At 54.9% G+C, this 60,059-nt stretch overlaps 17 protein-coding genes and 1 non-coding gene across 18 annotated transcripts; 10 read left to right on the top strand and 8 right to left on the bottom strand.

The window, feature by feature from the left end:
- Window positions 1–12,219: 12,219 nt before the first annotated feature.
- On the top strand, window positions 12,220–15,832 carry LY79DRAFT_518164 (RasGEF domain-containing protein; the record flags this gene model as incomplete). Its single annotated transcript, XM_060555007.1, has 2 exons — window positions 12,220–12,621; window positions 12,707–15,832. The coding sequence occupies 2 exons, from the start codon at window positions 12,220–12,222 to the stop codon at window positions 15,830–15,832; spliced, it is 3,528 nt and encodes a 1,175-aa protein (XP_060412748.1).
- Window positions 15,833–16,786: 954 nt separating this feature from the next.
- Window positions 16,787–17,581, top strand: LY79DRAFT_259718 (uncharacterized protein). The gene has a single exon (XM_060551926.1). It carries the CDS (start codon window positions 16,883–16,885, stop codon window positions 17,462–17,464), a length of 582 nt encoding a protein of 193 aa, XP_060412747.1. The 5' UTR covers window positions 16,787–16,882; the 3' UTR covers window positions 17,465–17,581.
- A 506-nt stretch (window positions 17,582–18,087) lies between these two features.
- Window positions 18,088–18,845, bottom strand: LY79DRAFT_259720 (uncharacterized protein). The gene has a single exon (XM_060551927.1). The coding sequence runs from the start codon at window positions 18,622–18,624 to the stop codon at window positions 18,211–18,213; it is 414 nt and encodes a 137-aa protein (XP_060412746.1). The 5' UTR covers window positions 18,625–18,845; the 3' UTR covers window positions 18,088–18,210.
- A 2,407-nt stretch (window positions 18,846–21,252) lies between these two features.
- On the top strand, window positions 21,253–22,868 carry LY79DRAFT_591237 (major facilitator superfamily transporter; the record flags this gene model as incomplete). The annotated part of the gene is made up of 2 exons (XM_060561252.1): window positions 21,253–22,546; window positions 22,624–22,868. The coding sequence occupies 2 exons, from the start codon at window positions 21,253–21,255 to the stop codon at window positions 22,866–22,868; spliced, it is 1,539 nt and encodes a 512-aa protein (XP_060412745.1).
- A 148-nt stretch (window positions 22,869–23,016) lies between these two features.
- On the bottom strand, window positions 23,017–27,641 carry LY79DRAFT_689625 (Hydantoinase B/oxoprolinase-domain-containing protein). The gene is made up of 3 exons (XM_060564719.1): window positions 27,139–27,641; window positions 23,661–27,037; window positions 23,017–23,571 (listed from the first exon to the last, which is right to left on the bottom strand). The coding sequence occupies exons 1-3, from the start codon at window positions 27,350–27,352 to the stop codon at window positions 23,170–23,172; spliced, it is 3,993 nt and encodes a 1,330-aa protein (XP_060412744.1). The 5' UTR covers window positions 27,353–27,641; the 3' UTR covers window positions 23,017–23,169.
- Window positions 27,642–28,782: 1,141 nt separating this feature from the next.
- Window positions 28,783–29,642, top strand: LY79DRAFT_518196 (short chain dehydrogenase; the record flags this gene model as incomplete). The annotated part of the gene is made up of 2 exons (XM_060555010.1): window positions 28,783–28,893; window positions 28,962–29,642. The coding sequence occupies 2 exons, from the start codon at window positions 28,783–28,785 to the stop codon at window positions 29,640–29,642; spliced, it is 792 nt and encodes a 263-aa protein (XP_060412743.1).
- Window positions 29,643–29,826: 184 nt separating this feature from the next.
- Window positions 29,827–30,740, bottom strand: LY79DRAFT_518129 (short chain dehydrogenase; the record flags this gene model as incomplete). The annotated part of the gene is made up of 2 exons (XM_060555005.1): window positions 29,827–30,194; window positions 30,248–30,740. The coding sequence occupies 2 exons, from the start codon at window positions 30,738–30,740 to the stop codon at window positions 29,827–29,829; spliced, it is 861 nt and encodes a 286-aa protein (XP_060412742.1).
- Window positions 30,741–31,043: 303 nt separating this feature from the next.
- On the bottom strand, window positions 31,044–33,060 carry LY79DRAFT_557701 (cytochrome P450). The gene is made up of 4 exons (XM_060558116.1): window positions 32,879–33,060; window positions 32,304–32,825; window positions 31,620–32,239; window positions 31,044–31,566 (listed from the first exon to the last, which is right to left on the bottom strand). Exons 1-4 carry the CDS (start codon window positions 32,945–32,947, stop codon window positions 31,305–31,307), a joined length of 1,473 nt encoding a protein of 490 aa, XP_060412741.1. The 5' UTR covers window positions 32,948–33,060; the 3' UTR covers window positions 31,044–31,304.
- Window positions 33,061–34,806: 1,746 nt separating this feature from the next.
- Window positions 34,807–35,836, top strand: LY79DRAFT_557699 (cutinase). The gene has a single exon (XM_060558115.1). The coding sequence runs from the start codon at window positions 35,056–35,058 to the stop codon at window positions 35,674–35,676; it is 621 nt and encodes a 206-aa protein (XP_060412740.1). The 5' UTR covers window positions 34,807–35,055; the 3' UTR covers window positions 35,677–35,836.
- A 139-nt stretch (window positions 35,837–35,975) lies between these two features.
- LY79DRAFT_591231 (major facilitator superfamily transporter) lies at window positions 35,976–37,612 on the bottom strand (the record flags this gene model as incomplete). The annotated part of the gene is made up of 3 exons (XM_060561251.1): window positions 35,976–36,743; window positions 36,793–37,296; window positions 37,352–37,612. The coding sequence occupies 3 exons, from the start codon at window positions 37,610–37,612 to the stop codon at window positions 35,976–35,978; spliced, it is 1,533 nt and encodes a 510-aa protein (XP_060412739.1).
- A 343-nt stretch (window positions 37,613–37,955) lies between these two features.
- Window positions 37,956–39,516, top strand: LY79DRAFT_557697 (Alpha/Beta hydrolase protein). The gene is made up of 5 exons (XM_060558114.1): window positions 37,956–38,340; window positions 38,397–38,678; window positions 38,735–38,950; window positions 39,014–39,124; window positions 39,182–39,516. The coding sequence occupies exons 1-5, from the start codon at window positions 38,238–38,240 to the stop codon at window positions 39,310–39,312; spliced, it is 843 nt and encodes a 280-aa protein (XP_060412738.1). The 5' UTR covers window positions 37,956–38,237; the 3' UTR covers window positions 39,313–39,516.
- A 2,187-nt stretch (window positions 39,517–41,703) lies between these two features.
- On the top strand, window positions 41,704–42,611 carry LY79DRAFT_591229 (uncharacterized protein; the record flags this gene model as incomplete). Its single annotated transcript, XM_060561250.1, is given in 4 exon segments — window positions 41,704–41,895; window positions 41,907–42,272; window positions 42,417–42,553; window positions 42,566–42,611. The coding sequence occupies 4 exon segments, from the start codon at window positions 41,704–41,706 to the stop codon at window positions 42,609–42,611; spliced, it is 741 nt and encodes a 246-aa protein (XP_060412737.1).
- A 353-nt stretch (window positions 42,612–42,964) lies between these two features.
- On the bottom strand, window positions 42,965–45,787 carry LY79DRAFT_557695 (fungal-specific transcription factor domain-containing protein). Its single transcript, XM_060558113.1, has one exon. It carries the CDS (start codon window positions 45,466–45,468, stop codon window positions 43,057–43,059), a length of 2,412 nt encoding a protein of 803 aa, XP_060412736.1. The 5' UTR covers window positions 45,469–45,787; the 3' UTR covers window positions 42,965–43,056.
- A 548-nt stretch (window positions 45,788–46,335) lies between these two features.
- LY79DRAFT_609535 (thiol-specific monooxygenase) lies at window positions 46,336–48,219 on the top strand. Its single transcript, XM_060561927.1, has 3 exons — window positions 46,336–46,658; window positions 46,713–47,304; window positions 47,367–48,219. Exons 1-3 carry the CDS (start codon window positions 46,573–46,575, stop codon window positions 48,159–48,161), a joined length of 1,473 nt encoding a protein of 490 aa, XP_060412735.1. The 5' UTR covers window positions 46,336–46,572; the 3' UTR covers window positions 48,162–48,219.
- An 845-nt stretch (window positions 48,220–49,064) lies between these two features.
- Window positions 49,065–50,323, top strand: LY79DRAFT_557692 (Alpha/Beta hydrolase protein). The gene has a single exon (XM_060558112.1). The coding sequence runs from the start codon at window positions 49,228–49,230 to the stop codon at window positions 50,131–50,133; it is 906 nt and encodes a 301-aa protein (XP_060412734.1). The 5' UTR covers window positions 49,065–49,227; the 3' UTR covers window positions 50,134–50,323.
- Window positions 50,324–50,450: 127 nt separating this feature from the next.
- Window positions 50,451–50,532, top strand: LY79DRAFT_t170. Its single transcript has one exon. It is a non-coding gene; the product is annotated as a tRNA-Ser (tRNA).
- Window positions 50,533–50,670: 138 nt separating this feature from the next.
- Window positions 50,671–52,620, bottom strand: LY79DRAFT_591225 (proline racemase; the record flags this gene model as incomplete). Its single annotated transcript, XM_060561249.1, is given in 4 exon segments — window positions 50,671–51,147; window positions 51,162–51,743; window positions 51,865–51,946; window positions 52,586–52,620. The coding sequence occupies 4 exon segments, from the start codon at window positions 52,618–52,620 to the stop codon at window positions 50,671–50,673; spliced, it is 1,176 nt and encodes a 391-aa protein (XP_060412733.1).
- A 2,442-nt stretch (window positions 52,621–55,062) lies between these two features.
- Window positions 55,063–57,983, bottom strand: LY79DRAFT_518175 (uncharacterized protein; the record flags this gene model as incomplete). Its single annotated transcript, XM_060555009.1, has 3 exons — window positions 55,063–55,434; window positions 55,494–57,762; window positions 57,883–57,983. 3 exons carry the CDS (start codon window positions 57,981–57,983, stop codon window positions 55,063–55,065), a joined length of 2,742 nt encoding a protein of 913 aa, XP_060412732.1.
- Between the last annotated feature and the right edge of the window lie 2,076 nt (window positions 57,984–60,059).

The following is a 60,059-nucleotide window of genomic DNA, read 5'->3' as shown; positions in this document are numbered from 1 at the left end:
CACTTGGCGCGGGGCTTGGTAAGCCAGCAGAGCACGAAAGGCGTGGATGGGTTGGGTTGCCTGCGCGCTCTGGCCCTGCCCTGGGCCGGCGACGCCCACACACGTTCGCCGCCCCAGTCCCGGCGCCGAGGAAGACCTTGTCTCATTTCCAGGCGACGGCCGCAACTTCGGCTTTGAGGCTGTAACAGAGGCTCAGCCTAAGTCTCGATGGAGTGTGGGCTCTCGAAAGAAGACAGTTTTGTCGTTTGAGCCCAAAAGAGTGCCGGATGGACCCCGAACTCGTGGATTGCCGGCGTTGATAGGGCAATGGGGCAGTGGCCGCACGGTATCGATTTCGACCTACCGACCGCCACTGGCACCGGTCGTTCGTGACTGGGCTCAAGCGGTCGCTTTAGTGGCGGAACTATAGCCAAGGGGGAGGCGTGCGAATGGTTATGGCAGTAAGCCTCCAAGCCACCCAGTCCTGTTGCTACAGAATGGGATTTGAGGTTCGACATTGAAGGCAGCTAGCCAGGAGCTGCCGAGGTTTCTCAAGTGGCTGCTTACACGTCCGTGAGTTCATACAGGTTCCCACAGTGCTGGTCATTCCGATCGTTCCTACTACTAATCTGGCGCCAAAAACGAGCCAAGGCGCTATCATGGCTGCCGGGGGAAGACTTGGTAAAGGATACCAAGCTCTGCCTTGATGCCATAGCTCCCTGCAAAGCTCTCCTGTTTTGGGGAGAGGCCCAAGCCGCCGCCAGCTGCAGCACGGCTGAGAAGCAGTCGCCGGGAGGTTGATAACCTGGCGCCACCAGTTTGATGAGCTTGCTCTTGTGGCCTACAGGCACTGGATCTTGTCGGTAAGACGGGCGATAAGGATTGATACTTAATCTCTGACAGCCTCAGACTTGGTGAGATGAGCTGCGTATCTGTGCGTTGCGGTTCCGTATAGTAGCTGTTGTCGATGCTGGCATCATTCCTCACATCCAGGTAGGAGTTGTGATCGGGATGTCATAGCGTACGGTTGCCCGGGTGTGAGCATTTGGGGCTCTCACGATACTGCCAGCGCCGACAAGTGCTCCAGTTTCCCCGCTGCCGGAATGCGCGGCTAGCATGGTCTTAGTACTGGAAGATGTCCCGCGGTGGTTGGATCCTGGCTTAATCCGCAAAAGAAAAGGCAAAATAGAGATTGGGCAACGGAATGTACTCCGAGCGACGAGACGCAGCTCGCGAACAAAGAGCCCCCCCTGCTGTGCCCATATCTCGTACGCTGGTCTGATCCTCGGATATTCTGCCAAAACGGGCACCGGATTGCGCTCCGGGCGGCGACAAGACGCAGTCCGCGAACCAAGGACCCTCTAGCTGTGCCTGTAACACACGTTAGTCTCGAAGTCCGCCCAATCTTCAAGCATGGGTGTCGAAGAAGAAAGTTCAGCCAACTCTGTGGAACACGACGCGGTGCGGCTGCTAACATGAGACGGCGTCCAAGATGGTTGTTAGAGATTGGATGGGGGAGTGGAGAAATGATGGGACAAGCTCGCCCGCTACCCAGGGTCCAGCGGTGCCGGGGAAGCAGGTCGATCTCCGTCGAGTACACCGGCTTCGCTGTCCGCCCTGTTCTAGTGCTTGATTGGGAAGGATTTCGTCGAGCGCCAGCAAGAGTCTAGACTTCGCAGCTATGCAAATGCGGCATTGTATTGGCCAGAGTTGCCAAACAGACGAAGACGACGGAGCCGCCGCCGACCACTGTCGTGAGGCTTCAATTCGGGCTCTTCATGCCCAAAGCTCCTTGATCGGCTCTATGGGCTTTTCAGCTTGTGTCCATCGGGCTGTCTGTTTCTGTTCATCGCGTATAGTATACGAATACGTGGACCAAGGTCGTCAAATCCGTCCAAACAGCTTCAGCATAATGCTCCTCATGCAGGCACTTGCATGGGCGACACGGGCCGGAAGCAAGGATGAAGGCCGCGGCGCCATGATCCTCACGCCAAGAGGGCACACAGCATACATAGTACGACCAACCGTCCCTCTAGTGTAGGTATTCTGCAGCCCCAACTCCATCATGAGGCAGTAGCAGAAACGAGAGGGGAAGGCCGGGAGCAACGGCCAGACAGGCGAACAGGGTTGCTGCTGGTCGCGAACCCCCCACCCCGAACGCCACAATCGGCCTGTTGGTAACTGACTGCTGTGGTGAAGCACATTCCTCTCCGGGCGACGTGTTTGCCTCATGTTTGGGACTGTCACTGCATCTGCGAGGTGACAACTGACTGTTCCCTGTCCAATACAGGCACTTGCTCCGGGTTCCCGGGATGTTCGATGCAGGGCCACAACCGAAGGCAAAAGTGCAAAGGCTTCTGACATGTCATTTTCCAGGTCTGGTGTATCCGTATGCGATGAAGCGTTATGGTCGCAGGTAGGCTGAAGTCAATTACTCCCAGATTGAAGAGGGAGACGTCGTCTGCAGGGAAAGGCCAATCGGTGACCCCCCCCGGGCTTAATTTGGCCGTGGAGTAGGCAATCAGCCGCGGGTCCTGTTTAAGACGATTACCCACGTAATCACAGAAAGCATCTGGGCGGCGGTAGACAACAAAGATGAGTGTCGGAAAGAGACGGAGAAGATATGTGAACTTTGCTATTGTTGTGATGCCCGGCTCATTTATCCGTCGAGCCAGCAGGGTTGAATGGATGGCGCCCACTACCACCGCACCACTTATATTCACTTAGGCAGTATGAGTAAGTTGTGGGCATTGATTGACACTGGAGGGTCAGTCTTCCGTCTCCGATTGCCGCTCGCATGATGCATGGGACTCAACACTGTCGGACTGCTCTCACATGAAGACCATCTGTCGGTCGGTCAGTCAGTCGGTCAGTAGGTAAGGACAATGATTACCGTAAGACGAGGCTGCCCCTGCACATCGCAACGCGGGCGCGTGGGGGGGCGAGCATTGGAAGCCAAGGAAGGGCTAGCAGTTGAGCCAATTGGTAGCGCCGACCTTCATTGACCTTCATTCCCCAGGCCCCATTGGTGGAATGTGTAATCAGACAAGAGCAGTGATGTTCTTCGCACGGAGAAGGATGGGGGTATACCGATGAGGAACAGGGTGCCGACAAGGTTGATTTGATCGTCCTAGAGGCCAACAAAACCCCTGTGTAACGTTTCTGTGCAGCCAGCGAGTCGGGAAACTTTCGTTCCATCACGCCCTCTCTGGGGTCTTGGTCGGGTCAAGGTGGAAAAGTCGAACGACATCTGGATGTGCGGTGGACCTCCTATCCCACGCGGCGGGATTATCAACTAGATGGAACATGTTTCTTGACGAATAAATGTATTTGCAGGCCGGGGGTCTGGGGCTGGCGAAAGACAAGACGAAGAGATCCTCTTTTGCAGAAACAAAAAGACTGCAGGACTTTCTAATATTTCTCATCAGTGGTGTGTGATGGACTGCGTAAAAGTACATGATAGGGCATGCCTGCAGCTATGTAGTTGCATTGGACATGCAGTGGATGCTCATCAACGAAGATCCCATGGCTGAAGATGCAGAAGGAGGGTGCAATATATGCCTATTGGTTTATTTAGCGACACGGAAAGATGAAGAAATAGTCAGCATTGAGACTTCCTTTCACAAGTCACCGAGAGCCCGGAAGTATCCGTACACGGCCTTCGTCGCCGCGAGGCCTTTGGCACACGAGGAAAATTGTCATGGATTCCTCAATGGCCAATTTTGTGGGCTACGGTGCGGATCGTTCAGGCTAGCCAAGGTCGAGCAAAGGCAAATGAGGGCTATCTTGTATCCCGGTTGCAGATGTGTGAGCCAACGTGCCGGTGAGGCCAGGAGGGGTGGATGGCGGCGAACCCCCCTCCCTCATCGACCCGCAATCGGCCGCTGAACGCTATTTCGTTAGTTCAACGAGGGGAGTCTTGGCAATGGTTAATTTCCCTAGCGTATTGGTGCGTGCATGCTTATAAGGCAAGATTTGCTGCCCATTGCTCGAAGCTATATCGGCGATTCATTCAGAGGGAGGGGGGCAGAGACACACCCCCGCGGACAAGATCCCATGTCGGTTGAAGTGAGCAGATGCGCGTACAAGTAAGCACATGGATTCCGTATCTGTGTCATGTCATAACTGCCTTGTGAAAGGTCAGCAACGAGGAGATGGAGACGCACGTGCCCGGTGATGAGGCTTGCGGGCAGGGGATTATCGATTTCGGGTTTGGCGTATTCTCAAAAAGGTCTGCACCCCACCAGGCCCGGATAATGAAGAAAGATGTATATGCATACCTACTCGGTAGCACCCCACGCTACTTGCAGAGCTGCTGAGCTGTAGAGCTGCAGGCGGGAAGGTCGAAGATAGATTGGCGCCACAGGTGCTAGACGACAAGATTCGCTTGCAGTAGCGGTGCGGTGCTCGGGGACTCGAAGCCGGGCACTAGCCCGCCAGGCCAAGCGATACAGCATCATACTATTTATTTATTGTACAGAGTAAGTACTCCGTAAGCAGGTGGTAGTATTGAGCTCGAGAGCTTCAAGGTTTCGTGCGTCCCAGCCCGGTCAGGACCCACCGCCTCGAGAGGGCCTGCCCATTGAAGGCCTGGTCCGGCAAACAGGGGGAGGGGGGGGGGGCCTTGCAGGGATAGAAGCAGGCCAAGCACGGGGAGCCGGATGGCGGGGCGGAAGAGCTGACGGTTATTGACTGATTGATGGAGAAGATTAGCCATAAGTATACTACGTATACTTACATTCTGAACTAAGCAGATAGGCAAGCAGGCATTGACTGGCGAGAGAGGGCTCTTTGTGTTCTACCTGGTCCAATGAGTGAGATTGACGAGAGGCGCGCGATTCCACGGCCCGCCTTTGCACTAGACTAGACCTCTCACCCTCGCCTAAGCGATGCGGACGATCCGGTTCTTGGGGAGCTGGAACAGGGCTGGCCGCCGAGCCGCAAACTTCCTACGTAGTATGTATGGCACGGTAGTAACGGCGAGGAGTTGGAGGCCGAAAACTTGGCCGGAACGGTTTGTTTGATTGTTTGTTGGTCGGCGCTGGGAGCGGAGCAGAGCAGAGCAGGGAAGGGCAGCGTCCCCAGCTTGGATTACAAAATGAGCGAGAATGGTAGGTCGGTAATCTGCCGTACGTAGTAGTTCCTACATTCCGGAGGAATCCGGGTACCCACCCATCTACCTACTAAAGGTAACCACCTCGACGTAGGCATATTCCTAATGCTCACCTAATCTGATGACCTGAACTCTACCTCTGATCCTAACCTAAAGCCTTCACTACCTTCTACCCTAATGAACCCTACGTGACTGTTTACCTTTACAACTTTAGGTAGGGTTTCTATACCGATCGTATCGATTGACGGGATATTGGCTGAATCCTACATCGCACGGGATTGCACGGATTTTGGTGATATCACAGCCCCTTACATACCTGTGTAAGGCAATACCTTATGCCTGGGCCAAGTACCTAGATACCTGCGCGTAGGTACTCCGTACAAGATGAAGAAAGCGCAGTCCTCATGAAAATCGCGGAAGGAACACTCTCTTTCGTACCTACTTAGGTAGATAGATAGGCAGTGAGGATATGTACTTATCCAGCGTACCGGGCTTTCCGTACCTGACGTTGGCTGGTCCTGGGTCTTTCCTGCCCGCCATCAAACCTTAGTATCCCCTGGCAAACCTTCAGGAGTGTGCATTCTACGAATATACATCCACCATCATCATCAACATCGTCACCATCCCACCTCACCTCGACGCGACAGAAAGCCACCATAAACACGAATGCATTCTTTTTTTTTTTTTCTTTCCCCCCTCTCCTCTGACCGACCCTTCCCTGACCATCGGCCGCCTTCAACGAACGTTAAACCCGTCGCTCGCCTATTCGCCCTGCCCTGCTGCAATCCCCGAGATGAGGCGTTCAACGGCCGCAGAGGGAAGAAGCAAGCAGCTACCTAGGTAGGTAAAGCAACGCTGCAACAAGCAACACTGCGTCGAGCTCTCTGCACTGTGGTACGAGACACGTCCCACCCCCGGAACAAGCAAGTCGTTGACCTGCACCGACACGCAGACTGTCATGCTCAATATCGTTGCCCAAAAGAGACAGAACATTAGGCCGCGGTGCGTCACTTCGAACCAGATTTCTACCCCGGCCATGTCGCATCACAGGCGGGGGGCTTCCAACAGCCTCACAACCCTACCGCCTATTCCCTGCTTGCCGGCCGGCCTGTGCAGAGCACAAGCACACAGTCGCCGCCAATGATGCGGAACGGCAGCAATGCACGGCATGCCACACCGCGGCACGGCCTTCGTTGCACCTGCATCCGCCACACATCACTCCCCTCGGGTGCCACACGCATATTCACATCGGCGCGCGCACACATGCACACGCCATAGTGTACTCAACTGCCCCAGATGGCGATGCATGGACCGCCGGCCAGCCGGTCTCGCCAACTTACAGAGACACCTTCACCGAGTTCCCGCTGCGCAGGGGCACGATGCAGCAACAAAGTGCTTACCGAATAAGCTTCTTCAGCGCATCCTTCTCAGCGTTGTTCCGTTACTTACAAGCCCATCGTTCATCCGCAATGACGAAACCATGCGCCAAACTGATTGACTTTCCCTCCCAAAACGCCGCCCGCAAGCTCCACACTTCAAAGACCCGCTGTCTGTCTTACTCCACACTCGTCGCTGTTCCTGCTGGTTGATCACTCGGTGCCGAGCAGCTTGGATTGATCCAGATGGTCTGGTACACCAAGACATAACACCAAGCCAGTCTCTCTCTTGCTAGCCCTTGCCATTGCAAGCACAGAACCGCATCGTGCCCTGGGCCGAGAGACACAGTTTGGGACCATGCAGCAGCATCTTTGGCCGCGACTCGTCGGCACTGTACGAATGACAAGAAACCAGCTTCGTCTGCTCGTCTACGCGCTCACAGTAGCCGTGGCACGGACCTGGAGTAGCATGGCATGTCATCTTCCTTGTCAGCCTAAGGAGTGGAATGCGCAATCATTGTCTGGACGGGGTTTACGGCGTCATCGTGTCTGACTGACAACGCCAGGGAGAATGCGGCAATCCGCCTCCACAAATCCCATGATAGTGGCGCTGCGAGACAGCCACACCAACCATGGTTGCGCCTCTCCCGGCTGCGCCGCTCCCATGCTGCCATGGCTACTGCAGGTCGTGCTCTCTCAGGTCCACACATCGACGCTCCCCCCTGTAATACCATACGTGTATAACGCAGCAACCGAGTGTATTCGGGACAGCGTATACAAAGACGTCAGCCGCAACAAAAAAGCAACAGGCCCATGAGAAGGAACTGTGCGCGCTTGTTCTCATCGCTTTTGGGACTCGGCAAAGTAACGAACGGTCGACCCGCACCACGACTGCTTGGCTTGCACAAGCGCCGGCAAAACAGACAGCAATTGCCGGCTTTTCCAGGCTCGGACGGTCGAGAATGAATATACCGTTGCGACCCATTGGATATGATTGGGCACCGGAATGCGACTCCGCCGACTAGGGATTGCGCAGTGGCAACCGAGCTTCAAGGAGTGACTGACAATAATGAGCTTTTGTGGACTACCTGATGGCGCGGCAGTTGCGTAAGTTGCAAGTGCATCGGCGCTTTGCTCTCGAATGTCAAGGCAGTATGCACCCCATGATTAATATGTGAGAAGCCAGCGGTAAACCCGCTCGACCCTGCTGTTTCGGACACCGAGACAAGCACCGTGACGCAGCCCCCCCAAAGGTCCGATGGAAAAGCAACACCTCGACGCCGAGTTCTGCCGCCCCGCGACACGCAGTGTAAAAGAAGAACAAAAAAAAAAAAAAAAAACCACAACGAGGACCGGTGTGCGGCATGGCACGGGCATTGTGACATTTTCGAATTATAGCTGCATATTTACTCTCTCTCTTCCTCCTTGTCCTGGGCTTGAATCGATCTGACTAGACTGTCGATGGCCTCGGATGCAGGACGCCGGCGCAGTTGCTCTGGGATACGAGACTGCACTGCGGAATTTACTCCCGACAGACTGGATCCTCCACCGCCAGGCACTCACTGTACCGGCGTTGGACCCAGTACTACTACCAGGATAGGTAGGCAGGGCGCGACGAGATGGCCAGTGCTTCCAGGCCCCGGGATCCGAATCAAGATGAAAAGGGCTCACCACGTCTTCGGAAACGGCCATGGTAATTGACTCGTTTGTATCCATCTCATTCAGTTCAATCATCCGAAACTGGCCGCGTTGCACGTCGTGACATACTCGCCAGCCTTGAGGCGGGTCTAGTTGTGCAGCTGTTCTTCACGATGTCTGTCTGTCCCTGGCAGGCGGAACCAGGCCCGCAGGCAGAAAGCAGGATAAGCAGGCAAGAGGAAGGAGGACGACGAGGCGAAGCCACGAAACAAAGGCCGTTTGTGGAATCGGAGATTGGTGTCAGGAAGGTCATTCTCTGGGCGGTGGGCGGATCTGAATCAGGACGATGGATGGTCGAAGGCGTCGTCTTTCATCAATCATTTGGCGAGGTGCAATTTGTGAAGGCGCCGCCGAGTTGCCCCTTGTTCGCCATTGACCAACAGGCAAGCTCGGCGAAGATGAGGGGGCTGTCAGCCTGTCACCGAAGAGGGAAGAGACGACTTTTTTGAGTGAGCAATAATGGACGCACACCAACCGATATGATTGCTTTCCCACTGGCCCTGGACTGGACTGGAACCCCGGGAACGACCTCGTTGCCGGCTAAAGACCCCCTGCTAATCACCCTGCTTTTCAGGGCACCCGCTAAAGGGCCACTGGTGCACAATACTCTCTCTGGGTGCACAGTACACCGTTGCCGGCTGAGCTTGTTGGTGTCCTCCACACCCCCCCTCCCCCTTGACACGGCGGTACCAGATATACATGGCAAGGCCCCGTGTAGGGTAGGGTGTGTGCCGTAGAGAGGGGGCCAGAGAAGCGAAGGAAAAATGAAAGAAGCGAGAGGGATTCTGGGGAACGAACGAGCCGCCGAGGGGGGCTTGACCTCGTTGCCCTTCGTCTCGTATATGGCAGACACGATGATGGCAGTTGCCATGGCAAAAGAAGCAACGACGAACGGAGCATATTTCGTGGTCCGATTCCGCTACCGATTAGCAGACAAATACGGATGGCCGAGGGACTTTGTTTTGTCTGTCCACCACGACTGAAAACCCACCTAGACTATCCGTACCTGGGTTAGGTAGTCAGTGTTTTCCTTACGGCCCTCAGCAATCGGTTGCTCCAAGCGAACCCCCCCCCCCCCCAGACAACCACCGGTCCAAGTACCCGTCCGATTTCGACTTCGCAACGGAGGAAAGTCCGTCGCCAAACCTTGCCGGTATGCGCCCTCCGAGGGATGCCTCGAACCCTCCTGGGCTGTACACGAAGGGGTTCGGTCGGTTCTTTCGATCCGTACGCGATCTCGCGTCGCCTAATCCTCCTGCAAAGTGTGGGATGTAGCAACGGGAATTCGGGCGGGAAACCCCAGGCAGAGAGACAGAGACAGACGGCTTCGCTAGCTCTTACTGCTCCATCACATCCCACCATCACCATGCTGTTGCATCAGTGCGCCCTCGGTATTTGCGTCTCCAAACCTCGCGAGTCACAGCGCCGTCCGAGGACGGTCCAAGATTGCTGATAGTTCCGTCGATGATGCGGCCCCCCCTCACCTTCCCCGCCTCCCTCCCTTCCAGCACCGATACGCCGTCATCAAACGCCCCCTCCCCGCCCCATGTACTCTCGCTGATACACTCTCGTTGGAAGGGTGCCAACGCCTGTGTTTCTGACGGTAGACAAGACCCCGGAATCGCCGCTTCTTGGGCCTCGGAATCTGGGTCGACCAGTTTCTCTTGACAGCAACGCACCTCGCCTCGTATGCGTTTGCTGGCCAGCCTTGTCTTGGATTTGCCGACTTTCGCCCGTCCGCCCGACGGTCCCCGATACCAGCCGGGACGGATGAGGTCGAACGAGGTTGGGCTTGCCTTGGGTTGCCCTGGGTTGCCCGGGTTCGATTCGGTACCCCTGTACCTCGCACTCCGGCTAGGTACCTACCTCTACCTACCTTTGTAGGTAGAAGATGGAAAGCAATGATGGGACGGAACCTGCGTCTTGCGTCTGCACCTGCATCCGCACCTGCATCTGCATCTGCATGCATCTGAAATGGCGTCTGCACAACAGCGACCACGCCGCTGCCGTCTCGGCCGGCGCCCACCTGTACGGTATCTCAACGCTACCTAGGCATCCTTTGATTGTTGCCCCCCTCTCTGTGGTGTGTAGTAATAGTAAAGAGGCGTACCTAAGACAGGCGGAGAAAGGCAGGGAGGAGAGAGAGAGAGAGAGAGAGAGAGAGAGAGAGTGTGTGTGTGTGTGTGTTGTCGCACCCCTTCTATACTCAATACTCGGCCAAGACGGCCCAGCGTTGCACGGTGTCGAGCTTCACTGTTCTGTGTATACACAAGGATCTATCTGGATTAAGGCACAGGCGAAACGCCGCAGTTGCTGTATTCCTCGCGCCTTCTCTGATTCTTCTTCACGTTATGCATTCTCTCTCTCTCTCTCTCTCTCTCCTCATTCTCTTGCCCCCTTCCGCAGCTTCGCCGCTTAAATTACTACGTATGTAGGCACAAAATACGGCAACGCCCCCCCCCCCCCCCCCCCCCCCCCCGCGCGCCTTCTCTTCCTTGCTCTCTCTCTCTGTCACCCACTCTCCCACTCTCTTTCTCTTTCTCTCCATGCACGTACAGCCAAGGTACATAGGTAAATAGGTACCTAAACACACATATCCACACACACACACACACACACACACACACACGCACACACACAATACAATTCGGCAGCATACCTATCCCTCCCTCCCTACCCTCCTTACCTACCACTTTCCTCTCGATACTCTTCCATTTCTCACCCAGGGCTGTAGCGTGCTCCCTTGCCCTCTTGACCATCGATCGAATCGGCAGATGGAAGGGCACTGACTCCCCTCTCCTTCGCTCGTCTTACTCCTCCTTTGTTCCTCAGGGTTCCGCGTGCCCCATCCCTCGGGAGACAAGAGACGCCAAACTGACGCACGATACAATAGGCTTGCCTTCGTCGTAGGCCTAGGCCAATACTCGAGCGTCACGCTAACTTAGCCGTGCAAGCGGCCCCAACTGATCTTCAACGTCGACAAACCGCCCAAAAGAAAATCGCAACCCCCCCAAAACCAGAGAGAGGGCCGACAATACAACCAAAGGTACGCACCTTTGCAGGGGGGGACGTGGAGGGTGGGCACGGTACCTGTGTACTAGCCCACTCACTCATCCACCCATCCATCCATCCATCAGTCCACCCTCCAAAGTTCCCGGACCCTTGGCCTGGCTACACCCCCCCCCTCGCTTCCCTACGACGTGATCATCCCCTCGCTTTGGGCACTCACATGGGGGAGGACGACTCTTTTTGGGCTCCCGAAACCTTGAGTCTAGCCCTGGACCTGGTATGCAGCTATCCAGCATTAGCACTGGCAAGGATCCCTCCAACAAGTCCGTCCCAGGGCTATGACATTCCTGCTATTCCTATTCCCCTCCCACATCAATGCCCGTCATCTCCCCCCTACATTCCATAACATTTGCTTCTTCCCATCAAAACCGCCTGGCACACACGCCTAGTGATCTGTTCTTCTACTTCGCTTTTCTCTCTCTCTCTCTCTCTCTCCCTCTCTCTCTGCTTCCCGCCGTAAACTGACTGTCGTCGTCCGCTCGACAGCTCGATACCGAAACGTCCAATCGACGTACCGACGTGAGGTTTCCTCTTCAGTAAAGAACACTTTCACGCCAGAGGCGCAGCGCATTCTTGATCTCGAGCTGTACCCGGCATCTGCTGCCATCGGCGCACATTGACCCAGCGGCCCATCCGATTTCCGCACGAGGACACTGCAGAGGCGCAGCAAACGAGATTTCCGTATCCAAGGCGCAGGCTGGACCGGACTTTTTCGTGTGTCTCTACCGCATTTAATACGGACCTGTCCAACATCGCGGTAGCCTCGAACCTTAGGATCCCAAACATCGCTTGCATCTCACTTACACCGCATCCGCCCATGCTTTTCCACGAGAGAGATTTGCATCAGCCATGGTAATGCTGACCGACCATTCCATGCGTGCCAGTCTCCAAGTGGCTCCCCTCAAGCTTCAGAGAGCCCGATCCGGCGATGTCCCGTCTTCGAAACAAAACCACGATAGCTCCAGGTCATATCCAACAACACACATGACACCACCCGCGACGCCCAATGGCTCGCAGGAAGACCTGGGCGCGGACCAGATGCCGCCGCCCGTCTTCCACAACTTCCTGCGAGCCTTCTACCCCTTCCACCCGAGCTATGCCATGACCGATTCGAGCGTTACCCTGCCATTGAACGAGGGCGACGTCATCTTGGTGCATTCCATCCACACCAACGGCTGGGCTGATGGAACGCTACTGGTATCTGGTGCGAGGGGGTGGCTTCCGACCAACTACTGCGAGTCGTACGACCCGGAAGAAATGAGAAATCTGTTGAAAGCCTTGCTCAACTTTTGGGATTTGCTCCGCAGCACATCAGTCAACGACAAGGAAATCTTTGGTAACCAAGAGTTCATGAAGGGCATCATCGCAGGAGTGCGCTATCTTTTGGTAAGCTATTTATTCCCGGAAACCCTTTTGGTGCTCTGCTCCGCAAGCTTTCACCGTGCTTTCGTGTTGCTGACACAAAAACAAGGAACGCACCCACTGCCTGACCAGAGAATCTGCCATCATCACTCGCAATGACGGCTTGAGGCGGGCGAGGAAGCTGCTACTTTCTGAGCTGTCGGGCTTAGTAAAGACGGCAAAGCGGTTACAGGAAGCGCAGAAAGGCTTCGGCCAACCTCGGGAAGACATCAATGACATTATCGACGAGATGATACTCAAGGCCTTCAAGATCGTCACCAAGGGCGTGCGTTTCGTGGATATCCTCGAGGATGATCGGCGCCAACGTGCCCCTGCAGTCACCGTCATGGCAACAGTCATTGAGGAATCGTATATCCCGCCGACGCCACCTGCGGAGAACACCCGGTTCGACGAGACTCGCAATGCAGGAATCCAAGGACCAACAAACGGGACACACACCCGGAGTACACCATCGACCCCGGCCGACGGTACACAAGCATCCAGGGCATTGAGCAGCAAGCGGCTTTCGACGGCGTACTCGCCCAGTAGCCCTAATACGAACCGATTGTCTCAGAACGTCAAACGGCTGTCAGCCAACATTTCCCATCGCGTCTCACTGGCTGGTCCTTCTCCTCTGTCGAGGCCGCAGCATCTTGTCTCGGAACGCCTCAACAAGAGCCACGACACCTTCCTGTCCCACTTGGGCTCCTTCATTGGCCGTCTGCACCTGCAGTCCCAGTCGCGGCCGGAGTTGGCCTTTGCCATCAAGCTGTCGGCGACGTCCGGTGGGGAACTGCTGGCTGTCGTAGATGTCGTGAGCGGGCAGACCACTAGTTCGGAGATGCTGGAGCGGGCCAGGGACATGATGTTTGAGCGCATCCGCGAGTTGGTCACTGCGGCCGGCCAGATCATCCGCCACGCCGCATTCCAGGACGCCGACGTTCTCATGCCGCATGACAACAGCATGCTGCTGACGGCCGCTACAGGCTGCGTCAAAGCCGCTGGCGAGTGCGTGGCCAAGACCAAATGGGCGATTGAGCGTGTTGGTGATTTCGAGTGCGAGTTCGAGGTCGGTGAATTGGGCATTGACCTGAGCGTGCTCGACCTTGCCCCCGAGTCCCAATACCGCCGTTCGTCGATTGCTCCATCTGTCGCCGACACGGCGACGACCGATGCGACCAGCGTCGCCGAGTCGGCGAGGAATTCTGACTCGGGCCACTCCGTCGCGTCGTCAAACCCCCACCACCAACAAAGGCCGAGCATCGCCAACGACAAGCCGCTGCCTCAGCTCCCGCCGGTCGACGGCTCCGAGTCGCACCAAGTTCATCCGCGTCGACCCCCGTCTCAGACCTCGTCTGCTCCCAGCTCTCGGCCTTCATCGTTCGTCAGCGACAATGTTTCGAACATGCCGCCTTCTGGCTCTTCGACCCGGCTGGCGCTCCCACCTCTGCCCAAACTCGCCACCTCCCTGCCCCCGGGAGATGAATATGGCTCTGTTGAAAACACAAACCAGGATACCGACGACAATGTTTCTTCGCGTGTTGACAGCATGGCCGCGTCGAGCGCCGGCAGCAGCAGCACCTATCTCAGCCGGGACTCCGAGGCCAGCCTCGTATCCCAGACCTCTACCCGTGCAACCACTCCGGATCACACGCTGGCTCCAAAACTCAAGCCGTCCATTTCAGAGCTCAGCAACGCCGGAAGCACGGGCGCCAACGAAGAAGTAGACGACGTCGAGTTTAAGATGCTCGAAAAGACGTACGCTCACGAGCTCATGTTCAACAAGGAGGGCCAGGTCACCGGCGGCTCTCTCGCTGCCCTCGTTGAGCGCCTGACGACTCACGAGTCCACTCCCGACGCGACCTTTGTCTCGACGTTCTATCTTACCTTCCGCCTGTTCTGCAGCCCTCACAAGCTGGCCGAAACCCTCATTGATCGCTTCCACTACGTGGCCGAGGCCCCTCACATGGCAGGCCCCGTCAGGCTGCGTGTGTACAATGCCTTCAAGGGCTGGCTCGAGTCCCACTGGCGTGACGAGACCGACCGTGAGGCACTCTCCCTTATCGAGCCCTTTGCCCAGTTCGAGCTTACTGCCGTCCTGCCTTCTGCCGGCAAGCGGCTTCTCGAGCTGGCCCAACGGGTGTCCAAGGACACTGCGCTTGTGCCCCGCCTCGTGTCTTCCATGGGCAAGACAAATACCTCGATCGCACAGTACATCCCGGCCGACACTCCACACCCGCCACTGGCCATTACCAAGAGCCAGATCCAACAGCTCTTCACGTGGAAGAGCGGTGGCAGCAGCCCGACCATCCTCGACTTTGAGCCCCTCGAGATCGCACGCCAGCTCACCATCAAGCAGATGAACATCTTCTGCTCCATCATGCCGGAGGAGCTTCTCTCCTCGCAGTGGATGAAGAAGGGCGGAGTGGATGCCCCCAATGTCAAGGCCATGTCGGCCCTCTCTACCGATCTGTCCAACCTAGTCGCAGAAACTATCCTTCACTACTCCGAGGTCAAGAAGCGAGCGGCTGTCATCAAGCAATGGATCAAGATTGCTCACCAGTGCCTGGAGCTTCACAACTACGACGGCCTCATGGCCATTATCTGCAGCCTGAACAGCAGCACCATCAGCCGACTACGCAAGACGTGGGAAATCGTTTCTGTGAAGCGCCGCGAGATGCTTCGGACGCTCCAGGCCATTGTCGAGCCCGCCCAGAACAACAAGGTCCTGCGGACTCGCCTGCACGACCACGTCCCTCCTTGCTTGCCGTTCCTCGGCATGTTCCTCACGGATCTTACCTTTGTCGACATTGGCAACCCTGCGACGAAGCAGATCCCCACCCTTGGCGGCGACGGCTCTGAGGAGAACGGCGGTGGCATGACCGTCGTCAACTTTGATAAACATACCCGCACTGCAAAGATCATTGGTGAACTCCAACGGTTCCAGATCCCGTACAGACTTACCGAGCTCCCCGAGATGCAAGACTGGATGACGGCGCAGATTGTGCGCGTCCGCGAGGGCGACCCGGGCAACGTGCAAGTCACGTACTACCGCAAGAGCCTGCTTCTGGAACCGCGCGAGATGGTGGCGCGAACGCCTGCCGAACCCCAGAGCAGTGCGACGGGCGCCCCGCGCGGCGATATCTTTGGTTGGATGACCCGAGACCGCAATGCCGCGACGCCCGCGGCACTGTAACGTCTCGGAGTCATGCGCCCGTGTCGAAGACATTTTATTCGATCAACAAACATCATTTCCGCATTTTCGGCAACGAACTTTTACCTTTTGCTTTTTTTTCTTATTCTGCTTCACTTTTGATACCCCATTTTCTCACCTCGCTTCGAGGCTTTATGTCATAATGACATTCCTACCCGGCGTTCATCTGCTTCTGTGCCCTCATTCTTGCCTGGGCTTGAGGCCTCAACCGCCGGGACTGGAAACACCGGTGCTGGACCTGATCCGCCACATTGTTTGGATGCTGAGGAGTCCTCCTTGTGTTTGTCGGCGGCGAATAGGAAATGCGGCGCGCGATTCGCTTTACCCGCACTTATTGGAATATCTCAACGTTCGCTTCAAGGCCCTGTTAGAACGGCCTTGTGTTCACTTTTTTCGTTACCTACTTTTGACGGTTTTGGATCGCCTGAAATAAATGGGCGTAGGAGTTGTAAGTATAGCCAGTATGGGTCTTTCTTGGATGCCCCCAGGGACTGGCATCGCGGTATGCGGCGCGGCAGGCTCGTTCAAAAGCAAATTGGGAGGGCGGCGGCGGCGGTGACCGAAAGACCAAAGTCATACACTGTATATGTAGGCTAATTCTGTATAACGGCTTTCATGACGATGGAAACAGATACCATGAGTAAGAAAATCGAATGCTGATGATAATCACTACTCCGTCGTGCCACTGTTCAAGTAACTCTCTTTTACGTGCTTGTGATTTATGATGTTGAGGAAAATGTCTCGAAAGAGACCAAGTAGACGCGCCTTTTGGATCTTGTTCACTCGTTTGTACAATTGGCATTTTGAGTCCGGCCGGCACTGTACCCGGGGGATATCCATTTTGACTAGGGACCAATTGCCACCTCATCTCCCCGAGACACCTATGTATCTGTGGCACAGTCTTTTACGCCCGCTGCCTCTTTTCTTTTTTTGTCTTTTTCTTCTTCTCCCTTTCTTTTCCGACGAGGCCTTCTCCGCCACGGGCGGCGATGACGGCCTGGTACTCTCAAAGGACCTTTGAAGGCGAGGCCGATGTTGACGGCGGCGACGAAGACGACGGTGGGAACCGGAGGCCTCGCCGGCGCTCGCGGCCGCGTTGGAGGCGCAGGGGCAGAGGATACCTTTTTCGGCGCGCTCGATGGTGGTTTTGCAGTTGACGGAGGCCCTGGTACCCACGCCGGCCGACGAGGGAGTGGCGTAGTGGTGTCGGCTGGGAGTTTGGAGATGGGCCGCTCGGAGAAGAGCGGATGCCAAGGATGTCCGATGGCGTTATATGGTGGCACGACGTATGGCGGGAGGGAGTCTTCGGGGGAGGACGAGAGGGGGAAAGCCTGCCAGCATCCCCCATTCCCTGGGCCTCTCGTCTCTCTCAAACACTCCGACGCCGCGCCAGGGGAACGGGCTAGATTCAAAAAAAAAAAAAAAAGTACGAAATCTCGGAAAGGTATCACAGCTACGGCATGTTCGCACACGAGGTCGTCCCGGGTCTCGAAGAGCTCCAGCACGTGTCTAAAGGGGACAGTCGGAGGAGGGGATCGGCACCCGACGACGCGGAGGCGGAACCAAGACGGGCGTCATCGACGACGGGAAGAAGCTCCAACTCTCCAACGATGAGGGGGGTTTCCTAAGACGCCATAGCTGACGGTGGCACAAAACAGGCACTCGAGCAATGATCTATGGCAATTCCGAGCTGACTGGCGCATGGAAGTCCAATCCGTCCTTTGTCTTCAAAGCTAGGAGCAATTACAAGCATAAAGTAGGAAAGCTGGCTCAATGTCACGGGAAAAGGCAGCTTAGTTTGGACGGTCGAATGTAGATTGACGCTCCATGTGTTCGCCCAGTTAGTTTCATGTCCCATTCCCGCTCTTCTTGTCTGTGGTGAAGGTCGGTCGTCTCTGGCGTCGGGATCGACTTCGCCCAGCTATCTCACTGCCAGCGCGCTCTCTCTTGGTGTCTGGCTGAGATGCTGGTAAGTCGGCTCTATATCTTAGTGGCTTGGGCGCGGCGGCGTCTCTAGTCCCCGCATCCCGGTCCGAAACTTTACGGTCCCGGAGATGCTGGATGCCGTGCCGGCGCGAGACCGTCGGCTCGGCGGGGCGGCCACGGACGGACATGGGCGGACACAAACAAATAGACAAACGGTCCAAAGAAGAATGCAGGTGCGAGAGTAAGGCGCGGAGCTTCGAGTTGCGCGGTGCGACACCGGTCTGGTGTCGCAAGGGAGGACAAGGACTGTGATCAGCCGTTGGTGAGGAGCAGATGGTGGGAATTGGACGAGATCGGAACGTCACAGACCCAGGACCTTGGGTTGGGAAGAGGGCAAACCGGACGGTTGGGTAGGGTAGCAAGGTAGCAAAAGACTATCTCGACGTCGGACATGGGTGTCGCTGAGCGGAGGTGAGAGCAGAAGATGTCGGGCGGATCCCCCATGTCGCGTCGTGTCGAGTAGGTGGCCTGGGTATCGGCGATAGAGGGGGATGTAACCTTTGGGACGCCGGGCCAGAAGAGTGTGTGCGGCGGGAGTGTGGGGTAGGCGAAGGGAAAAGTGAGTGGTGATATCTTGGCTTGGGACGATTGGCGACCGATGGGCCGTGGTTATATAGATGGTATGGATGGAGTCGTCTCACGGGTCGTATATTTATCCATCTGCAGACTGGAAGCCGGACAGACCTACGGAGGCCTTTGAGTCTCGTTCTCGAGGCCGGGCGTGGACGGCGATGAAAACAGACAGACAGACAGAAAGGAATAAACAAAGACACAAGGTAGAGAGGCATGTCGGAGGAGGATATGGATGAGAAGGGATGCAGCCGGCCGTTATCTGTGTAACGAACCAACGAGGTGTGTGCACCGAGGATTCATTGTCTTGTCTGATGGTGTGTGTATACCGATTAAAGTAAATTACCTAGGTAGGTATAGTATGCTTCGATTGATGGAATGGAGGCTGGCTTTGCTAACCGATGAGATACGAACGGAGCACTGCCGGTGTCCGTCCACCTCATGGTTGGATGGATGGGGGAACGTTACATGTATACCCTGGGGCACGGACCATGGGGAGGGAGAGATATACACGGGAGGACGGAGGGGGGGAAGGTGCAGATGAGTGGCAGATGGCAGACGGCAGGTGCGTGTTTTGGTACTGGTACTTGAAGAATACGGCCGTTCCTTCTCTGTTTGTCAGACTGTGTATGTTTGCTTGGTTTGTTGCGGAGAGGAGGAAGGAGGTAGGAGGCAGGAAAAGACACGCGAGGGAAGGCACGCGATCGAGAGAAGGCACGACAAGACGCGGGAGACGACGAGTCCTGGACACAGTCAGTAGTAGCAGTACATGTACGTACCAAGTAGCATTCGTCGTACAGCACAGTACGTACATGATACTCCCTGCATGGTGTGTGTACCTACCCACCCATACCTGTTACTCGTCAACATACGCAGTAGTCCAAGACTTTCAAACAAAGAAACGAGACACACGGCATGTGTCCAACTCGTTCGTATCCAGCAAACCAGCCCAGCCTTGGATGCGACAGCGATGCGACGGCACAAGTGCGATGCGATGCTGTGCGGTGCGGTGTGGTGTGTGGATGGTGGTGGACTAGGGACCCTTTTCCTTTCCTAGGTAGGAACATACTACTACAGGTAGGTACTGGGCTGGGGTAATGTGGGGCTGGGCTTACGTTACTCCTTTACTAGTAGTATACTCCCTCGCTAGGTAACCTTACGTAAGGTACGTAGCATACCTAATTACGGTAGTGTACACTCTTTCTTCTCTTCGCCTTGCCCGAACATACATACGTACACATACATACAAACAAACACCTGCTGTTTGTCGAATCGAGTACTCGATGAAACACGGTGGGTGGCAGTCTTATTCCAGCAGTAGTCCCAGCGACTGTCTCCTATCTCGCATTCCTCGGTCGGACCACCTTATCGTGTGTCCACACTTGGTTCCCCATCCATATCTGTGGACTCGGTTCCTATCAATCCCACAATCCCACACCTCACCCCAGTTAGTCACCCAGTCACGACCCCGGCTCCCCACCACGACTCGCAGAAAGAATCCTTCCGGCAAACCGTCCATCTGCCATTGTTGTCACCAGTGTACGGCACGTAGGTAGGGGTGGTAGCGTGCGCGCGCGCGCTCTCAAAGCTGCGGGAGGCTTGCCGCTAAACATCCTTCTTCGCAGTAGTGCAGAGGTACGCTTCCACGTAGCTTACCTTGCCTACCTTAGTTCTTACTTACCTACCTACTGATACGGTGCCTAGATACGGATGGATACTACATCTCCCCTCTCTCTATCTCTCTCTCTTCCATCATGTGAAGGACACACACTGCTGAGAGACGGCATCCCCGTATCCAATCCTCGCCGGCGGATTGCCACACACATCTCTTCCCGTCCGACACCTCCAAAGTGCCTCCTACCATTCCTTCACCACCACCGCCACCAACAGACGCATCTCGTTCCAGCTATCAAACGTGTGTATCCGTCGCGTCGAGCCAGGCAACCCTTTCTGCTGCTACCCTGCAGGCCACTGCGCATGTTGCGTCCTTTGCCCGACCGGGGTAGCTCCCGACTCCCAGGCTGCCTTATCCAATCCTGGTCCGTCCCGTCTTAATCGGTCCTTGGCGCCGGCTTACTTCCCTTCCTTCGCACACTATCAAAGTCATCCCTCCCCCCCCTGGCATCTAGCAAATTCTTTATTTTGTTCTCCCCCCGTTCTGTGCTGTCCTCGGATAGGCACCTGAGTATTTGCAGAAACTCAATACGGATATACGCCGTTTGCTTGTCTACTGCAATCTACAACCTAGTAGTGTCTTCCAATCCCACCCCGTCCCTCGTCCCATCTCCTTGTCTCAAACCTCCAAGCAACAAAAAAGTACATTCGTTTGCTGCCATCTCCCTCTCTCTCTCTCTCTCTCTCTCACCCTCTCCCTGCACTCATCTTCCCCAATCACACTTCTCTCTACCGGTAATCCTCACCCCGGTCACTTCTTCCCACACGCCACGCTCCACCAACGATCATCGCTCAGTGCAACTGCAACCTGCAGCCCGATAAACCATTCCATAAAGAAGCTGCACGCCTCCCTCGGCCCTTTTTTCCCCTCGCGCGCCTTTACTAGCTGCTTTCTTCATCTCTAGTCCCCTTCACCTCGTGCCGTTGATACTTAATCGGCTGTCTTTGCCCCTCTCCCTCCCCTACGTCGTTGGGCACGATTAAGTTTCCAACCTCCGACACTTGAACAGAAAAGGGGAAAAGGGAAAGAAAAAAAATAATAGAGAGAGAACCAAGCGGCGGCCACACAATCCCCCCAGTCACCGAAAGCCAAGCCGCCCTGACGGTTCGACACAATCGTTGATTCTTCACGTCGCCGCGCCGTCGTCTGCTTTTTACCACCACCCGCCAACATGGCTTCCGGCGACGACAAACAAGCCCCCGAGCCTGCGGCTCAGAGCTACCCCGACCCCTCCCCGGAGCCCCCCGCCTCCTCCGCCGACGGCTCCGTCCCTCGCCCCGCCGGATGGATGTATCGTGGCTTCCGCGTCAGGGGTAAGGAGCTCTGGTATGCCTCGCCCCGTATCCAGCTCTATATGGTCTCCTTCGTCTGCTTCCTGTGCCCCGGCATGTTCAACGCCCTCGGCGGCCTCGGCGGTGGTGGCCAGGTCTCGACACAGGCCTCCAACGACGCCAACACCGCCCTCTACTCCACCTTCGCCATCGCCGCCTTCTTCGCCGGCACCTTTGCCAACCGTCTCGGTCTCCGTCTGACTCTCAGCCTCGGCGGCCTCGGCTACTGCATCTACGCCGCCTCCTTCCTGTCCTACACTCACACCGAGAACGAGGGCTTCGTCGTCTTCGCCGGCGCCTTCCTCGGCCTCTGCGCCGGTCTGCTGTGGACCGGCCAGGGCGCCATCATGATGTCCTACCCTACCGAGAACGAAAAGGGCCGCTACATCTCGTGGTTCTGGATGATCTTTAACCTCGGCGCCGTCATCGGCGCCCTCATCCCCCTCGGCCAGAACATCAACAAGACCGCGAGGGACACCGTCACCGACGGCACCTACGCCGCCTTCATCGTCCTCATGTTCCTCGGCGCCATCCTCGCCCTCTTCATGTGCGACGTCCCCAGGATCATCCGCGAGGACGGCTCCAAGGTCATCGTTATGAAGAACCCCTCGTGGCAGTCCGAGTTCAAGGGCCTGTGGGAAACCCTCGCCCAAGACCCCTGGATCGTCCTCCTCTTCCCCATGTTCTTCACCTCCAACGTCTTCACCACCTACCAGTTCAACGACTTCAACGCCCCTCACTTCAACACCCGCACTCGCTCCCTCAACAACCTCCTGTACTGGTCCTCCCAGATCATCGGCGCCCTCGTCATGGGCTACGCCCTCGACTTCGCCAAGGTCCGCCGCAGCGTGCGCGCAAAGGCCTCCTTCGTCGCCCTCTTCGTCCTGACCATGGTCGTCTGGGGCGGCGGCTACGCCTGGCAGAAGAAGCAGGCCTCGCGCAGCGAGATCGAGGGCGACGAGAACTGGCCCACCGTCGACTGGACCGACGGCGGCGAGCTGTACATCGGCCCCATGTTCCTCTACATGTTTTACGGCTTCTTCGACGCCGTCTGGCAGACGTGCGTCTACTGGTACATGGGCGCCCTCTCCAACTCTGCCCGCAAGGCCGCCAACCTGGCAGGTTTCTACAAGGGTAATTGCTGCGCCCGTCTCCTCCTCGGTTGCCGGGGGGCCCTTTTGAAAGATAAAAAGGTCGCTAACGATTCGCAGGTATCCAATCCGCCGGCGCTGCCGTCTTTTGGCGTCTCGACGGTCTCGGTACAGACTACAACACCATGTTCGCCGCTTCGTGGGGCTCCCTGGCCGGCGCGCTCGTCGTCGGCGCCCCCATCATCTTCCTCAGGATCAAGGACACCATTGCCGTCGAGGAAGATCTCAAGTTCTCGGACGAGACCATCGCCGACGTCGCTGTGCCGGGAACTGTCGACACCAAGCTTGACAAGGAGGTCGTGTGAGCATAGTACATCATAGTACGTACAGTATAGTACATACATGCAAGTCGGTGCGAAGTTAGTTGCAAATGATATCCCGAAGAGTTGATAATGGAAGGGGGTTCACGTTAATGATGGGACGATGTTATATACCACATTGTGCTATACGGGCACGGTCAAGTCGTATACGATAGTTGGATTAGGTACTTTTTTTTTTTTTTTTTGCCAAGTAATACCTGGCTTTATCAAGTCAGGTCGTTCTTCACACCGAAAACGCTCTGATGGCTCGTGTCTCGCCTGTCCGATCGGGTTCCGTCACAGCTTTTCAGACATACCCCCTATGTCTGTCCTCCACCTCGTCACCGCCGTACCCGCCGCCGCCGGGCGTGTTGATCTGCACGTACTCCCCCTCCTTTAGGTTGATGATGGCCTTGCCCCCTAAGTTGATCTTCTCCATCCCGCCCTCCTCGTTGGAGAGGAAGGCGTAGTTCTCGCCCTTCTGCCCGGGGCCGCCGCCCGCCATGCCCCACGGCCGGTACACCCTGCGGTCCGAGAGGATGCTGAACTTCAGCGGGATGCGCGCCTGGACCTCGCGCGTGATGCCGTCGCCGCCGCGCCACGTGCCAGCCCCGCCGCTGCCCCGGCGGATCTCGTACCGGCGGACGAGCACCGCCGTGCGCTTCTCGATGACCTCGGCGTCGGTTTGGCGGGTATTTGTCGAGTGGACCTGTTGTTTTACGTTGGTCAGGTTTCGGCACTTCCCTCATTTATTCATTGACGGACAGTTATAAGGGGGGAGGCAGACAAAGAACTTACATGGACGGAATGCGCCCCGTGGTACCCCTCGCCTGCGCCGGCGCCGCCGCCGATGCTCTCGCCGTAGTTCCAGCCCTTGACGACGGCGCCCGTGTGCGGGTCCCTGCCGCCCATGCCCCAGCCGAAGCTGTTGGCGCACCCCTGGCTGGCGCCGTAGCGGCCGAAGGCGCGGAGGATGACGTCGATGACGCGCTGGCTCGCCAGGGTGCTGCCGCAGATGGCGGCGCGCGGCCCCGGGTTCAGGACGGAACCGGGAGGAACGCGGATCTCGACGGGGCTCAGGCAGCCCTCGTTGAGGGGCATGTCGACGCCGACGAGGCAGCGGACGGTGTAGATGATGGCCGAGTGGCAGATGGCGACGGGGCAGTTGTAGTTGCCCCACGTCTGGGGGCCGGAACCGGAGAAGTCGTAGACGGCGGAGCCTGTGGCCGGGTCGGCGGTGACGCGGACGCGCATGGGGGTGCCGTCGTCGAGGTGGTCCGTGGCCTCGAGGCCGCGCGGGTGGTCGGCGGCGAGGCGGCGGAAGAAGGCGCGCACGGCGGCCTCGGCGTTGGCCTGGACGGCGGCCATGTTGCGGTGGACGACGGCGAGGCCGCCGGGGGTGTCGGCGCAGAGCTTGCGGAGCAGCACGATGCCGCGCTGGTTGGCCGACGTCTGGGCCTTGAGGTCCGAGATGTTGTCGGCGAGGCGGCGGGAGGTGCTGCACCCGGGGAAGGCGCCGGCGCGCTCGAAGGCGGCCACGACGGCGTCCTCGAGGAAGACGCCGGCCGAGACGATCTTGAGGGAGGGCACGTTGAGGCCCTCCTCCCAGAGCTCGCGGGACTCGGGCATCATCGAGGTGATGCCCTTGCCGCCGATGTCGGTGTGGTGGCCGCGGGAGGCGACGTAGAAGGCGATCTCCTGGCGCCTGGGGGCGGCGTCCTCGTCGTCGTCGTCGTCGTCGCCTGCGGCCGAGGAGGGGTCCGAGTCGACGAAGACGGGCGTCACGACGGTCAGGTCGGGGAGGTGAGTGCCGCCCCACTGCGGATGGTTCGTGAGGAGGACGTCGCCGGGCTGGAGCTTGCCTTCCCACAGGCGGTGCTGCGCCTGGATCGCGAACTGCATCGAGCCGAGGTGGATGGGGATGTGTGGGGCGTTGGCGACGAGCTTGCCTGAGGGGGAGAAGATGGCGCAGGAGAAGTCGAGGCGCTCCTTGATGGACGTCGAGATGGAGGTGCGCTGGAGGGTGGTGCCCATCTGCTCGGCGATGGCCATGAAGCGGTGGGCGAAGACGGAGAGCTGGATCGGGTCGACAGCCGGGTCGGGAGATGACGAGGGGAGACCGGGAGTCGGGGTGGTGGTAGTGAGGGCGGGTGAAGGTGACGGACGAGAGACCTTGTCGAGGAGGACGTGGGAGGAGAGGATGTAGGCCCGGAACGTGGGAGAAACGAAGATGGTCTGGGTCTGGTCGATGAGCAGCGCCGGCCCGGGTATGACGACGCCCTTGGGCACGCCGTCGAGCCGGTAGACGCCTGTGTCGTGCCACGCGCCGTCGATGTAGACGGCCTGCATCTCGCCCGGCGCCGGGGCCTGGACGTGGGCGCCGGCTGCCAGCTCCTTCAGCGCCGACGCCTCCCGGATCCGCGCGCCCGCGCTGCCCGTGCCGCGGACCTTGATAGACTCGACGACGACGTCCCTCTGCATCGAGAAGGCGAACTCGCGGAGGTGCGTGGCCTCGAACGCTGCCGCGTAGTCGCCGTCCGCGGGCCGCGCGATCGTGAGGTTCGTATCGGTGCCGAAGTACCGCAGCACGAGGCTCTCGTCGAACGCGACCGACGCCTCCTCCGCCCCTTGGGCGCGCAGCTCCGCGCCCACCCGCGCCTTCAGCGCCGCCAGCCGCGCGGCGACGTGGGCCATCGCCGCCGAAGCGTCTGCGCCCAGGCGACGCCCGTACGGCTCGAGCGCCTCGTGCTGCAGCTCGGCCTGGGCGATGCCGTACGCCGACAGCAGCGACGAGTACTTGTGGATGAGGACGCGGCGGATGCCGAGCTTGTCGGCGATGTCGCAGGCGTGCTGGCCGCCGGCGCCGCCGAAGGAGACGAGGTGGTGGTCCTCGGGCGCGAAGCCGCGGGCCTCGGTGGCGTTGCGGATGGGGCGCGCCATGGTCTCGTTGGCGACGTCGAGGAAGCCTAGGGCGACGTCGCGCGGCTCCAGGGGCGACGACGACGACGACGACGACGCGCCCCGCCCAGCCGTCTGGGCGTTGAAGTCGGCCGTCAGGGCGGCGAACTTCTCCGCGACGACGTCGGCGTCGAGGGGCGCGTCGGCGCTCGGGCCGAAGATGGACGGGAACGAGGACGGGACGAGGCGGCCGAGGAAGAGGTTTGCGTCCGTCACGGTCAGGGGCCCGCCTTTGCGGTAGCACGCCGGGCCCGGGTGGGCGCCGGCGCTCTCGGGGCCGACGGCGAGGAGGCCGTTGCGGGCGAAGAGGACGGAGCCGCCGCCGGCGGCGACGGTGGCGATGTTAAGCATAGGCACGGTGACGGTGCGGCCGGCGATAGAGGTCTCGGTGAGGTAGTCGTAGCGGCCGTCGTAGCGGGAGACGTCGGTGCTGGTGCCGCCCATGTCGAAGCCGATGACGGGGGTGCCGTCGTCCGGGTCGTAGCACGAGGCGGCGACGCCGACGACGCCGCCGGCGGGCCCGCTGAGGAGGGCCTCGTTGCCGCGGAAGCGGTCGGCGGCGGCAAGCCCGCCGTCGGAGCACATGAAGTCGAGGCGGCGGGGCGGCACGCGGAAGCCGGCGCGGAAGGCGTCGACGTAGCGCCGGACGACGGGGTAGAGGTAGGCCTCGGAGCAGGCCGAGGTGCTGCGGTGGAGGAACTTGATGGTCGGGGAGACGGCGGCCGAGGTGGTGACGAACTCGAAGCCGAGCGCCGGGTCGCGGGCGAGGGAGGCGACGAGGTCCTCGTGGGCCGGGTGGAGGTAGGAGTGCATGAAGCAGATGGCGAGCGAGGTGTAGCCCCGGTCGCGGAGCTCGCGGAGCTGGGCCCGGACGGCGTCCGGGTCCGGCCGGCGGAGGACGCGGACGAGCTCGCCGCTCGCCGTGCGCACGAGGCTTCCGGCGTCCCCGCCGGCTTCGGCGGCGGCGACGGCGGCCTCCTCGTTGAGGGGCGTCGGGTTGAGGTCGTAGTCGGCCGGGACGATGCGCTCGTCGACCTCGACGACGGCGTCGTGCAGGGCCCCGGGCTTACGGATGTCCAGGTCGAAGAGCTTGGGGCGGGACTGGTCGCCGATGACGCAGACGTCCTTGAAGCCCTTTGTCGTGAGGAAGGCGAAGCGCTCGCCCTTGTGCTCCAGGAGGGCGTTGGTGGCAACCGTGGTGCCGATGCGGCATGATGCTGGATTCCGGCGCTCGTCAGTGAGTTGGTTCAAGACTCGAAGGGGTCCCCCCCCCCTCCCCCACACCCCCTCCCTTTGCCCCGATCTCAAAGACACGTACCGATGCGCGAGCCGTCGAGCTTCTCGCCCACGGGGACGGGCTTCCCCTCGACGGCCTCGAGGACGCGGCGGATACCCTCGGTCGGGGCGTCGGGGTAGTTGGCCGGGTCCTCGGACAGGAGCTTGAAGATGAGGGGCTCGCGGCCGTCGATGTGGGCGATGACGTCGCAGAAGGTGCCGCCGCGGTCGATCGAGACCCTGATGTCGGCAGCCATGGCGGCGTTTGTGCGTGCGGGCCGTTCGTCTTAGAGCGGTGGCGGGAGGTTGCGCGAGTTGATGGCCGTTTCAGCGCATGAGTCAACAACGATTTGGTTCTTCTCGGGGGTGAACACACTGGCTGCTGCGATTGAGAACGGGTGGAAGGGAAGAGAGACACGGTTTCTGTTCTCTGTACTATGAGCGAGAATCCCGTCCCGCACCGGCAACGAAGAGATCATGCGCATTAATAACACAATCTCATTGCCATCTAAACAACACCAAGCAGTCCCCCACCTACGGTAGCCGTTGCTGAGGAGTCCTGGGGCTTGTCGATCGCCCCCCCCCCCCCCCCCCCCCCCCCCCGCCAGCGTTCCAGAATCCCGTCCATCGGGTTCTTCAGACGGCGCGTAATTGCGTGCAACCGGGCTGTTTCCGCTGTAGTGGACTGCTGTCGGGGCCTTTCCGACGAGGACATCCTGGGTGGGCTTATCGTCGCCGTCGCCGCCGCCCCAATGCCAGGAAGCGGCGTTTGCCCGAAGGACGTCCAGACTGTGGCGCCATTCATCTTGCCGACGAAATTCAACCCACCCTTTGTCAAAGCATGCGTGCTCCGGAACCTTATTTGCCGCGTCAACGTGTCCCATGCTGGCCTCGCGAGCCGGACCGGGATGGCTGTGACGCCCGGTCGCCGGCCGGAGCTTGGCGACACTGCTTGCGGTAAACCGTGGGGGGTTCTTATTGGATGCGGCAAACGCGCAATGGTTAGTCACAGTCGTTGCTGTTTGGTTTGGCCGATGTTTGTCGACATCCAGAGGTCGGGGAAAGCTACCTCCAAGTAGACTCAGCACGAGACGACTTACAGTAGCAACCGCTTCGGCCGTTAAGATCCTCCGTCGGGGCCAGGGATATCGCCCATGCTGTTGTCGGACGAAATTTGCGTGCTCAGTGTTGATCTAAGTCAACATTTGGGCGGCGGGCTTGGTTATTGTATGCAATGCAGGATCATGCAATTCATGAATCATGGCTTCGGTTCACTGCGGAAGATGTTGGATATTCAGCTGACTATGTTGTCACACCCACACTACCAGGGCCACTGATCATTGTGCGGTTACCTGCACAGAAAGCATTTCAGAAGACAGCGTGTATATTGAGATAGGGATCAATCGGTTCGTGTGTTGATAGACATAACCTCATCTTGATGCTGGATGTTGTGAACGGCTTTAGACCCCGCTGGCCAGGCACATCTTCTTCCCGCTGAAGAACCTGACAACCCCTGTCGACATGCCTCAGAACCCCGCATTTCCTCAAAGCTGTTGTTTCGTTCAAACTGCTGGTGAAATGTTGAGAGACTCGTCTTTCTTTTGATTTTCTTTCTCCTTGTTCTTCTCCTCCCTCCTCTGATTATTCAACTCAATCATTATATTACGCCTATATCACAGTCAGAAACATGACTTCAGATCAGCCACTATCGCTGCGCAACAGAGTCGCCATCGTGACGGGCGGTTCGCGTGGTATTGGGGCTGCTATCGCCATTGAGCTTGCCAAGAGAGGCGCAAATGTCCGTAAAAGACAAAGTTCAACCGCATCGTTTCTCTCAAGACAATGATGTCTAACAAGAAAACACAGGTCGTCATCACGTATGTCTCGGATACAAGTCAAGGTTTAGCAGCGGAGGTAGTCGAGCGTATCAACGCTCTAGAGAACGCGACGCGCGCCATCGCCGTCCAGGCGGACGTCTCCTCCACAGAGGCCCCCCAGCAAGTCGTCGACGCCGCGGTTGCAGCCTTTGGAGAGCACATCGACATCCTCGTCAACAACGCTGGGGTGACCTCCAAGCTCGCCGTGTCGCAGGTCACACCCGCGGACTTCCAGGAAAGCATGAACGTCAACCTTCGCGGGCCTTTCTTCATGGCACAAGCCGTGATTCCGCATCTTCGCCGCCCGGGGCGCATCATCAACATCACCTCCGTCGCAGCGCGCGGCGGCTACGCTTCTGCGAGCCTATACCTCTCCTCGAAAGCCGGCCTGGAGGGCCTAACACGCGCCTTGGCTGCGGAGCTGGGCCCGGCGGGTCACACCGTTAACACCGTCGAGCCCGGTGTCACCGAGACGGATATGGCTCGGGACTCTGGGGCGTCTGACGCTCACGGCCAGTACGTCAAGATGATTGTTTCCATGACGCCGTTTGAGAACAGGATGGGAAAGCCAGAAGACGTTGCTTCGGTCGTTGCCATGCTCGCCGAGCCTCAGGCCAATTGGGTGACGGGGCAGACCATATCAGCTTCTGGAGGCTTCTCTATGCTTTGAGCTAATGCCCATCATACCTTTATATCCATCACCTCTTTATTGCCGCATGCCGCCATAGTAGACTGTCCGGCAGTGAACGTCCAGACCGTTGGCGGGCAAAGGCTATGACATGAACTTGTTGGACTTTGCGAGAGATATTGATTTGTACTCGGACTGTGATACTGTGCTATATGACGCCGACCCCCTAACCGGGGGTCATGAGGTTTTGAATGCGACGTAGAACCTCGTCTTCGTTCGGGTAATCAGGCCCCCTGATGGACTCGAACGCGGGCAGAAGCACAGACTCGTCAATCTCCTTGTACTTCCCAAGCTGGACATGGATCACATGCCCGTTGCGCGAGTTGTCAGCCATTAGCAAGGCTGCGCCTCGTGCTACAGCCTCCGCGGACTGGATTTCAACACCAACCTTCTCCATCAAGCCTTTCAGGTCCGGGAGTACGTTGCTGTCCGCCCAAGTTGGAGCCAGGATATTCACTCGAATCGGTATCTTGGCCGATTCAAGAAGCGGTACGAGACCACGACCGTACCCAAGCACAGCATGCTTTGCGGTAGCTGCACCATTGGGTCAGCTGAGGGGTCTCTAGATGGAGGGACGCATGACTCACCGTAATCCACAGCACGGAGCCGCTGTAAACCTGTCGTCGAACTATTGATGACGATACTGCCGCCCTCCGCTTGCTGCCGCATGTGATATATAGCGAGCGTGGCGGTGTGCATGACGCCCTTCAAGCTAACGTCCAAGAGAGCATGGGTAGGCTCGATCAGATCTCCGTTGGCGTCAACTTCCGTCGAAAGGTAGTTGGCGCTGGGGCCCACGCCAGCGTTGGCAAAGACGTGGTCGATACGGCCGTGGGCCTTCTTTGCCTCGTTGAATAGCGCAACCTGATCGGCCCAAACGGTCACGTCGGTCTTGACGAACGAGTAAGACCTTTCCGGTCGCTGGGCTGGCGGGTTGATGTCGGCATTGACGACAGAGGCACCATGCGAGAGAAGCGTGGCCACCGTAGCGAGGCCGATTCCCGATGATCCCCCAGTAACAATGACCACTTTGCCCTTGAGGCTGGAAAGATCTTTGTCTTCGATCACGAATTCGGTCATGGTCAAGGGTGGTTTGGCGTAAATGAAATATCAAAGCGACGGAGTTGTCATGGCGGCGATGCCAAGCTGGATATTTAACTCCCTTTCAAAGCCCTACTCTTGAGGAGGGGTAGCTCGGCTTCTAGATCGGCTTCTAGATCGGCAGGTCTCCATTTCGATATCAATTGACGTGTCGGCTGACAAATGGCGGACCAGATGACTGGTGGTCTTTTGTGCGGAGTAATAGCTGGGTCCAGATTGAAGCTAATGGGCTTTGGACCGCAACTCTTCTCGCCAAAGCCATGCCATCCATCTGCCTTAGCCCACAAAAGGAGTGCATGGGAACCACAGCTGATTGCTCGACAAGCCCCTTGCTGCTTGAGGGGCTTTCTGATGTCAGATTGCACCAGCAGGGGTATGTGTAAGATGGGTAAATAGGCAGTGTTTTATCAAAACTGTTGGTATGAATACGCCTTAACCCTACCAAATACCCGCTCAAGACCTTGCTCCCGCCAGACGAAATTGCCACAGTGCAAAGTGCATTTCGATAATGATTTCCCTCCAAGAATGGATAAGGCAAATTACCTATGGTAACAATGTGACATCGACACGATGCCCAATTGGAACTATCGAAAAGTAATTCTCCATTTCCATCATCGCGTCCGTCATGCTGCTTGAGAGCTTGAGGCCGGGACATTGGCGGAGCAGCGCTGCGGCTGCCATCCGCAGCTCCATACGGGCGAGATCGAGACCAATGCAGACCCGTGTACCAGCGCCGAATGGGCATAAGCTACTCCTCTGCTGAGGTGTGATCGTAGCTGGGTCCAACCACCGCTTTTCGTCAAACCTGGCCCATAGTTAGCTAACTGATACAAATGCATACGGACAAGAAACCCTCACTCCAATGGGCTCGGCCACACGTTCGGATCTCGATGGAGGGTATAAGCCTGTGTTTCGATCTCTAGCCCGCCGGGAATATGGTATCCACCAAACGTGGCGCCCTTGGGTGGCACGACACGTGGAAGGTTGCCCGGGACACTTCCATAAAGACGCAGAGTTTCTTCAATAACAGCATTGAGAAGCTTGCACTTCTCCAAGGAAGCGTCGTCGAAAACACTATCCTCATCAACCGCGGCAACCTCGGCTTCCAGCCGAGCCTGGAGTTCGGGCCTTTTGAGAATGGCCCACACGAGGTACGCTAGAGTAGAACCTGTAGTGTCCGCGCCAGCGAGGATGAAATTTCCCGCTTCTATTTTGATGTCTTCGTCGGTCAGGTTTCCCTTCTCGTCTGCTTCGCACTCTGCCAGGGCGGCGGCGAAGATGTTGCTTTTGTTGTTTCGGTGTTTGCGTAGGTTCTCAACAGCACGACTGCCGTAGGACCGAACAGATGTTGCGGCCTTGAGTATCCATTGCACTGAGCCGATCGGTATATACCGAGACACTGCGTAAAGCAACGGAAACTCATAGTTGATGAAGGTACTGAGACCTGTCACGTGAAGCGTTTCGACAAATTCGTTTTTCTAATAACCAGACACATTGTGAGTCCGAATCGAGAAACGTTGAAACGAAAAGAGTCTACCGTACCTTTCCAGTTTCTAGGAGCTCAAAAGACTCCCCGAAAGACAATTGGCCAATCACGTCTGAAGCCATAAGTAACCACCAGTGGAGAATGTCGGAAGATCCATGAGCGGCTTCTGCTTTTATCCTGTCTACAGCCCTCCTAACCTTCTCTCGGACGACTGGTTCGCAATTCTGGCGGACACTGGCTTTGGCAAAGGCTCGAGCAAACAGTTTGCGTCGAGCAGCATGTCTCTTCGGGTCCGTCATGGAGAAGAGACCGATACCGATGCCCGAAGGGCCGGTGAAATCCTCGTAGAACGGCGACTTGTAGAATCCGGAGCCTATGCGATGAATGGCGACAAAGGCATCAGGATCAGCCACCGCCACTTGGTAGGGCGAGATTCGCACGACGGGCCCGTAACGTTGGTGCAACGAGTGAATGTAATGAATTCGCCGAGCCCGAATGGTGTTGAACTTCAAGACATAATGCGTGATCAGTGTGTACCACGGCCCAGGAATGTGTTTCAAGGGGCACAGAAAATATGACTGATTCACAATTAGCTTTGAGACGTATCTTGACTCAATGCTTTTGGAATTACTCGGATGAGACCCAGTATACACAAGGCGAATACCGCCGAGAGCACCACCTTCGGCTCTGTGAATATCATAGTTTACCGATGCAGAAAAGCGCAGTGTGCTGAGAGGAAGTTGTCATGACACTATCGTCATAGAACCAGCAGTGAAGATGTCATGGAAAAAGAAGTTCTCTGGTGCGGGGTTATTTGTTATGTTCATTAAAAGCCTTCCCCTTTGACGAACGTGGCAACGTAGCGTGATGGCCAAGCGACTGACGTGAGACGGCTCCCAGCTTGCATGAACGTACATGGAAGCGAACCACTGAAATGCTATCATTAACCTTGGTTCCGAGGCTTCCTCAAGATTCATCTGCATGCGGTAATCTACGTCATAACATCGGTTCAATTGCCCGAGCCTCTATTGTCGTTCTCATCTCCAGGCTGTGATATTCATACCCATTGAATCAGCTGACTAGTATGTCTCATGTGCATGTTGTGGCGGCATGGTGCTACAGGCGGTCGTTTGGAGTCATGCACCTCACCATCACTAAAGTGCTTCCGTAGCTTCAGACGTCAATGAAGTGAATGTCATTGAGGGAGAGTTGATTTAGACCTAAAAATCACTTGCCAGCACCGAAACCATTGCCCTCAGAATTGAGACGTAGGGCAGCACATAGCCGACGGAAATTGGTTCGCTTTGCGTTTCTCACCCTTTTTCATAGAGTTAGTCTTGCCACTTTGACTCGGAGTGTCTTTGTGTGCCTTAAAGAGTCAATGCTTTTGCTGAATAGTTATTCGGGACTTTGCACTGTACGGAGAGGTTGTTTAATGAAAAGATAATGATGCTGAGGGCAAGGATAACGACCGGAGCCACAAAACATGTCAAAACAGGCAACGGCCCGAGGTGGGTCCAAGTTTAGTGGATAAATACGAGGAGGAGGATGCCTGACCGGTGGTCATCCAATGTGGGATAGTAAAGAGGGCCATCAAACAGGGCAGGCTCAATGAATACTGAAACAGACCCAGAGACCATGAGTGGTAACTTTCGGTCTGCTTTTGTGCTAAGATAGATCTCATTGTTTTGATATATTACCTAGTGATACTACTCAACTCCTAGAAGGTTGTATGCTGAGCGGATGGAAGGTCGATTGACGAACCGGCCCTGCTGACCTAGCCAATGTCTGAGACTCATTAATTTCCTTGTTGTTCACAGTACCACATTTCACTTGACCCCATGTCCGTTACATGAGTATGGTCCACGCACGCACTGGGTTTCGTATGTTGGACCCGATCACAGCTTGCTGCAATGTGCGTATTTCGGAACGGGAAACATATGCCCGAAAGAGAGAGCTCTTTGAGTTGACTGGCGCCCAATTGGTCCTGTAAGGATGATCAATTTCGGAATAGTCCTCACCAGCTCTGCAAGCCGCGGCATATCATGTTCAACAGCTTCAACCCTGGTAAGAGGACCAGTAAACTCGGCATCAAGGCTACACTGTGGTAGCTGGGTATCCCAAAGCAACCCCTGCTATTTTCTATGAGCGCGGCAACGGAGTGATTGTTTCTCAGGCATCAGTCTCTTGTGGGGTCATGTCTTATGGGAAATAACAACTTCAGAGACACGCCAAATCCCTTTGGATGGTGCGGACCGTTGGCCGTCAATGGCCAATCATTTTGTTCGGCAGCAAGGATTACAACGTCCAAGCGTGTGCTATCACAGAACGATCTGCGCAAAGACAACCTGAACTGGCCCTTTTGATAGGAACAAGCTTGCCGACCCACGCATATGCAACGGCATTCTGGACGAAGCCACCAATCAGCATGAAACGAGGAGTCGCTAGAAATTCCATTTTTGGACAAGTCAAGGCTCACCTCCTCGAATGTGAATCACACTTGGCAAGGGGAAAGCTGTGATTGCCCTCGTGTATTTAAGCAGTTAATCGAGTAAACATCTGGAGGATAAAAGGCGAGGATACTATCTTACTCGGGGAGTTTGTTGGAAGGGAAGACAGAGCATCAACAATCAACCATCCAGTCGTTTCAGTTCGTCGCTTCTGCTCTTCTGCTCTTCTTTTCCACTTACACCTGCCTACCAGTGCGGAGCACTCTTTCATACCTCCAAGACCAAGACCTATCTCATTTACTTCTCGAGCGACATACACTTCTTCATCGCTGATTTCAAGTACATCAGTAACCTCAAAATGAAGACAGCAGCTCTTAGCACCGCCCTCTTTGCCGCCCTTGCGGCTGCCAACCCTATTGACGCCCGGCAGGCATCGGGATGCAAAGCAGTCACTATACTGTTTGCCCGCGGTACAACAGAAACGGGTACCCTCGGCACCGTCGTCGGTCCCGGACTCCAGAAGGCCCTCCAGTCGGCCCTCGGCGCCGACTCTGTTACCGTCGAAGGCGTCGCTTACCCTGCCGATACGCTCGGCATCTCGGCTGAGGCAACAGGGTCTGGACCTGGTAGCACCGCCATGGCCAGTCAGGCTAGCGAATGGTTCAGCAAGTGCCCAGAGACAAAGTTGATTCTTACCGGCTACAGCCAGGGCGCCATGGCCGTTCACAATGCTGCCAGGATGCTCAACGGCAAGGGCGTCCTTGCCGCTGTCACTTTTGGAGATCCATTCAAGGGTCAAGCTGTATCTGGCATTTCAGCAGGCAATTTCAAGAGCTTTTGTGGTGTTGGTGATAGTGTTTGCTCTGCTGGTGGATGTGCTAGCGCCGGGGGCTGCGGAAGCAAGAGCGGGTATGGCCATCTTGGATATTTCTCCGACAACGACGCGGCCGCTGCTTTCATCAAGTCCGTAGTGGCTTAGATATATATAGCACTTGCTGCGTTGATTGGGAGGATTATACTTAGATGCCTGACTACACGACTAAATCTACGGGATTTCTTTCATCTCAATATAGTTTTAGCCTTCTTGTATAATCTACTAAATCGACCGCTGACGCTGATTATCTTCTATATTTGGGCCAGTTGATTCATTGTTTTAGGCACCTTATTACAAGTTTGTCATTATATGGTTATTTTCCGACTAATTAATACTGCGTCTCAACAGTTCGCACTCTTTTCTCGTTCGAACAAAAGCTACTGGTGGAAACCTAGCGTGGTCTATCATGCCTCATCGCTATCAATCTCGCAAGTGCTGACCTTGACCTTCGACTCACGCCACTTCTGAAGGAATGGTAGCCCGACACCTGTCCAAACAGTCAATGCAACGACAAAAGCAAGGGCACTGCCCCATCCATGGGTCTTGGCGAAAGTTGGCGCCTGCCCACTCGGCATCTGCAACTGCTGGAAGGGAATTACGACAGCCTGACCGACAGATACCATGAAGCCAAGGACAAAGGCACGCTTCTGCTGGTCCCCTCCACACGCCTCGTTCGCCCAGCCGGCTAGCAAAGGTGTGTAGCAGCCGTAGCAACCAGCAAGGATAAAGACAGCCATACGCAACGTATGCGGCACGCTCCATGCAGCCAAGACGGCGTAGACGAATGTCAGCAAACAGCCAACGGCAAAACAGACGGGTCCGCGACGGCCAATCTTGTCGGAGACGTAGCCTGTCGAGATCATGAACACGAAGTTGATAGCACCGACGCAGGTCGGGATGTTGTTGATCTGGGGTACCGTATACAACCTTGTTGACTTGAGGTATAATGTAAAGTATTGTATGATGTACGAGCCGCACGTCAAAGTCCAGAAGGAGTAGGCGGCCGTGAAAGCATAGACTTGCCAGGAGCCGAAGACGCGGGCTACAACGGACCAGTTCATCTTCCCGACGGGCTTGCGGCCTTCTTCTTCAATACGCTCCCGCGCGCGCTGCCTCTCCCAGTCACTGAGGTAAAAGGCAGTTGTGGTGTGAGGAGTATCGGGAAAGCAAACCTGGAGACGGCGTTAGTACTGTCCCCAACTGAATTGCAAACCGACTTACAACTCCATAAATCACAACGGGAACGGCCAGGATGAAATCGAAGATGAACAGCCACCTCCAGGCCGACAAGCCACCTTTGCCACCCATGCCGGTGTAAAGTGCAGATTGGAGATAGCCGGAGAACATCTGTCCCAAGACGCCACTCATGACGAATAGGCCGGAACGACGAGACAGCTCGCTCTTGCGGTACCAGGAGCCGAGAACGTACATGACGCCTGGCCAGGCGGCTGATTCGAACAGGCCAATGAAAAAGCGTAGGACGTAGAGCTGGGGCGCATTCTGGCACTTGTAGAGAAACAATACAAAAAGCGACCAAACAAAAAGGCAGCCGGTCAGCCAGTAGCGCGGGCGGACAACCGTGATAATCAGGTTGGCGAAAGAGCCGCCGATGATGGTGCCGATGTTGAAGTACGTGTTCATCCAAGAGAGCTCGTTGCCAGGACCGAAGTTGAGCTCTTCCGACATGCCCGAAACGTAAGCATTGGAGATGTTGTTCTGATCGAGCTGATAGAGGTGAGCATCAACAACCAAGCCACACATGGCGATCCGGGTTACATACCTGTTTGATGAAATACATCAGGCAGCCGTAAGAAAGCAAAAACCAGTCCAGTTTCAAGATCAACTTCTTCTCTTCCGGTGATGTACCGGGTTCGTGCCAGCGGAACCATCCGGCCTCTTGAAGCTGCTGTGGGGGCTCCGGTTTGCTGTCGGCGGCAGCGGCGATGCCGGACGTTGTCGAAATACCGTCCTTGTCTTGGACCCGATCGATCGGGTCAACCGGCTTGGCGGCGTTGGAGGCGTTGGGGTCTAGGTGCGCCATCACAACTTGCTTCATCTACCGTCGCTGTATCGCGGCTTCAGAAATTCTCGTACGAGAACTTGGGGGACAGAAAGCTCTGTGGGTACTCAGTGGAGTTGGCTGGCAGAGGTTCCCCTACCTATTGGAGGTGAAGATTGGGTGAGCAGCAGATCTTTATCTCAAGATGCCTCCCCTGTAGGAAGGACAGCATTGAGCCGACGACGGCACCGTAATCGATTACAGAATTTTCTGGGTGACATCGGCTGTCGTCTTAGTGTAATTTGATAAAGCGCCTTCACTATGGCGCCATACAAAACCCCCCCGGTTCACTATCGGGGAGGGGCCTATGTCTTTACCCCTTTTCGGAAGATCGGGTCGGGTTCTGTCCGGCTCCTTACTCGCAACACCAAGCACTATCCGTTCTATCCCCCGTTTGCCTGAATCCTCCCCCGCTTCGTCGGCTTCAGGTACGATTGGCTCCCGCCATCGGCATTCAACCTCGCTGAGTGCACCACCAAACGACGGGGCATCATCTCATACCAGCGGTTGCCGGCATACATTCGTGACGGCTGTAGAAACTTTGCAGCCGTTTCTAAGTTCGGATTTCGTATCACTTCTTGTCCCTAACTGAGCTACTTCCACCAAAATGATTGAATTTGTAGACATCAACGGTGCTCGTCTCGCGTATCGCATCGCCGGGCCCGAGCATGCTCCCCTGATGATTACACTCCATGGCGGCCGAGGAATGGGTGGGCTTCACCAGCATGATTCGGGATAAGTTACGAGGTGGCTAACATGAGCTCAGGTGACCATAGGTCTGATTTCAAAATCTATAGCCAGCTCAGCGACAAGATCCGGGTTCTCTCATTTGATTATCGGGGACATGGCCAGAGCTCCTTGACCAAGCCCTACACCTTTGAGCAAATTGTTGATGATATTGAGGGAGTGAGACAACGTTTCGCTGGAGATAACCAGGTCATCATTTGCGGTGGCAGCTTCGGGGGTTTTCTAGCACAACATTACGCCATCAAGTATACTCCGCGAGTTTCGCATTTGATCCTCAGAGGAACAGCACCGTCCCATCACCGTAGGTCACGGCTGCATGCGAAACTTTCTACTTGGCAGCACTGTTAACGCTCTTAGATGAGGCTGGCGCCATCAAAACACTGGAGGAAAGGATTCATAAAGTCCCCAGCTTCTCTGTCGACATGCTGAAGAACAAGGTCTTTGGGGCCTATGAGAGCGATCTAGAATTCCAACTAATATACTTCGCAATGATGCCGCTTTACAAAGAGTCGTTCGATCCCGATGAGGCATTGAGGAGCAATCTTGATGGAGTTTATGTTGCTGAATCGCACAGTAAGCCCATGCAACATTCCCGTACTTACCTACCATGCCTAAATGAGCTCAATTCACTACCAGATGATCTATATTCCGAGAAAGAAAAGTATTTTGATTACACGGATCAGTTGCCAGAGATCACGGCTAAGACATTAGTCATTGTCGGTGACAAGGACTGGATTTGCCCTCCCGGTAAGATTGTCGTATCCTGTGGTTTCAAACCCCACCCAGCTGATATATATCGCCTAGAAAACTCAAAGTTGATTGCTGAAAGAATTCCGGGGGCCGAGCTATTCCGAGTTGAAGGCGCTAACCATGGCGTTCATGCTGAGAAACCAGAGCTGGTTCTTGGCAGGATTCGAGAGCACCTGAACATTTGACTTGCATTTCCAATTTGTAATAATGGAACAAAGGCTGGGGGACAAAATGGCAGAAGAAGACTCAAACTTCCATAGTTCGATTGGCATTGACTATTAAAACAGCATTTGTTAAAGTAATGCGCAAAGCGTTCTGTCTCTTGTAACCTTTAGAGGTACTATGCACATGGAAGTATGGTAACAGGACGATACCCACGTGGACTAACCGTAGAAAGCCGCTCTGTTAGTAGCTCCCGCATGTGGAGAGCAGGTTTCATTACATAACACAGTCTATTAAACGTATCCTTTGCACTGAAGGGTTTAGTTGTGAACGCATACTATACACACAAGCGGTATCGTGTTCTGGGCAGTATTTCAGACGCCTGTATTGACTAAATTTCAGCTTTGACCTAGCATTGTTGCGTCTGACTGTGAGATTGTGTGTTCTACATCATTTGTGACCTTTACAATTCTGCGAGTACTCTTGGTATTGTCACCATGGTTGCTGTTGTTGCTATCGTTGTCCCTTCCCCCGATTATCGTGGAGCCCAATTCGTTTTTGTTTTCGTTTTCGTGAATACACTCTTTCCGTACGTTCCCCTGGCCAAACGTGACGATACTGGTGCCTCCTGATCGCTTGGAATACTCTTGAGTACTATTGTCGCTTAGCACACCACCTAAGTTCCTGACATCAGTAAACCACTCCAATGATAATGATGCCAGTGTGTACATACAGGAAACCCAGTCCCAGAATAATTTTGACGTATAAACTCAGCCGAGACCGCATCTGTACGTGTCGGAGCAGGAAAAACGGGATAGCTGCGACTGTGAAGTCAGTAATGACATTAGAGACGGATGCTGCATACGACAATGCAGTGGCAGTAATGACGGCCCAGCATGTTCCCGGCATCCTCTTGTCCCAATATCGGTCGAGAGGTTGGCACTGATTGATTATGACGATTAAGCCAGTGCCGCTCAGGAGAAAGGAAAGGCCAACAAGGCCGCGAAGAATATGTAAGTATATTTTCCCTCGTTGGTTGTGGGGGTGAGGGTGATGCAAATACTCAACTTAATGAAGCAAAGACTTCCTGCATACAAAGCTTGCCAAATGAGAAGGGTATAGAGAACGAAGGGCCATTAGTAATGGAACGTCCTTCCTCGTTGGCAAAGCTGCTCAGTGCGTACCTTATAAGCTTCGATGCTGGTAGGCTGTAGCTGTTGTCATGTTTTCATCTCGGGTCCCTATTCCAGTAAAAGATCCGTAAATAAAAGAGCCCGACTGGGCAAGATTGATAGTCTAAGGGGGAAGCAACCAAAGGTCTGTCAACAATGTCGATAGAAGGAATCGGACATCAAGAAATGCTGAAATATCCGGCCAGCATAGCCCAATCATACACACCGAGCATTTTCGTTTTTACTCGAATGCATGAACGCATAGCCATTACGACGGATGTAAGGATAGCAAAAGAAATGGTGGTAGTAAGAAGACCTGACTTTCTAGTACGCCCAGATATGGTCGGAAATGGAAATTAGAAGTTATTCTGAAATGTCTCTGGCGCGTGCCGGTAGGCACCACGAATCCATAATATTTTTTTCAAATAAACATATGTCCAAATAGACTGCACGCCTATTCGAAAGTCCTCAGCCCCGCCTGAGAGAATTTCCCATGTTTTCCACACGTAACCCGAATACAATATAGCACCAACAAGAGTTGACGGCTGGTGATAAGTACGCTACTGCAAAAGCAGGGAGCCCTAATCAAAAGCTCGTTTTCAAAGGGTTCTGACCATCCCGCATTCCCGGTACTCACACGCTGACGCGGGTTTGTAGCTTGGGCTCGGTTACCTATCTTGACGTCAGGTCGGCTTCAATTTGAATTCGCTGTTGTTGACTTCAGATAATTTCCTAAGTGCCAGCAGCCATAACTTACTCTCTAAGAAACGAATCTGTTTATTAGACTCCGGAAAGAGCTTCTCTTCATATACTGTTACATGTAATAACGCATGGGCGTGTGTTAAAGCGCACATCAGCAGCCATCCCTACTCGGGGAAGCGGACTCTTCGCCCGTGGCGATCTCAATCAAGTTAATGCAAGCGGATATCCCGTGCCATATAGAAGCTACCCTGCCTGCCAGACGGGCTGACTCGCGATGCAACTGTACCCCTTTTCTCTTAATTCCGATGGTCAAGACGCTTGCAGCAATGAACCTACAGCTTCAACCCTCCATTCATTCTATTTACTAGCTACGAAATCTATTTAAAACATCGTCTTTGAATACGAAGTGAAAGGAAAGATTCCCTTGATCACAAGTGCAGGATCCAGTAGACCAACCGTTATTCATAAGTTAACGACGGTTATTTTTATGTAGTCCTCAGGATGTAATGACTGTTTTGAACGGAGAACATCGCTAAACTCATGAACCGTACTGAGGATCTAGGCATTGGTCTTGCGATAGCACAACGTCTTCTCAATGAAGGCTGTTCCGTGATGATTGCAGACCTGGCTCTCCGCCCAGAAGCCGAGGCGACTACTGCAAAGTATCCCCACCCCTCCTCCCATGACGGAAGCCCATCTGCGACATTCCACAAGACCGACGTCACAAACTGGGTATAGCTCAGTTCCCTTGGGAGGCAACTGTCAAGTCTTTCGGCCGCGTCGACATTGTCGTCAACAACGCCGCGGCTAAAGACCAGGTCGATGCAGCGGTCGGTTCATACCACACCTTTAACGTTAACACAATAGGCCCAATCCGTCTCGCTCAGATCGCCATTGACTACTGGCTGCAGAACCATGAGATTAAGGGGAACCTGCTCTGGGTCTCCAGTATGGGCGCCTACATCCACTCAATCCAGACACCTTTTTATTTCGCGAGCAAGGCCGCTATTCTCAGTGTTGTGAAGTCCCTCCAGGGTTTGAAGCAGTTGGTGGGCATCAGGAACTCCGTTATATGTCCTGGTCCCACAAGAATACGTGACTACCGTCCTGTGAGGGGCCAAGTTGCCGTGTAATACCAAACGTTAGCAGACACCTTTGTTTGACCAGGAGTTCTGCCGCAATCGTCTACCACTGGAAGATCTTGCTTTGTTGTCGGAGGACCTTTCTAACGCCATTTTTGCTCTTCTCACGAGCAATATGACAACGGAAACGCCCTTGAAATCATGATGGTTGGCAGCAAAGAAGCGCCAGTGATCCACCAGAAGGAGGTTCAGCTAGAGGCTCTGTACCCCACTGCCAGTTCCATGGGTGCGGGAACCAAAGCGATAGAGTAGGAACTTAGCTTTATGAAGATGATTGCCGAGAAGGGGATGCGATCTACTTGCTAGGCTCTATATAGCGACTTTGTGCTTTTTTGTCGAAGATGCAAGACTGATGAATTCACAAACGTGAAGCAAAGGGAGTCGCAGATATGGAGTGCAAAGAGGGGAAAGCGATGCAGAAAGTTGTAGTACTTGACATCCAAACATAATCTTAAGACAGCGGCTGCTGCTGCGTGTTCTCCCAGTCTATCATAGTGCTTATATTCAGTATATCTTCAGTATGTCGGTTACAACGGTAGGGCTGTGCCATATACGGGATGGTTAATAGCCAAGTCTTACCAGAGAATCAAAGCCGTTGAGTCTTGAATAGCGTTTCAATGAAGACGGCATCAGGTTTCACTTAACATACGAAAGTCTGGGTCAAGTTGAATTCGTCGTCAAGCATTATGGTATCAAATACAAAAAGAAAAGAGAAACAAGGAAATGTGTCTCTGTGAAACAACGTAAATGTTCAGAGAAAACCCAGTTCTAACGAGCCCCAGCCGTAGTCCATAGAAGAGTCATCGTTCCCAACTGTCGCCGAATGTCGAGCTGGACCCGTGGGAGAAAATGCTGCTTGACCCCTAAACCCTGCCGAAGCCGAAGGCAGCCCACCGCAGTCATCAGGAAACTCGTGGAAAGCGTAGCAAGTCGACCTACCGAGAACCTCCTGCATCAGGGTCACGAGCCCGGTGATGATGGGCCTGACCATCGCCTGATACGACTCCCGCGACGACGCCATTTGGCCGTTGCCGTAGACATTGCCCGGGAAGTGAAGGGTGGTGTAGCCGTTATTCGGCACGCCGGAGATGAGACTCATGAACTGGCGGAAGACGTGAGCGGCTTGCCGGGCTTGCGTCCAGCCCTCGGGGAAGGCTTCGAGAATGCTGACGATAACGGCTACCTCATCCCGAGCCGAGAAAGATGTGCATTCTGCGGCGCAGGCGATGAAGCTGTGGATCAGGACTAGGCCTACCGGAAACAGCCGGCAAAGTGTCACGCGGTTCAAAGGGAGCTGTCGCTGCTGCAAAAGGACCGACGTCGACTGCAGATGCTTCTGTGCGAAACGGAGGAGCTCGACCGCAGACACGATGGAGCCGCAAGAGTTGAAGTGGCAGGGGTAGTGGAGCAGGAGTAGAAGATGGTAGTATCTGGCACTGAGCCAGGTCACCGAATTATGAATAGGAACGTTGTCCGGTTCTAGCGGGGACACGAGACATCCGTTGCTATACCAATTCTCTATGTCGGACCTGATGTTTTGTACGATGGCTCGTCTATCGGCTTGTGAGAGTGCGGCAACATCGGATTGTTTTCGCGTATGGATCTGCTTCAGGATCCGGTCCTCTAGTTGTCTGAGCTGAATGACGTGCCGGTTCGTCTGCAGGATGGATGCGAAATGCTGTCGGTCCGGTGAGGCAAACTCTTCGATGGTGAGGCCGGGCAATGGGACATCGACATTCTCGTCCATCAGGGCCACCGGGAGCCCGAGTGAGATGGCCATCATGCGGTCCAAAACGTAGATGCTCCAAAACAGTCGGTGACGTAACTCAATGTCCATCGCTGAAAGCCTCTTGTCCTCGGAAGATCTTCTGCTCAGGCCGAGCAGCATGGCTTGACGGGAAACGATGCCGGCTATAGACCACGTTGAGATTCCTTTGGGGTCGAAGAGCGAGTACAATGCTACCAGGACGAGGATATGAATCGACTCGAGATCCTCTCTCGCCAAACACTCTTGGATGATGTCGGCATACGCCACGTCGAACTTGGACGCCGTGTCGTTCGGTATTTGGCCAGCTCTCTGAAGAGTGGTGCATCCGATGGCCATGACAAGGTAGAGTAATGTCGAGTCGGCATCTCGGCGTCTCTTGGTTGATTCTCCCAAGGACTCAAGGTCTCGCAGAACCTTGACCCGGTTGACAAACGGGTACGCCCGGTTCACGTTCCGGAAGTAGGCGTCAACGAACCGTCGTGCAATGGCATCTTTTGGCAAGCTAGAGGATGTAAAGCCTTCTCCATCGCGAAGACCCTCGATGCCCGGCATCCTCCCGGGTTCGGGTGCTGGCTGAAGGAGAGCTCGTATGTGGTCATTGCCTCTCGACGACGGCGATTCCGAGTCTACGTTTACTGCCAGGCTTCTTTGATCAAACATGACAGATCCTGGGGCTCCATGCGGCTGCTGGTGTACCGTAAACGTGTCCCTCGGCTCCCCACGGTTGCTCCCAACGCTCAAGGAACCAGGCGTGGCCCCATTCGCTGGCGTTGTCGGGTTAGTTTCCAACGGCTGCCCGGCAGCGATAGCAGCTGGCGACGAACCCAGCAGCGAGGCGAGGTCGGTTCCCGTGTCGACAGCTTCCACCCCCGGGATGCCCGCAATGGGAAAGTTGTCATTGATGAAGCGTGAAAGCCACTCTATACGGGCTCGCAGATGATGCGTCTGGGCCGCGGTGGACGCGGCGGGCGTTGAGAAAGAGCATTTGTGCCCTGCGTTGGCGCAGAGTGTGCACACGGGAAACGTGCGGCTGCACTTCTTCTTGAAGCTGCGGCAGCGGTCGCAGGCAGGGATGTCGCGGGCCGTCTTGGGCGACGACGATGCCGGGACAGCGGAGAGCACTACGGAGGCCGAGGCGTTGGCGGTGACTGCGGTCGGACTTGGGTACGGAAGCGCAGATGGGGCCGGTCCTAAAGCTGGGGGCTGGGCTGGGGCCGTTGAGACTGGTGCTAATAATGTTGTCGATGAAGATGAGACATCGGGGGTGGCCTCCGGTGATGGCGGGGGATGGCGAACGGCGGGAGGTGAGGCAGAGCGACGCAGCGCTGCCGAGGATGGGGATGTCTGTCGGACGCGGAAGCGATGAATGTTTGATTTGATCTGTTCGGGGGACATTGCGACGGCGGTTGGACGGCGAGGTGCCGACGCGATGCCTGTATGAATCGGCAGGCGTCCGGATTACGGCTTGGCTTGAAGCCCACAGGACAGGCCTGGAGGCTCGAAGGGGATCCGTTGAGAAGTGCCCGAGTCGGGGAGCTCTCCGCTTATTGTCCTGGCTGGTTCACTGCATGCAAAGTAAGTCGCAGATTCGTTCGAAAGCCTCACAGTCCCATGAATAGGGGGGTCGCGATGTTGTGCTTGTTATCATTTGTGGAAGGCAAATTCTACCCCCTGCGTTGCAACGAGGCTGTCTGTCTCTCTGCCCGTGTTTCTTCCCCGGTCTCATCTTGCGCGTAGATCCGAAGGGGGGGATTTGGAAGGCCTTGCTTGAGCTGGCCGGGCAAGCAGGCATAGAGCACGCCATTACAATAGCGGCTCACGGGCAGCGAATGAGCGTCCGCCTCTTGGCCGTTTTGCCAGCCAGTTGACCCAATTTGGCCCCGCTGCCGGGATGCGCCATGCAGATTCAATATTTCCTTAGAGTTCTTCTGATTTGATTCATGTAAAGACAGGAGAAGAGACGCAGATGGGTTGAAGTGTTGCCAAAGTCTGTAAAATGGGCTTAGAGGCTTTGGTTTTGAGTGACATTAGTAAGTTTTAAACGAGACAAGTCAGGGCCAAGACCAGAAACTCATGTCTTGCATGAGGAACGATGTTCGTCCCAAGGCCACTCACTGACTGGAAGCTTGTGGAGTAGGCCCCGCCATTCTAGTGCCCCAGCTCTCACCAAATTACCAATCCTAGCGCTGTCGGGCCAAGTCCGACTCGTGTCGGTCGCCACGCATCTCGTGATTCGAGGGGCTAGCCGTCTGTCCGGCGGCAGACCGCTGGCCTACTACGTAAGACACGTCTTGTCAGCCGAGATCTGAAGATACGGGACTGCAATCGGCCGATATACCATCACCAGCTTAAAATATCTCAGTGAGGCCAGTAAATCATATAACCCAGGGGTCTCTCACCTATCTTGTCCTGGGAACTCCATCGCTACGATATCCTTCATCGTTATTATTGCTGCGATACTTCACGGCCCCCAGTGGTAAAATTCGGTTTCACCCCGCCATGTCGTCCATATACCTCGAGGATAAGCTTAACGTCGACCGAGTCGCCGTTATCGGCGCCGGACCGTGCGGCCTGGCCGCCGCGAAGTAAGCCGTGCCGGTCCTATCACACATTGCAGCTTCTCACACGATATCCAATAGGTACCTTTTGGCGGAGAAAAAATTCTCCAAGGTCCAAGTTTACGAACAAAGGGACACTGTCGGTGGCGTCTGGGCGTACAGCTCTCTAAACGTCATCGACAGTGACTTCAGTATCCCAAGAACGCGGCCGACTAAGAACCCAGACACGGCCATCGCCGTTGAGGGTCATGAAGCCAAGCAGTTCGTGTCTCCTGTATATGACTATTTGGAGACAAATATCCCGCACACCTTAATGAACTACTCGGATCAGAGGTTTCCCTCTGACGCTTCTCTATTCCCTCCCCACCAAATAGTGAAGAAGTATCTTGAGGACTATGCTGAAGAGCTGAAGCCTACCGTCTCACTGTCAACCCAAGTGCTGTCTTCCAAGAAGGTGATCAAGGACGATCGGGTGTATTGGGAGGTCGAAACGCGGGATCTCAGGACGGACGAGGTGACTAACGCTCAGTTTGACGCCGTCCTGGTCGCAAGTGGTCACTACAACGACCCTTTCATCCCTGATATCCCTGGTCTTGCCGATTTCGATAAGGCTCACCCAGAATCGATTTCACACTCCAAGTTCTACAGAAATGCTACACAATATGATAATAAGGTGAGATGAGTGCAGTGCAATACATAATCATGTGTCAGATCCAGCTGCTCACCCTGTCGCAGAAAGTTATCATCGTTGGCAACTCTGCATCCGGCATCGACTTGAGCGCGCAGATCTCAAGCGTCTGCAAACTTCCAATTATTGTCTCCGAGAAAACAGTGCCCAACACGCCAAGTGAGGACCGCTCATCGTGGGCGAAGATGGTCCCCGAGATCGCGGAGTTCATCCCAGACGGCCGCAAAGTGCGCTTTGTCAACGGCGAAGTCGAATCGGACATTGACGGCGTCATCTTCTGCACGGGCTACTTTTATAGCTTTCCCTTTATCCGCGACCTCGACCCGCCAGTCGTCACTGATGGCGCCTATGCCCGCAATTTGTACGAGCATATTTTCTACATTGACGACCCGACACTTGCCTTCGCTGGAATCCCGCAGCGAATCGTTCCGTTTCCCGTCTCCGAAGGCCAGGCAGCATATGTCGCACGCGTGTGGGCGGACCGGGTGCGCTTACCAAGCCGCATCGTAATGAGAGAGTGGGAGGCGCGTATGCTCAAGGACAAGGGGGAGGGTAAGGTTTTGCACAATCTCGCATTTCCCGAGGATCTAGAGTACATCAATATGCTTCACGCACGAAGTCTCGAAGCAGAGAAGAGGCCCGGGTTGGAGAATGACGGTGTGGGCAAGATCCCACCGTTTTGGGATGATGAAAAGAGATGGACCAGAGAGCGGTTTCCATTGATCAAGATTGCATCGCGGAAGCTAGGTGAGAAGAGGCATGAAGTAAAAACACTAGAAGCGCTTGGCTTCGACTATAAGGCGTGGAAAGCTGGCTTGGATGAGGAGAACAAGCTGTTGTGAGGTCTGACATAGAACGTTGCATAAACCGATATATATGTTGAATAAACTACGAATTAATAAGGTATAAATCTCGGTGATGAAACCGATCGTCCATGGATGTACTACAGACACCCCCATCATTACTTAGATATGATTGTTTATCTACCTATACAGTGAATGGATGATCCTCTTTTATGGACATGACCTTGACAGCTCTCCTAATAATCAGGTACCATTATAAACGCTATGTTGTATGATTTATCTAGTGAAAATCTGACTTCGGACATGCTGAAAACAATGTTTTCAACGCTCTAAGGGGAACGCCAGACTTTCACTTCCATAAGGATGATGATGGTGGTGATAGAAACCCGCGACGAGACCATCGACGATAAGCCGGACCAGTTTGGACTCTTGTTCCCGGTTTAGATTACCATCAGTCAAGATATGACCCATTCCATCTATCCGTTTCTTCAGGCTGCAGCGTTCCTCGATTTGGTTGTTCACGAGTATGAACACGCCAAACATTGTGCGACTGTCATTCTCAACCCACCACACAAGAGTCCGATATGGAACGACATTGCAACTTCTGGGCAAACTCAGTCTGATGTCTGCCGGCATCCTTGAATTATCATGCTTCAAGGAGATCGGCATCCGAGGAGTGTATAGACTCGAAACATATTTCGGATGTTGCGCGTAAAAACAGTACGGTGGATTTTATTTCGGCACAGGGAATTCCGAGGCAAATTATTCACCCGCAATTGAGTAGCGACAGCAACAAGGCTTCACGCCCAATAAAAATGCACGTTACCAAGCAAGAATGTCTAGGCTAGCGCCGTCCTTTTGCGCTTGTATTGGTGAATAAGTCAAAATCGGCCGTGTGCGAGGAACGTTTGAAACACATGCGCATTATGGTCTTAGTGGGCGGCTGGGTACTGCTCGCGAAATATATTTCCCGCATGTCCACGAAGGGCGCACTCTTCAGTCATATATCTATGAAATCAGCGAGAAACTTGGACAGACCATCGCCCGCACAAAGTCTCCAGGAACAAGCCCACTTCGATTAGCATTCTTATTGATTGGTCCGAAAATGTTTGAAGGCTTCCAACCATTTACTGTCACCACGCAGGATTCGCCGGAAGTGACAATTTACGGCATCAAGAGCGGGGATTCGTCATCCACACTCCCGCCCCTCCTTCTACTCCACGGCTTCCCTCAAAGCCACCACATGTGGCATCGAGTTGCCGAGCAACTCATCGAACAGTACACTGTTGTCTTGATCGACATCCGGGGCTATGGCAAGTCGTCAAAACCAAGCGATGTGGCCTCTTATGCCAAGAGCGCGATGGCCCGCGATTGCGTGAGTGTCATGGACCACCTCGGCTACGCCAACAAACCGTTCTTCGTCTGCGCGCACGACCGCGGCGCCCGCGTTGCACATAAACTCTGCGTCGACTTTCCCGGCCGCGTGCGCAAGGCCATCTTTCTCGACATCTGCCCGACCCTCGTCATGTACAAGACGACCAACTTCGAATTTGCCAAGGCGTACTTCCACTGGTTTTTCCTGATTCAGCAGGAGCCGCTTCCCGAGAACCTCATCAACGCATCGCCGAGGCAGTTCTTGGAGCTTTTTATGGGCGGCCGCCAACCCAAGGCATTGGAGATTTTCGACAAGGAAAACTTTGACTACTATGCCAGTGTGATGGAGCAACCGGCTGCTGTACACAGCATGTGCAACGACTACCGTGCAAGTGCGACGTTAGACCTCGAAGAGGCGGAGGCGGACCTTGAGGCTGGGAGGCTGATCCAGTCTCCCTTGATGGTGCTCTGGGGCAAATATGGCGTGATCGAGAAGTGTTTTGAAGCCGTTAAAGAGTGGCAAAACGTTACGAGTAAGGACATTTCGGTGAAAGGCAGCAGTGTTGATTCTGGACATTACATCCCGGAACAAGCACCAGAAGATGTTGTCAAAGCCATTACTGGATTTTTTGTTTAGTCAAATCATCAACCTGGGTTGGTACTGAAAATTCTCAGTGTTCTTGGACGTATGTTAGAAAGTCATTAGGGCTAATCAACTCAATAACTATTCATCGACGCTTTGCAGTCTGACAGCTGGAATCGTTGAGCAAATACCACCATGCATGACCACAATTAACTTGCAAAGAATCTAAATCCTCGCTACTGAGAGTGCAATGGATTGCATGATTCAGAAACTTGTTTCAATCCCAGCCCTAGATGGCAATCACGCCATACCATCATGAAGTCTAAGATTGGCCCGGTTCTCAACCCCGCCAGAATGTGGGCTCATCTAACGGCGTTGTGGCAGAGTGGTCTAATGCGCAAGACTAGAAATCTTGTTCCTTCGGGAGCGTCTGTTCGAATCAGGCCAACGTCGATCTTTTGCTTTTGTACCTTTGAGCAATTTCTATACATGAATGAAATAGGATTGCTCGAGATATATGGCATATTTTCCAGTGCTATTTCGCATTTGCTGCCCGCTTTTGGCCTGGAAGAAAAGCTTGCATCCTTGGAATTATATGCCTAGCGACCGAAAAGAAAATCCTTTGCCAATATCGTCGTCTTCCTCTGCGATAAATGTGCTTGTTCCAATGTAGGAAGCCTGTCCGCTCACCTCAATTCGCCAAGCCTTGTTTCTGCTGACCTTTAGCTCCTGTACCGGCCTACCAACAAAAGCATTCCTGTAGCCCCCTATAGCTTTCGACACCAGGCTGTGATACGTCCATGACTCGTCCAGCTTCCTCTGACATTTCGCCATGGCCAACGCCACTCTCGCCTGTACAACGGATCCAGTTGGGCTACGATCGACCTGCTGGTCGCCAAAGAAATAGAGTCCCGTCTCTGCCCCAGTGCAACCAGGAGTTGTGGGAAGTTCGTCGTTGCTACCTGTATCCGTGACCATGATGCCGTATAAGTATTGCGGGTTTTCGTCGTCCGGATTATGTAGACGAGCCCGGAGGTCAGAAGAAGCATTGAAAGCCTCTTTGAACTTCTTTGCAGCGTTACTAAGCGCTGCGCTGGGATATCGGGTTTGGCCAGTGAAGCAGGGAACCCCAACGCAGAGGCGGGGGCAATCGCGTAAAATGCACCGCCGAAACCAACGTCGACGGTTACATGTGTGTCGTCACCCAACTCTGCCCAGCGCAGGCTTACTGGGATCGAAACGGAAAGATCGATGGCGGTCGCAAACGTGGGTACAGAGAAAATTGTAATCAGACGGCTGGTGACCATTCGCCAGAACCCGTTTACCTCGACAATAGGAACCGTCATACAGACAAGTCCGACTAGGGCGTGTAAGCGGAATTCAACTTGCTTCTCGTCTTTGTCAAACTGCAGGTCTTTGCGCCGGGGGAAAATGGTTTCGTCGGTACAATCGACAAGAAACCTGCCGAGGGTAATGGTGGCGTGACCGCACATAACAACGTAGCCTTCGTGTGTAAGAAATAACGCCTCCATGTGAGCCTCTCCCGAGTCTACCAGCTCTGTATGTGGTCTCAATACAGCTCCATACATGTCTTGGTGGCTGCACGGCTCGTAAATGATGCTGCGGCGGAGATGATCATACTGTGATCGAGCCAGTGACCGCTGCTCCAAGAGTGGACCGCTGAGGGTTTATCTTTTGTCAAAAAAAAACATGACACGTAGATGGATGAGAAATATTGGCTGGGAAGTTAGTCACTTATCGGATGTCGGGGTATCCAGCATATACGATACGCGCCGCTTCACCCGAAGTGTGCATCTCAACGGTTCGTATCTCAGAGCCCACTAGGGGTTGAATGAATGAAGGTACACTCGTATCGTTGCATGAAGATATTCTACAGCAGTACCGAGGTTCTGTAGATGATTTCGCTACTACTAATGTTTTGAGAAACGATGCGACTGGGGGAAATAACGCAACCAGACCGCCGAGTCGGCCCCACATCACGGCCGCAATGTTCCGATGACAGGATCGGTCCACGCTAGTCTTCGGCTCTGACCGTCAGGAAGCGGCACCCTGAGAACATGGCGCTTAATTCAACTAGACCCGATGGGGACGCAACGGCTTGCCGCGCTCCCGAGATGCATGCCGTCAAGCTTGTATCCTGCGCTGCGAGCCTATCGCTTGCTTCCGCCGTAAACCACTGAGAGACAATGGCATCAAGTTCCTGGCTTTTCGGTTCTCTCCTCTGGCGCGACTCCGGCTTCGCATCCGAACCACGTAGTCCATTGACTGATAAGTACCTCGCTGTGAGACCCAGTGTCTTTTAACAGCTAGACTAAACACAGGCCTGCTGACCGCAGATCATCCCTTAATACAATGTGGCAAAGGTATGCAGAGGTCCAATCAGCAACTCTATTACTGGCTGTAGCGGCCAAACAGGCTGGGTGGCTCTGTCCATAACCAGCTGAAATACGTAGAACTGATGACCAGACAGTTTTTTAGTTTTTACTTGAACAATTCTCGAGATACCATCATGCTGCACATCTGGGACAGCGCTGACATGCGCAGAATCCTGCTCCGCATACCATATCTGAGCTGTTCGTTCTTCCAAACACTTGGCATTGCGTCCCCTTATTCACGTGAGTATATTCGATGTTGCCACCCTTGGCATCGCCTGACAATATTTGACAATTGCTTCTGCACAGCTGATAAAAACATGGACTATGGCCACGTTAGTAACTGCAACAGTAGTGACTAGAAACCGCAACAGTGGTCAGCCTGCCGATTCTCCTAAGCCGCCACCCGCAAGGGCGGCAGTGCTTCTTGAGATAGTCATCACAATCCTCAATCTTATGGGGTCTAGGGAATAATCTTGCAACTACAGAGATGAGATGGGCTTACGTATGCTCCGTGGGCAACCTGTGAAATGCCATCGTTATGATTCGAAAAAGGAAGGCGACGAAAGGCAGATTTCCATGCGAACACACAAGCAAAGAGTGCCTTATTGTTACCATGCCGATGATTCCGAATTTTATTATTAATTCTCCTGCGACAGCGCCGAGGTTTCGTAATGTGAAAGTTCGCATACGACGTGTGTTGACGGGAGGCGATCAGCCTACAGGAGGGCGGCAACAGTAATATCCATTCAAGCTACCGCCTCCACACCCAAGATCAAAAGGCCCCAATCCCTATCTCTGTTTACGCCAAGGAAGGAATACATCTACGTTTGCTGGGGTGGCTTAGCAGGCTGCTCGCTCACTCTGACACGCCGAGGAGTTCTGATTGGTTTGTTTCCACACCTATAGATTGTGCAATTTTTTCTCGCATGCTTAGACAGTCCTTGGCAGGCGTTCCTAACCGTTATGGAATAACCACTGCTCAATGTGGACAAAGTATTCTGAAGGGGTACGTCAGCTGGAAGACATGCAGCTTTACCCCTTGAGCCGAAAAGCCGTGCTTGTTGAACACTCCAAGGCCGTTCCCAAATTACCATGGGCCGTGTTAACTAGTTCAGATGGGAAAACGCCTTGCGCGTGTAAACGTGCAGCTGTATGCTCAGCTTTTAAGTGATAATGCCATAGCCTTCGAGGCCTTTGGTTGTGGCAAATGCAAGTGGTATAAAAATGCCATTTTATATCGGGTCACATATTCTGATGCTTTGGCCGTATGCTGATTGGCTACTGATGTGGCGACAACCATACATCAACGAAGCCGACACGGATCAATGTATTTAACCATTTATTAGGTCGTCAACTTTAAGCCAGCGGGGAGAAAGTAGTTGGTGTCTGTAATCTAGCGGAGCCTGTTCACAACCGAGCCTAGTATATGATGTAGTACAGACCACGCTAGCACGGCAGCTGGTCTGGATGTCACTAGGCCAGGACGACTTTGTGTACCGTGTTTGGAAAGGTCTCTTTTGAGACCATTTGAGAAAGCAAGAAAAAGAAAAAGAAATTAAAACTGAATGCTCCTGTTAGAACAGCACTTGATATCGGGAAACTAGCTAGATCGCCTATTCGGAAAAAGCCCGAAATGACGTCCATGACCGGAATGGGTACTCACCACCGGGACCTCTCTGGCCATTCTCCGATCTTGCAAGCCGGGCCTCGGCCTTCTTTCCTCCCCTCCTTGGACTCGGCAGACTGCTCCTGCACCCCGCCGGTACTCGACTCTCGACTCAGAGGTCCCAGAGACCGATCAAAATGTTTGTATGCCTCCTCCCCCCTCCCCGCCAACCGTTGACTCGATCAAAGAAAAGCAGACCTTGAAGTCTCGCATGGCGAGAGTCAGCATCGCACAATGCTTCGTCAAATGAGGAAACTTTCGTTTTGATTTGTCGTCGATGACTGATGTTTCACCGCTCCACTCTAGACCAACTGGACATTACTACGGCGACTCCTGCACACCGGCGACTTCACCTTGAAATGTCAGACCACTGACCGAGGCCAATCAATCGACAAGGGAAGCTTCATGCAGTTCGCCGTGGTCTCAAAGCCACATCATGAGTGTAGGGACATCACGGGGCACATAGTGTGAGGCGAAGGATATTATACATCATATTCTACAGCTCAACGCGCTAGCTTTCGCTTAACTCGCCGCTAGCTAGCAAAGAAAGATGCCATCTCCAGTGGACATCCGGTAACGGCGCCCTGCAAACCAAAGATCTCTTCATAGCTCAATTGCGCTCTGCGGCTTTTCCTCGAGTCTGCCTTCCACCGCCGCGTGGTAGGTTTCGTTGAAGGCAAGACAGCCGCCACCCATGAGACCAGGGTACAAGACCCTCTTAGAGAACGAGTTAAGTGTGGGGTCGACCGAGGGTGATGCCCGGTATCGCAAATCTACTGGCACCCAGACGTTGCAGTTTTTATTTGAGCCCGTTGAGCGCTTGATCCACGTCGTTGGGAACAACCGACCTCATCCTCTCTCCATTTCCGTTCCTTCTACCCGCACGTCAAAGCTTTGACGTGAATACTTTGATGTTCAGCATTACTCCTCTTCCGAGTCATCGGAGGACTCGCTGTCATTATCGTGAACAGGAGCTTCATTTGTGCGACCGGAGCTGCCAGGGCGCTCTTGATCACCCTTGGGATTACCATCGTACATATTGCGAAGCCTCTCAAGCTCGGCGATGCGAGCTTCTTGTTCTTGGGCGTTCATGGGCTTGTTCTTCTTGGGCTTGGTGGGCTTGCCAGACGACTTGGCGGGGGCGCTGTTAACGGGTGATGGTTCGCGAGCAGGCGCACTCGGAAGGCCGTTGGCAAAGGTAGGCAAAGCTTTCTTGCAAAGGTCCCAAAGCTTATGGAGGGCCTCGTTGGTAAGTTGGTCGATCTCGAGCTCGAGTTCTCCGCTGCTGTTTTCCTGCGATGGGTGTTAGCAAATCAAGTCTAAGAGTGCAGTGACATCGGCAGCTTTCGTACCGATTGACCAGTATCCTTCTTGATGATGTCGATAGCGCGTTCAATATGAGGGCTCTCGAGATCGTTGATAGCATTGGCGATGGCGTCCTTTTCGGGCTGTGTCATGTTACGCTGCTTCGGCTTCTTGGACGCACCGCCCCCAGCCTTCTTCGGCCCAGGGGCCGCAGCCGCCTTTTTGCTAGGAGCGCCGCTAGCCTTTTGCTTGGCTGGCTTTGGCGGCTTGGCCTTTGCTGCCTTGGCTGGCTTTTGAGTCACGAGGTTCTGCTTCTCCTGCAAGATACGGGACCGAATGGTGCTGATCAGGGATTGCTGGAGGTCAATCATGGTGTCACCGGCGATGTCCGCTGTCTTGTAAAGCTGAGCAAGGTTTTTTGTCTCCTCCTCCAGTCGTTTTTCGAGCATCTGGATCGTCTTGTTCGTGGCATCGTCAACTGTGGTGGCAGGCGCCTCCTCCTCCTCTTCTTCCTCAGCTTCGTCTTCGCTTTCACGGCTCGAGCCGTCGGAGATTTGCTTTGCCGGAGTGTGCTTGGCGATCCACTGGTCTTTCTTTGACCACAAGTTCCTGAAGATGATCTCAAGTTGTTGCCCTTGCTCGTAGACTGGCTGACCAGGCTGGTTAAACTTGTAACAGTTTTTGAAAACAAGCTTAATGTCTGTCTGGAAGTCCTTGATGCTCTGGTAGTCATAGCTCTTGATTTTGGTCATGATCGTACCCAGGTCCATGGGTCGCTTGATGATGGTGAAATATGTTGGGATTGCGAGCGCCACTGGATCGACTGGGGCAAGGAATGCGAAGTTGCAATGAGCGTTCTTGGCGTCCATCAACTCGTTCAAAACCTCGTAGGCAAACTGAAGTTCAATCGGCAGCTTCTTCTTGTTGAAGTTCTTGGCCGAGTAGTCTGGGTCGCGGTTTTTGGTGGGCTGGATGGCACGCTTGGGCCGGTCCAAATCGTTCTGTGTCGAGGCGCGGCGAACCTGCGGCACACCTCCGGGAGGAACGGCGTAAGCCTCGGCTTCGGCTTTAGCAGGGGGGCTCGCAGCCGGTATGCTAGGCTGTCTGCGGACCGGGGGCGGAGGGGCGGATGTTCGTGACTCGGAGTGGCGCGAGGGCTTGGGTACTGGCTTGGACTTGGCGGGCTCGGCAGGAGGAATGTCACAAACCCGTGTCCAAGCGAGCTTAACCACATTAAGCGCAGCAGATGTAATCTCGTTGTTGATGCCGTTGAAAATGACCGAGTTCTTGTAGATCTTGCCCAGGTCATCCTTGAACTCTCGCAAGGTACTGTACTTGTTGTCGCGAAGGTTGCGCTCGAGCTCGCCGATGTCCATGGGGTTATTAACGCGCATGACATAGCTCTCTGCGAGACTAGGCCACATCTTGACGACGGCGTCCTTGAAGTGTGCGCCGTGCTTCGTCTTCTTCACGCCGGCCAACACCTTGCGAAATTCTCGTGTTTGATGAGACGTGAAGGGCTTGGGGTCGCGCTCAGGGTCGTTCCAGAGGGGAAGATCTTCAAGGGCCGCCTCGCCCTTTGCGAGATCGTCCTGCGCGCCTTGTGGCTTCACCTCCACCGTAGACTCGATGTTATCGACGACGGCTGAAGATTCGTCGTTAGAGTCCGTCTTGGCGCGCTTGGGCGCAGGCTCAACATCGACGTCGTCTTCTCTTTCGCGAGAAACCTTGCCTGCCGTTGAAGGAGCCTCCGCCATGGGCACATCGGCATCAGCAGGCTCCGAAGGCTTGTCCTTGTCATTGTCAATGGCCAGTTGCGACAAGCTTGCTGGTTGCAGATCTACCTCTTTTGCGGCCTTTGCCTGCGTAGCAGGCGATGACTCTCCCTCCTTAGTCCCGGTAACCTTGTCTTCGTCTTGGGTCATCTCGATATCCTTGGACTCGGTGGCGCTCTTGGGTTCAGACGCCTCGGCTGTATCTTCAATAGATTTCTCGCCTGCCTTGTCGTCCGCCTTCTCAGACTTCTTTTCCGACTTGTCCTCGGGCGCATCGGTCATGTCGACGTCTTTGGATGGCTCCGCAGGAGCAGGACTCTGGGACTTGCTTGGCTCCTTGGTTTGCTCGTCTGACTTTGCTGATTCGGTTTTCTCCGAGGACTTGTCAGCATCCTTGGCGGGCGCGTCAATCTTAGTGTCGTCCTTTGAAAGACTCAGATCCGCATCATCCGATGCTTTGGGTTCATCATGCTTTCCGTCGCCATTCACAGTGGGCGACTTCGCGGGATTATCATCAGTATTCTTGGCAGGCGAAGCGTGACTATGAAGAGGTCATTATGTTAGGGCCTTATCGTGGGCGAAGGTAGAATGCGCGCAAGAATGGATGCAAACGACGTCGCAACACTAAACAAATGATGCGCCAGTGCTAGATGCGACTTACCCGTTTGTCTCAGGCTTATTGTCCTCCTTGGCTGATGTAGACTCGGCGAGCTTCTGATCAGAGGTGGCACGTTCTGATTGAGGTGACGCCATGACTGCCATGTGGTGATTGTGGTAAGAGAGGAGTTACTGTGCGCGACGCGACATGAAAGCAGCGACGCGCGCAGGTGATATTCGGTGCGACGGCGATGACACGAAATTGACGACGAATATTGACGAGAAGAAAAAGGAGCGCAAAGTTGTTCTCGACGGTCGGAGGGGGGAGGTCGTGGAACGGATTGTCAAAAGGTGGGTTTAGGAAGGTCAGGCCCGGGGCAGGAACAATCGTGTCGAGGATGTGGCTGATGTCAGAAAGGCACTACCGGAGCAAGCGCCGTCGCGAGGAAGCTGCCGTCGCCAAGGGAAAGAAGCAAGCTCGGGGAGGGGCGTTGCGATGTGTGGTTCCGCGCGCAGGAGTGAAATGCGACAGCGATTATACGGGATGCATACGTATCAGAGAAATCGCAAGAAATACGTGCATGCGCCGGCAATGGTTGGCAATGCGCAATTGGTATTGAACCGCAGTGTCGCAAGGTTGACGATGACTGTTGATTCCGAGAACAATGCGATCGATGAGATAGATGGGGGGGGTGGGTGGTGCGAGGTGAAATGATTAATCCGGCCGTGTCGTATCGCGTCGCGGGTGGCAAGGTGGGAAGGTGCGGCCGTGTGAGTTTTTGGCGATACGGGGAGGTGGAGGGACCTGAGCGGAGGAAATCGCGTGCACGTCAGTGGTTTTTGGCCGAGATGGCGGCGCGTGGTATTTATGAGAAAGGACGGGTGTGGTAAGGGTGGTCCCCGGACAGCCGGTTATCTGGCCTTATCGGAGGCGAGGGACGAGAACGCGCGATCGCGACTGGCGACTACAGAAGGGGTGGAACCTAAAAACCGCGGCAGAAAAAAGGATAGTGGCACTCGTTGGGCAGAAAAAAGGGACCAGACAGTGGGAGAAGGTTAGAGGGGGGGGGGGGGGGGGGCGGTCAGTGCGTCGTGGGTGATCGACGACTGGGGGTGTGTGAGTGTGTCTGTGGTTAGTGAGAGGGAAGCCAGCCAGACAGAGGACAAGTGAAGTACCAGGTCGGTCGGGCAGGTTGGAGGTCCGAGGGGGGGGGGGGGAGGGAGGACTTGGGGAAAAAAAAGAGGGAAGAGATCGTAAATTTGCGACGAAAAGGTTGGAAGTGCAAGTTGAATGGAAGAGGGCGGCGGACCGGGGGGCGTGCATAAGTGGTGACATAAAAGTGCATATTTATGCACGCTATGGAGGCACTGGCCAATGAGGACATGTGTCCGCTCCCGGGTCTAGACAGAAAAACGCGAGGCTGGGAAATGTGACTGGGCCCAGGATGTGATGTGGAACTGTGGGCAAGTATTGAATATGTGTGATGCGAAACGGGAAGCCATGTTGAACAAGCGTATTGGCAGGGACGTGACGGTGAGAGCCGGTGGACACGGAGCCTGTTTGTTCACTTACCCGAAGCTATCGAGGCTTTTTTTTTCCCCTCTTCGTCTCTCGACGTGTTGGTTTGCTTTCCGTACACCGGTTTGCGGTTTGCTACTCCGTACCTGTGCACAAGAAACTATGTCAGTGTTAGGAAAGAAAGCAGGAGCTGGCTGTGGCTGAGCTCGTCGATCGCGTGTGTAAGGGAGGTGACCGAGGCTGGTGGAGTAGTGAGGTGAGGATGATGTGCGACTGAGCCAATGCAACGAATGCTAGCCATCTCGACTAATTCTAAAATGACCAAGAGAGCAGAGACATTGAGTTCGTGCGAGGTGCAGGTCTGGTGCGCAGTAACATGGATTTTTCTTTTCGTTTTCATTTCTGCTGAATATACACAACGTAATCCAAACGCAATGCTAGCCATGCCTTGCTCGGGGCGAAGCAGGACCAACGCTGTCCGCCTAGGAAGAGGGAAGAGAAGAGGGAGGTGCGGATGAAGAGCAAACGCAGTACCAGCAACAGGAGGGGAAGCAACGCGAGGCGTCGACGCGATGGGAAGGATGGGTCGTGTTGATGGTGGTGGCAGCAAGAGTAGGAAAAGAGAAGGAAGATGTACACTATGTGCTGGGGGCTATGCATGCGACAGGAAACAAGAGTCGGTACGTACCGAGAAATGAAAGGAAGCTCGAGCAAGGACGGTG

Source organism: Colletotrichum navitas (assembly GCF_030913465.1).
Source record: "Colletotrichum navitas strain CBS 125086 chromosome Unknown LY79scaffold_41, whole genome shotgun sequence".
NCBI lineage: Eukaryota > Fungi > Ascomycota > Sordariomycetes > Glomerellales > Glomerellaceae > Colletotrichum > Colletotrichum navitas.
This window is presented reverse-complemented; position numbering and strand designations above follow the sequence as displayed.

Bases quoted from the DNA above. Each gene is read 5' to 3' on its own strand.
- LY79DRAFT_557701 (XM_060558116.1), bottom strand. From the start codon at position 32,947: ATGATATTCACAGAGCCGAAGGTGGTGCTCTCGGCGGTATTCGCCTTG. The intron at 32,826-32,878 runs GTAATTCCAAAA...ATTGTGAATCAG, and splicing joins GTATACTGGGTCTCATCCGA to TCATATTTTCTGTGCCCCTT. The intron at 31,567-31,619 runs GTGAGGGTTTCT...ACTATGGGCCAG, and splicing joins GTGTGGCCGAGCCCATTGGA to GTTTGACGAAAAGCGGTGGT.
- LY79DRAFT_259720 (XM_060551927.1), bottom strand. From the start codon at position 18,624: ATGCCTCTCTACCTTGTGTCTTTGTTTATTCCTTTCTGTCTGTCTGTC.
- LY79DRAFT_557697 (XM_060558114.1), top strand. From the start codon at position 38,238: ATGATTGAATTTGTAGACATCAACGGTGCTCGTCTCGCGTATCGCATC. The intron at 38,679-38,734 runs GTAGGTCACGGC...TAACGCTCTTAG, and splicing joins AACAGCACCGTCCCATCACC to ATGAGGCTGGCGCCATCAAA. The intron at 39,125-39,181 runs GTAAGATTGTCG...TATATCGCCTAG, and splicing joins GGACTGGATTTGCCCTCCCG to AAAACTCAAAGTTGATTGCT.
- LY79DRAFT_259718 (XM_060551926.1), top strand. From the start codon at position 16,883: ATGTTGACGGCGGCGACGAAGACGACGGTGGGAACCGGAGGCCTCGCC.
- LY79DRAFT_689625 (XM_060564719.1), bottom strand. From the start codon at position 27,352: ATGGCTGCCGACATCAGGGTCTCGATCGACCGCGGCGGCACCTTCTGC. The intron at 27,038-27,138 runs GTACGTGTCTTT...GCCGGAATCCAG, and splicing joins GCTCGACGGCTCGCGCATCG to CATCATGCCGCATCGGCACC. The intron at 23,572-23,660 runs GTAAGTTCTTTG...GTAAAACAACAG, and splicing joins ACGGGGCGCATTCCGTCCAT to GTCCACTCGACAAATACCCG.
- LY79DRAFT_557692 (XM_060558112.1), top strand. From the start codon at position 49,228: ATGTTTGAAGGCTTCCAACCATTTACTGTCACCACGCAGGATTCGCCG.
- LY79DRAFT_557695 (XM_060558113.1), bottom strand. From the start codon at position 45,468: ATGTCCCCCGAACAGATCAAATCAAACATTCATCGCTTCCGCGTCCGA.
- LY79DRAFT_557699 (XM_060558115.1), top strand. From the start codon at position 35,056: ATGAAGACAGCAGCTCTTAGCACCGCCCTCTTTGCCGCCCTTGCGGCT.
- LY79DRAFT_609535 (XM_060561927.1), top strand. From the start codon at position 46,573: ATGTCGTCCATATACCTCGAGGATAAGCTTAACGTCGACCGAGTCGCC. The intron at 46,659-46,712 runs GTAAGCCGTGCC...GATATCCAATAG, and splicing joins TGCGGCCTGGCCGCCGCGAA to GTACCTTTTGGCGGAGAAAA. The intron at 47,305-47,366 runs GTGAGATGAGTG...ACCCTGTCGCAG, and splicing joins CTACACAATATGATAATAAG to AAAGTTATCATCGTTGGCAA.